The sequence below is a fragment of the Fundulus heteroclitus genome, chromosome 10 (assembly GCF_011125445.2).
Source record: "Fundulus heteroclitus isolate FHET01 chromosome 10, MU-UCD_Fhet_4.1, whole genome shotgun sequence".
Classification (NCBI taxonomy): domain Eukaryota; kingdom Metazoa; phylum Chordata; class Actinopteri; order Cyprinodontiformes; family Fundulidae; genus Fundulus; species Fundulus heteroclitus.
This window is the reverse complement of record NC_046370.1, coordinates 32,561,196-32,623,337: the sequence shown is the minus strand read 5'-3', so window position 1 is coordinate 32,623,337 and position 62,142 is coordinate 32,561,196. Positions and strand designations below refer to the sequence as shown.

The 62,142-nt window shown below is 41.4% G+C and overlaps 4 protein-coding genes across 12 annotated transcripts; all 4 read left to right on the top strand.

Annotated features, from left to right (window-relative positions):
- The first annotated feature begins 1,990 nt into the window (after nucleotides 1–1,990).
- On the top strand, nucleotides 1,991–43,236 carry LOC118556132 (canalicular multispecific organic anion transporter 2-like). 2 transcript variants are annotated; one of them, XM_036142534.1, is made up of 28 exons: nucleotides 1,991–2,027; nucleotides 6,749–6,874; nucleotides 7,036–7,097; nucleotides 9,597–9,728; nucleotides 14,849–15,106; nucleotides 17,499–17,676; nucleotides 17,807–17,968; nucleotides 18,094–18,186; nucleotides 23,495–23,698; nucleotides 24,525–24,671; nucleotides 24,765–24,852; nucleotides 25,061–25,127; nucleotides 25,218–25,344; nucleotides 27,109–27,285; nucleotides 27,686–27,853; nucleotides 28,105–28,288; nucleotides 28,382–28,490; nucleotides 28,588–28,741; nucleotides 29,565–29,772; nucleotides 32,442–32,755; nucleotides 35,018–35,217; nucleotides 36,785–36,911; nucleotides 38,694–38,795; nucleotides 39,196–39,342; nucleotides 39,437–39,595; nucleotides 40,151–40,317; nucleotides 40,400–40,594; nucleotides 42,481–43,236. In XM_036142534.1, the coding sequence occupies exons 4-28, from the start codon at nucleotides 9,676–9,678 to the stop codon at nucleotides 42,590–42,592; spliced, it is 3,900 nt and encodes a 1,299-aa protein (XP_035998427.1). In that variant the 5' UTR covers nucleotides 1,991–2,027; nucleotides 6,749–6,874; nucleotides 7,036–7,097; nucleotides 9,597–9,675; the 3' UTR covers nucleotides 42,593–43,236. The 2 variants fall into 2 exon arrangements, with proteins under 2 accessions (XP_035998427.1, XP_035998428.1); XM_036142535.1 differs by lacking the exon at nucleotides 32,442–32,755 and adding an exon at nucleotides 30,191–30,501 and having other exon boundaries at nucleotides 1,992–2,027.
- On the top strand, nucleotides 18,824–23,002 carry LOC118564410. Its single transcript, XM_036142544.1, has 2 exons — nucleotides 18,824–19,264; nucleotides 20,247–23,002. The coding sequence occupies exons 1-2, from the start codon at nucleotides 19,102–19,104 to the stop codon at nucleotides 22,499–22,501; spliced, it is 2,418 nt and encodes an 805-aa protein (XP_035998437.1). The 5' UTR covers nucleotides 18,824–19,101; the 3' UTR covers nucleotides 22,502–23,002.
- A 5,327-nt stretch (nucleotides 43,237–48,563) lies between the features above and the next one.
- Nucleotides 48,564–50,668, top strand: LOC118564430. The gene is made up of 5 exons (XM_036142600.1): nucleotides 48,564–48,691; nucleotides 49,777–49,842; nucleotides 49,920–50,003; nucleotides 50,170–50,582; nucleotides 50,639–50,668. Exons 1-5 carry the CDS (start codon nucleotides 48,637–48,639, stop codon nucleotides 50,666–50,668), a joined length of 648 nt encoding a protein of 215 aa, XP_035998493.1. The 5' UTR covers nucleotides 48,564–48,636.
- Nucleotides 50,457–54,574, top strand: LOC118564409 (putative GPI-anchored protein pfl2). Of its 8 annotated transcripts, XM_036142538.1 has the most exons (5): nucleotides 50,457–51,452; nucleotides 51,519–52,154; nucleotides 52,371–52,685; nucleotides 52,731–52,775; nucleotides 53,058–54,574. In XM_036142538.1, the coding sequence occupies exons 1-5, from the start codon at nucleotides 50,706–50,708 to the stop codon at nucleotides 54,018–54,020; spliced, it is 2,706 nt and encodes a 901-aa protein (XP_035998431.1). In that variant the 5' UTR covers nucleotides 50,457–50,705; the 3' UTR covers nucleotides 54,021–54,574. The 8 variants fall into 8 exon arrangements, with proteins under 8 accessions (XP_035998431.1, XP_035998433.1, XP_035998432.1 ...); XM_036142540.1 differs by having other exon boundaries at nucleotides 50,457–52,130; nucleotides 52,437–52,685; XM_036142539.1 differs by having other exon boundaries at nucleotides 50,457–52,154; nucleotides 52,371–52,595.
- Nucleotides 54,575–62,142: the final 7,568 nt, after the last annotated feature.

Here is a 62,142-nt window from a genome sequence, read left to right as displayed (position 1 = left end):
GCAGCGTATCATTCGCTCCGGTATTCAAGGTGATTGGTGGCACACTTCGCCTTCCTCCTTAAAACTGGACGCCCCAGGACCTGAGGCGACCATGGACGATTGCACTCTCCCTCCAGCAGGAGGCTGCGGTCCATCAGGACCAAAACTTCTTGCCACAATACCGCATCTCCATTCAGCAGTTGGCCTCACTAACAAGGCCCGGGTCCCCCAAGGACACTTTTCCCCAGCAAATAATGCATAATGTCTCAACTCATGTAATTATGGCTCAGTATAATCTCATACCATGCACAAATCTGGCATTTTGCACATATTTGGTAGTTGTCTGTTTATTATTATGTAACACAGAAAATATACAATCACTTCTGCTACTGCCGAAAATTTCACTGCTGCTTTTATGGAGTTGCAGTTCTCTACTTCAGCCGGTTTGGATAGTGGCTACCCCATTATGCACTAATGATATGATTTCCTGTTTTTGCGAAACTCGTCGTGAGATTCTGGACTTTGTTGCTCCTGGTAAATTTAAAAAGACCAAACCCAAAACGGAACAATGTCTAACGATACAACACGTGAACTCGTCTGATCGATCTATGGTGTCTTTGAGAAACAGTTTGGCTCAATACCAGAGATCTGCTAGAGAAGCAAAAACTCTAACTCCGTTTTAAATTCACCCTCGTCTGTGGTGCTTGATGCTTCAGTCACAACTGGTGAGAAATTTCTCTCTGTTTCAAGGCAGATTATGTTAAAATGAGCGTATGTTATCTAGTACACTCATAGCTCTGACTCTTTCAGTAAAGCTAGAGGTTTTCCCAGTTAAGATCAGTTTATTTTTATCTCAAGTATTGAGCTCATCTGGTTTCATAGAAAATGTAAAGACGTGAAGGCAAACATCCCTCCGTCATCCAGTTCATGGGAACTGTAAACACAGTCCTGTCACAGAATCAGCTGCCTGTGGGCCCAATAAAGTCTAGGTTTGTCTTCAGGCTCACGTGATGGGCAGATCTAACAGACTTGAAAAAGAAATTGTACCGTACTATAGAAAACACAGTGAAGCATTCACCTTAATCAACGAATTCTTGTCAAATTATTTTATATGACGTAAGTAATATCAGGGCAAGTTAGCTCTTAGCTCTCTTTTTTATATCTGGAAAGTGTGGCATGACTTCAGCTCCCTTTTTTGATTCCCTTTAGTAGAATCCAGTGCTACCAGTTACCTCCAGAAATCCCTTAATTGATAAACAGAAATCCAAATCTAAGGAAACATTGTAGTCCTTTTGAGCCAAATATCAAAACCTGCTCTTTGCCAGTAAAATGCCAGAATATTTGACCTTCTCTCTTCTGATTACACCAATCCGTAGTCACTAATCTGCTGTTCGGCACTGATTTTTGTATTTTTTTTTTGCATAAACGTCTGTAAATCTGGTGTTTAAACCCAGAGATATTCAGTTTCCTATTTGATCTAGTGTGGTACAACAGAGCAGGGATGATCTGTTGGTTTCTTTAACATCACAGTATTATATAAAAGCATAGTTTGTGACCTCTGATCGCTGCTAGTTTCAGTTCCTCCCTGGCTTTGATTTCGGACTTGCTGTATTTAGTAGCAACAGAGCAATAAAAAGGCTCAGAACCGTTCAGATAATCTGTGTAGTTCAGAAGAGCTGTACAGGCTTACAACAAATCCAGAAAATCTGAGCTTAGGGGAGGGAGTCTGACCCTGTGTTTGATGGAAAACAGATCGTAATGAGGAGCCCGACCCCGGTCACAGGGCAGTTCACCTAACATGCCCTCTGCCGCCCTGTTCCAGCTAACCTAACTCCATTTCTCCATCTGCTTATCCCCCTTTCCTTCTTTTTTTTTTTTTTTTTTTCCTGTCCCCCCTCCCCCCGCTCAGCTGTTGGCCACGTTTCTGATCCAGTACGAGAGGTTACGCGGGGTTCAGTCCTCAGGGGGTCCTCTTCATCTTCTGGTTCCTGTCCTGTGCTGTGCGCCATCGTGCCTTTCCGCCCAAGATCCTCAAGGCCTACAGCCAGGTAAGAACGCAGCGACGCCTGACCGCCTCCACAGCCTCAACACCCACCCTCAGATCGCCGTCCCTCTTTTTTTTTTTCCCCCCGTCACGTCTGCTTGATTTTGGTCTTTGCGATCCTTTTTCAAAACCCACCACTTAGACTTCTGAGTCGTTTAAGGACAACTCGACCAGTCAGTGGTGCCTGTGTGTTGTTTTTAGGAGTTACTGAGGAGTTTACAGTGAGTGGATGTTTTAGAGGGGGCAGCTTAGGGCACAGAGCGGAGAGCGAATAGTAGGCTTGTTGTTCCTGACGGTCCTTATCTCAGTTCCAGTGTGCATGCCGCACCAACTTAGCAGAAGCAAAACCTGCACACTGCAAAAACGGATCTAAAAATAAGTAAAATGTTCTTAAAGTTAGTGTATTTATCCTTGATTTGAGCACGTAAATAAGACCCCTAAAATAAGATAATTAGACATCCTGCACTTGAAATAAGATGATGGAAATGAATTGTTCCTATTTTAAGTGCAAAAATCTACAGATTTTAAGAACATTTTACTTATTTTTAGTTCCGTTTCTGCAATGCAGGATCCAAGCCGGGCCGGCTGGCGCTCCAAAAGCATCCCACAGTTCAGCATGAAAAGTAATAAAGAACATATTATAACTTGTGCAAAGCAAACAGCATTTGCATGTGGCTGAATTCCCCCTGGTGCAGTTCTGTTAGTGCCTGGCCAAGTGCTTACTTTCAGCACTGTAAGCCTCTAAGGACTCTGAATTACAAGACTCTCCTGGGAAAAAAAGAGCTAGGAACTAGTGACCTAGTAAATATTATCGCTTCAAAGACGAGAACTTTTTTTTTTTTTAAAGCTCAAGGTCTTTTGGAAAAAGCCTCCACAGATTGGTTGTAGTTTTTTGAGAGAGCATGAGAACCAGAGCATATCAATTTCAAATAGCTGTGCCAGCGCGATAAGATTTGTGGAATAGTAACATTACTCTGGCGAGATACTGAGCAGACTTTTTCATGTTTCGTCCTGTTACAGCCACACACTTTGAGGCAACAGGTCAGCACAAGGTAGGGCATGATAGGAAGGAAAAGGTTACATGCATCAAAAAATATATTTTACTAAAGAAATCTTAAACGTAGCCCCCTTTTACAATCGCCTTTGACTTAAAAGTGCAGACACAAATCTTTTTTCTGTACCAGCTAAACAAAGTTTGGCCCAAACAGCTAAAGCTCGGGCAGATAAGGAGCATCTGTGAACATCAGTTATCAAGCCGCGCCACAAGCTCTGACCTTTGACCTGTCCCTGCACAATTAGGCTTTCACCTAAACCATCCCCTCGTGGCCCTCTGGCTTTCTTTTTAGGGCCACTCTCCTCCTGGAAGGGGAACCTCCACCCGAGTCTTTCTAGCTGGTTTTCTGCCATCCGTCTGTCTCTCTGCAGAAGAGAGCATCCCCACAGCATGATGCTGCCACCACCTTTTCTAATATATCAGGCAGAATGTTAAAATGTTCAAGGGTTATGACTACTTTTGCAAGAGTCTTCTTTAAAGACACAGAGAAACTAAATCTTTTATATTTGCAGTAGTTTGTTGACTGGGCTTGGTGTTCACTTTACTTCAATTATTTGAGCAGGAGATGATGAGAACTAAAAACTTCCTCCAGGATTAATTATCCGCCAATATAAAAAAAATAATCTAGGACCAAGATTTGTGATTCGGTTCTCAGAGGACTTTTTGCTCTCCTCTTTCCATTTTCTCATACACACTGTAATCCATATCAAGATGTACTTCTTGCCCAGCATTTATGGCAGCACTTCATTTGCTTTGATTGATGGCAGCATGCCAGCCGAGAGAGAGGTAAAGGCAGGCAGTGCTGAGAAAAGCATGCAGTTGAAAATCAGCGCCGCCGAGGGAAGATAAAGTGTGTCACCCAGACCGGACCGGCATCTTGATTCCTCGTGTGGGTGGGGTTTCAAAACCTGTTTGTTACACACATCCAGAGACAGTAGTGAGAGACAAAATCACAAAAGAAACACTAAGAGTCTGAGCCGTCACGCCTTCTAAACTCTGTTTGGAGAGTTTTGTAACAATTCAAGGCCACCTTTTGACAGATGAACCACAACCTGACCCACGTCTCAGGGGTACTCGTGTGTATTCTGTGAGCCACGCGGCTCCCCTTTGCGGAGGTTTTATCCTTCATAGTCAAGCGTACCTGCTGCCTACTTTTCTTGTGACATCCCTACATTTCCCACACTTTCTACCAGTGGCACAAATAGGCGGAAGACATAGAAGTATGTGTGATTAGCTAGCTGAGTACCTATAGCCGTTTCTTTTCCAGCAGGCTCCCACCCTCACAGAGCAGGACTGTGATGCCGCGCGTCTATGAGACCGCCTGCTTGGAGCAGCTCAGTGTATCAAGCTGGGTGTCACATATAAAACAGTTTGGTGCAAAGACTTCTTGCTGTGGAGCAGTTTGTAGGGTGGCACTGCGTACGTAAAAATTGAGCTCATCAGCGCAGTTTAGTTTTAAACCTGCAGGTTTAAAATCAACAAAAGCATCAGGAGAACAGCAGGTTTTTAACAGGGTAGAACCGTTTGGCTTTTAGGTTGTTGAGATGGTTCACATGTAGAAAAGAAGAGAGGAAACCGGTGAATTTTTATTGAGGCACCACTGTATGCTTAGATTTTTAGCTGAAAAAAACAACGCTGAATAACTTAAATGCTCTTGTTCACCTTTAACCCTCACTGTTCACTGAACCCTGAGCATGGTTGGACATTCAGCCGCCAAAGAGTTCACTTCTTTTCTAGAACGGGTGGAACCCCCTCAAGAAGTCAAGTAATTCTCTGAAATGATGCGGGATCATAAGTTAATTGGCGGCTCAGGAAGCCCGGTAGTATCGTTCCCACTGCAGGGAATTTTGCTCTGCTGCTCTGATTGGCACGGTGGCTTGCTTCCGTGTGAAGGTTTGAGCTTGGGTTTAAATACCCATAAGATTGGATTATGCTCCATAATCAGAGTACAGAGTAAGGTTTACACAAATTCTCTTTCCCCCCAGTTAACCTGTTTATCAGGGTAGCACTCTCATTCTTACAGAGGCAGGAATAAATGTGGGCCTCCTGAGATGTTCATTTTAAGTTCATTTTAATTTCTACTGCTGCTAATATGCGACGTTGATTATTGCAGGTGTAAAATGTGGTCCATGCCAAATGTTTATTATTTTAACTTTAATACCTAGACGGAAGCTGTAACATAGAATAACCAGTTGTATCACGCGCTAACTAAGCAGAATATTCTACCTTATTATTCTGCCCGTCCCTTTATAGAGCGCCGCAGGCTGATGCTGGCTTGTTAATTAGTCAGGCTGTCTGCTCTGATGAGTCAGTAGGCTGCTCAACAGATATCTCAGTCAAACTTACTCAACTCTAGGTTTGAAGCAGAATTACATAGAAAAGTGATTGGTAGTTCCCCTTTAGCTTCCACGTGATGTCTGATATCATTTGTCTCAGCCGGCCGGCCGTACGCAGCAACATGTCGGGGAAGGGGTTCTTTGTATTACTCTATTCTCCATACAGCCAGAAAGCTGGAGTCACGCTGACGTCTTCTCTGCCATTTCACTTACAGGACTCTGAGCTGTAGAAAGGGCCTGACCGAAACTTGTTGTGAATTTGAAACCATAACCTTATTAAACCGGTCCATGCTTGGTGTGGATCAGTCTGATTACTACTTATGTAACCTCAACCAGAAGCGGTGTGACCCACCACTTTGCTAACGCTCACTTTACTTTGGATGGGCCGATCACCAGTGCCATGGCCTTACAACGGTCCAGGTTCAGATCCTTGAAACTGTTCCTGCCGTTTAAAGTACCCCACTTGTTGCTGCACACTGCTGGTTCAGCTGGCATGAAGGGGGCTAACGCTAACACAAGAAAGACCTGCTTGTTGAATATATTTCCACTGATGAAAAACACAATAGACATGGTGCTGAAGCTAAAAGAGTGCCACAGATTGCTGTTATAAAGCTGTATCTGATTTTATGCCGTTTATAATTGTGGATATTCTTTAAATAAAAGAAATGGGGCTGTAAAACAAATTACATCGCCTTATCCAGTTCACTTTCAAATTTGGTGTAAATACCATTAAGCTGTTGTTGTCTGCACTAAAGTGTAATCATACCGTAAGAATGTAATTCATGTTTTTATTTGTTTGCCTGTGCCTCGATTACATTAATGCCTTCTGCAGCTGGAAGATCTTAAAGGTTATATGACTGATTTCAACAGGCTCTCACTGTGTTTTCATCAGATATGATGGATTTGTGGCAATTCTAAAAGTTGATTTCTGTTTTTCTTTGGGCTTTAGAAAAGAAACACCCCTCCGATATCTCAGAATAACATTAGAATATTTGTGCCTGCCCTTCTCAGGAAAAACTCGACCCGACCAATGAGTTGGGTCTGACTCATTAAAACCATGTGGAAACAGAGTGACTTTTCTCTGTGGCGGAGCTGGGAGAGTTAAATAGAGCATATTTACATATTGGTGTATATGATAGCCTGTAGTTGTTTGTTTCAGTGTAAAATAATCCCTTGGGATAAAACCTCCAAAATGGGAAACATAATTTTATGATTTACTATGAATAAATGATTTCTAGCATTTCATTTTGACTTCTGTAAATGCACCATTAAACGGCTTGTGATTCCACCATCTGTCTGACCTCTCTTTCATTTTATTTACGTTTTGCATTTCAGACTGACGTTCCCGACAAGCTGCGTTTCACCACCTTCTATTTCTACTTCGGCCTCATTCTCTTAGAGCTCATCCTCTGCTGCTTCAACGAGAAACCTCCTCTCTTCTCCAGTGTTGTCACCGACCCCGTGAGTCCCACATATTGCAGCGCTACCAAGCATGTTTACTGCTTCTATATACATGCTGACATGTCTTTGGCTCTGTGAGCAGCTCAAAGTCCCTCACAAGTACTTTTAGGTGCCTCTTATCCTCATTTAACTTCCCTGACTTGCTTTCGATTTCTCCTCAGAATCCGTGCCCTGAAACTACAGCGGGCTTTTTATCCACCGTTACCTTCTGGTGGTTCACAAGGTAGGCTGATGCTTCTCTCTGCCGTCTTCTGAAAGTCTACACATAATGTCTCTAACACTGGAATCTGTCATCTCCGTTTAGTTTTAAGGAATTCTAACTATTTCTAAGTTGGAAAATAAAAGTTTGCTTCAGGCTTGCATCAAAAAAGTTCAGTGTTATTTATTCGTTTTTCTCCTTCAAGCTGAATCTTCTGCTGAGCCAAGCTGTGTTGACATATTTACTCCCCAGATGGAGTGTTTACTAAAGCAGACGCACCAGAAAGAGAAACACACTTTACCATTACAGTATAATATAATGCTGTGTGAACGCTTGCACCCTTCTCTTGACTAAATTGTTTTTTTTTTTTTTGTCGGTTTCCATGTTTCTATGAGGCAATGAAGAACAACTGCGACAGTGGAGAGGTTTTACAGACTTATATTAGCCAGTACATTGATTTTAGAATGATAATAAAGTCAGTCTGACTTGCTGGAGATCAACTTCTGGACCAAATTCTGACTGATTGTGACCCGATCTTGTAGCTTGGAGTTGATAAGGTTGTGCCGATTTCTCCCACTGCTTTTTAAGAACTGACCACTGCTTCTTAACGGGGAGTTTTCTAGCATTGGGTCCAAAATTTCAATGTTTCCTATGTTTTTTTTACTACTTTTGCCTTGTGATATTTTGCTGTGTCATGCTGGAAAATACACAGGTTATCACCCCCAAGCCTTTGGAAAAGTTAGAAGCTGATCTTGGAGGACTTCATGGTCCCACTTCTTTAGCTCTAGTTAAAACCACAAGAACACCCAGTCCTTTGGATGAGAAGAACTGCCACACATAGATGGTGTCAGGATGTTTCACTGTTGGAGTTGGAGGATTCACCAGAGAATTTGTGTTGGAACCAGTCTTTTGCTGTCCATCTTTACACAGCCTGCAGAATTTCAGTTCATCCTTGGTGTTTTTCTTGGACAGAAGTGGCTTCTTGGCTGCACTTTGTGTCTCAAGGCCATTGCTTAAAAGTCTGTTCCTCACTTGTATGAATGTAATTAAACTCACTTCATACCAAAATGGAATAAGCTCCCCTCTTTTGGCAATTCCATCGCCACTCATCATCAGTGATCATCCCGGGGCTCGCTGGGCAGTCTTGGACGTCTTCTTCTCTGCAACTTAACCTCTTATCTTCAAGTTCTTGATGATTCAGAGAACTGTTCATTCAGCTGCAATAGTCTCAGCAGCAGTTGTCTTGCATGCGGGATCATCTTGATGCAAATAGTTACATGCTTTTCTTCGGAGGAAGCCTAGAAACAACTTCTTGAAGAAAAACATTTTTTTTTCTCAGTTCGCTGATTGGACTGGTAGTGATTTTTAGTGGCAACCTTGTAGCTTCACCTATACGGACATAAGGTTAGCAAATCAGTTTGTCTGTGAAAATGAGTTGTTTTAAAGTCTAACCTCATAAAACTTTTTACAGTGAATTAATATGGATCTTTTTGAATGAAAATCTAAACACTATGAAAAAATGTCCAATAGAACAGAATTCTCATATTTGACAAAACACAAAATGTATGTCTGCAAACCTTACCTGTAATGAATCCACACAGAGGATTGCGACTGCTGCTCAGACATAGTCAGAGGCAAGTCTCTGCACGATTACAATGACTGAGTGTGAGGAGGTCAGTATTCTAGGAAAAGATTTCGCTTCGCAGTTTCAATGTGTTAACTGCGTTGGTATTTCTCTGTATTAAAGAACAGTACCTAATGCTTTTAGTATAGGAGTTTATATGTCCGTGCCCAAACTAAGGGTTTGTCTTGGCCGGAAGAAGAACTTTGAGTTTACAGAGAAATCCAGTGTAGCGGTGCTCATTTAATAATGACGAAGACTGAGAAATTTAAAAAAAATGCTCTTGTGTTAACAGTTGTTACTCAAATGACTTCGAAGTTGGCCTGAGACAGAATTAAATTCTCTCGGTATAATAATTTGGAGATGAAATCCCTACATAAGAATTTCAAACAAAATGTAAAACAAAATGTTTGTAGCTGCCTGTAGCTGTAGACCAGAAAGAGTAAAAGGTGGCGCTCTTAGTTTCCACACCATACCTGTCTGTGTTTTCATGGTTGGACATACTTCCAAAAACCACATTTGTCTTTTTGTAAGCCATACAATAGTATTGTCGCCCTCTTTTAGCCACCTGATTGGCAGTGTGCAGCAAAAGGTGAAGGAAGAGTTGTGGTCTGCACCTCAGCACCTTCTCTGATCTTATTAGAAGGGCTTCACTGTAAGCTCATAGAGTAGTATAAAACCTTGAAGAGCTTTTAAAACCGCAACTTTTCCAGACCTTAGTGAATCTAGATACCAGTAAGCAGCCCACGCCTACCCTGAAGTTAACGTCTTGGTTCTAGAGTCAATTACGGGTTAAAGAATTGTATGGGAAAAATGAAGCTACAAAAGTGCAGTGTGGGGAAAACACTTGTTATATGGAATTAAATCATCTACTGAATTAATCTGTTGTTTCTCTCCCCCAGTTTAGCCATCAAAGGTTACAAAGTACCCCTTGAAGCCAAAGACCTGTGGTCTCTGAACCAGCGTGACAGCTCCGGGAACATGGTGCCTAAACTCCTAAAGGAGTGGGATAAGGAGCAAGCCAAGGCCAAGAGGTACGACTCTTAAAGCTATAGAGGCAGGGACCGGTGATGAACTGTCGATGTCTAAAACATGGAGTGCTTTCATGCAGTCGGTGGTACTCATTGAAAGGTCATTTGCCAAAAATGAAAGACCAGCTCAATCTGAGTGTTACAAACAGCGGCGTTGGTGAATTCAATCTTTTTAAAGCAAAAAGCTCTGCGGTATCTGTCACTTTGTACTGTCTATTACAGTTTTTTACTCTGTATTTTTTTCTTAAAACGATTTTTCTACATATAAATGCACAGGTTCACAAAAAGGGTCATTCTCCTTAAACTGTAGTTTGTCAGGTTCCAACCTCAAAGTGTAAATATGTTTTGTTAGTGTTTTGCAATAGACCAACACAAAGTCGAAGGAACAGTGTATGTGGTTTTTATTTCTTTTTTTTTTTTACACACACACGCCACATCTGAAAAATGTGCCGTGTGTTTGTCGTCACTTGTCTGTAATTTAATCTCAGTATAGATCCAGGTGTTCTATGAAGGCCTCAGAGCTTTATTAGAGAACATCAGGTAAAAAAAAAAAGACATTGTGGTGATCAAGAAGCATAGCAGCCAGGTCAGGGAGTTACAGAGATGTTTATAGCAAGGTTTAGGTTAGACTCCACAAATCTGGCCTTAATGGATGCTACAAGCCATGTAGGGGACACGAGGAAGAAGGTGTAAGTAGGTAAGATGAGACCAATATTGGAATAACAACATTTAAACAAACTAACACCATCAACATGGTGGTAATGGCTTCATTCTGTGGGGATGTTTGTTTTTTTTTTTTCAGTGGGTAAAGGACACCTGGTCGGAGCTGCGGCTAAGCGGGTGATTGTCTTGCAATTTGAAAATTGTGGGTTTAATTCCTGCTTCCTACTGTCAAATTTTGATGTGCCCCTGGGCAAGGCCTTCCAATCTGTGTGTGAATGTGGTCACAACATTAAGCACTTTAAGTGGTCGGAATCGCCAGAAAAGCTCCATGTAAATTCAGTCCATTGATTTATTTATGGAAAGATGGATCAAAACAGTTACGGGGGGGGGGGGGGAATGTTGGGAGCTGCAAAAGACCTGAGGCTGGGGAGGAGGTTCCCCTTCCAGCAGGACATCCAGTTGTGTTACTGAATTGATTTTTTTTTTTTAATTATTTCAGACATTCTCCATCCAATCTGACTGACCCTAAGCTAATTTGCAAAGAAGAATGGGGCAGAATTGCTTTAAACACACGCATGTCACTCTTTTTAGATGTGTGCAAAAACTCTTGAGTATAATGTTACTCTAACTTCATTATTATACACTACTTGGTGTAGTTGTATCACATTAATTGCCAAAAGATACATTACAGTTTGTAGTAATAAAATCAGAACATTGCTGCGGTTTGAGACGTGTTGCTTTTTGCTTGCTTCTTTGTAAAACTACAGAAAGGAGAGGAGGTTGTCTCAGGGGACGGGGTTCTTTGTGTTCTTGCTCTTTGATGTTACCTTCCTTTTGCACGAGTGAAACTTTGAGCATGCTAAATGTAACCCACACAGCGGTATGGTTTCCTCTGATATGTCAATCTGCTTCCAGCATACTGATTTATGTGATCTGAAGAGCAAAGAGAAAGGGGAAAGTTTAAAAAAACGTGTTAAAATCATTCCTGCTGATCCGTAGATTTATGTTCATCCTAGAAAAAGGTTAATTCTGAAGTCATTACACAACAACAGGTTTTCAGCTATAATGTGTACTAATTGGTTTGGCTCCGTTAGTTTGCCTTGGGGCAGAACTCTACTACCACTTAAATGCACTCTGAAAAAACCCTGCATAGCAACTTTGCTGAACTCTGAACTCTCCAACAGGCTGTTTCCTGTTTCACTATCACACAGCTTTCCTGTCCGTTTCATTATGGACTGAGATTAACTTGTGAAATAATATGGCAAAGCCAGTTTGGTCTTTTTCACTTGAGCTTGACAAACCTACAGTAAACCTTAGTCACCTAAAGCTTGTGTTATGATAGATTTGTTGTATTTAGATGAATACGTCTGTGCCTGAAAACCTGAATCATTTCCTGTATTATAGTGGAGGGCCTCAGGCCCTGTTGAGGGTTTTCACAGTCTTTATTAGTTCAACAAATTCAGTTCATAAGACAGGACATTTATTCATCTTTTTCTCCTGCTGTGTGTTGCGGCTTATCCTGAAGTTGTGAGAACCAATAAAAACGTTTCACATGGTAGAAAACGGAGCTAAAGTAATAAGCGATTTATTCATATAGTTAAAGCTGCTCTTTTTCACTTCATTTCTGTTACTACCAAAATCCACAAAGCGCATTCAGATCTATTATTAATAAACTACAAATGCCAACTAGTGTTTCTTAAACATTTTAGATTGCTTTCGTGGGGCTCTACACCTTTTTAACACATAAGATTTTAGATCAGCTCATGACTGATAATGATCTTTTCAAGAAAGGTTTCTTATATTCTTCCTATTAATAACAGTGTAATGAGGCACCAATGTGAACATTTGGGCCAATATTGATTGCCATTATGGCCCATAACCAGTCTTTATCAATATTATATATTTGCCATAAGAAAAATTACCTCATCTCTGTTTTAATTAAACATCTTCAATTCTGTCCTGCGTCACGATCACTGTCGCATGTCTAAACAGATGCCACATGGCCAGTCCCCTGTGGCCAATCACATGCAAACACAGACTAGAATCTGGGATCATACCATTATGTAAACAAAGTAATGGAGGCAGACGGAAAACATGAAGTGTAGGGATATGGTTCAGGGTTAGATAGCAAAGGCAAGAGGGATTTTTGAGGAAAAAAAAATTAAAGAAATTAATCATAACCACAATATAATAGCCATAATATAACCTTATTTTTGCCTTTATTTATTTGATTTGTTTGCCGGGGTTGTCCATTTATAGGGTTGATTAAAAGTTAAATCCATTGTAAAGTTTGCGTTTCTTTTAACATTTCTGCTTTTTGTACAAATGTTTTTTATGAAATCACTAAATCAAACATGTCTTACCAAACGCTCAACCCATCCGTAGTTGTAAATTTGGCTGAAATTGCCGTAGTAGCCGGGCCTAAAGAGCCCGATATTAGTAAACACACAGGCTGCATCCCAAAAGGTCTAATTGGTAAGGACTTTTTATCCAACGCAGAAGCAAGTCAGCAGTCAGCATGATAAATGTCTGAATACTGCAATCAGTAAGAAGGGAGCAAGCAGTATGCTTCCTATCATAGTTCCTTTAGCATAAAACCCTTGAGATGTTCCTTGATGTGTAAAGTGCTGTCCCCTGGTGTCAAAGAGGGACACTGCAGGAAGGCTTAGCGCCATCACAACTCTTTCTCTCAATGTTTACTCTAATGTGTGAGTGTATGGAGACGTTGACGTGCTGATTTTATTGTCTAACAAAATTACTTCAAATTGGATTTCATAGAATAACTTAATTACAATGATGTAGATGTGGAGACCTCCATTGGCCTGCTTTTGAAATCAACCACATCTCAGAAAGGAAATGTGTTATGTGTCCTAGAGATGACCATGTTTTGACAGGAAAAATGTATAAACTCCACAACAAAAGCAAAGGACTTTGTAAAAATGCTGAATAAAGCTGGGGTTATAAACAATTAAATAAGTCTTGTGGGGTAAATACGGTAGCCACCCGGCAAGGAAGAAACCTGGTCTCAAAAAGCAGAGTAAGCCAGATAAAATGTTCCTAGTGCACCCAGGGGCAAAAGGTGCACATTTTTGGGCAGATATCTTATGCTCTGAAGAAACTAGAAGTACGTGTTTGGCTACAGTCTGTTACATTTAGAAAAAAGGGGGAAACTTGCAAGCATGAGAACGCCATTCCACCTGTGAAGTACAATTGTCTAGTGGTGTTGCAGCAGGAGGGACTGGTGCACTGCACAAAACGGATGGCAGCACGAAAAAAGAAAATAATGTGAAAATATTCAAGCAACATCTCAAGACACCCACAAGGAAGTTGAAGCTTGGATGCAAATAGGTCTTCCAAGTGGGAAATGACCGTAAGCATGCCGCTAAATTAGGAAAATGTTCTGAAGGTTCACCAATTCTGTCTGGAGGAACGGACCAAGAAACTAATTATAATAGTATAAAACTAAATAAACAGCAAACTATTGTGAGAAGCTTGTTGAAGGAGACCCAAAACGGAGAAATGCATGAAAGCATCGGACCTTGAAATAAGTTGAAGAAAATTCTCGGAAAAGTATAGTCTACTTTAATATCAGACAATGTGGAAACAGCATATGTAAATATCTGGTTTCAATTGTAAGTGTTAATGTGAAAGATTCAATTTCAATTGGAATTTTTTGATTTTGGTTCTCCATATTTGTGAAGTTTAACATGTGCAGTCAGGGTCCAAACCTGATTAGCATTTTCTGAAAAGAAAAAAATATATATAAATTTTTTCTGTTATTTGTATGTTCAAGTAATCATAACTTTCCTTTATGAATCTTTTAAACAAAACCTGTTGCTGACTGGCGACAAGCTTCCAAACTCTAAAAACCAAACAAGCCATGGTTGTTTTCTTTCCTTTTGTTTTGTTTTTTTACTACATGCAGCACAGGGTCTTTTTGGCAGAGAAAAGGAAAGTTTTGAGCTGTAGTAGTTAAAAAAAATTATTTTAGTAAATGTCAAGGTGATTATGGTTTTCCCCTGTGAGGACAAATACTTTCCATTTATAATTTTTTTGATCATTACAAATACCATTAAAACATTGGGGGTCTGGACCTTCTGTGCGTCCTGCATGACTTCTTACCTTTTGTGAGACTATTTTGTAGTAAGAGTCAATTATTAAACAGAAAAATTAAGATATTTTGTTTCCTTTTACTAAGAATTAGTAATAATATATCTTTTCAAGGGGGATTATAGAAAGAAAATATCATTAAAACTGATGGATAGACAAAGCATGGGGAGCTTTATTTCTGTTTTTATAATTGTTAAAATTCACTCATTCATTATAGAACAGACTTAAAATCTGTCCTCCTTCTCCCCCGTGGTTACCACGTTGTAAATTGTGTGCGTCACAGTGACTGTATCAACAGGTGAAGTCTTGTTGGACATTTCCATTTATTTGTTGAACTTCTATCCCTACAGCAGCGAACAGAGTCTGACCAGCCAGGCAGTGTATGCTAAGCCCCAATCATCGACCACCAACCACGTCTCAGGAGGAACTGGGGCAAATGAAAGCAGCCCAGAGGAAGCGGAGGTGCTGCTGTCCAGTCACAAAGCAGCTCCCCATAAGCCATCCTTCCTGCGTGCCCTCATCAGATCCTTCGGCCCCTACTTCCTGATCGGCTCAGTCTTCAAGCTCATGCAGGATGCCATCACCTTCGTCAACCCTCAGCTGCTCAGGTAAAAGGAAAAAGATTTGCGTCTCCTTCAGCACGTTGTCTATGCTGCCATGCATTAGCAAACAAAGTCGTCTGTTGTTCTGTTTTGCAAACAGCTGCTTCCAGCTAATTTTTTTTGCATGTTGCGTTTGCATCTATCCAAAGCAGGGTCGCTTTCTTTGAAGTAAAATGTGTACTAGCTTTGTCCGGAATGTAAATAGTTTTCCCGTTTTACGCTTTTAAATGGCCCTGGGTGGAAATTTGCTGAAGGCAAATGTTCTGTGAAAGCCTTATCTCCAAGTTTCAGTCAGATAAGATACTCGAGCTGGTCGACCACAAATTTTTTTGCGCATTGTCATATGACTCAAGATTGTTAACTAAGTCTGATTATATCTGTTGTGTGACAGGAAGTTTAAAACCGCCAGAAGCCTTAATTTGAATTGCAAAGTGTTATGTGCCTCGGCCTGACTGTCCTTGCATACCATGAAAACGTCTTTTGTGATGGAAAGATGATAAACTCTTAAGTTTATCATTATGTGTGCAGATGTATTTACTGAAGTATGTCAGGCAAATTCAAGATGACAGTTTATCCTAGTTTTCACCCCATGTGTTTGTGGTCTCGGAGGCAACTGTCGGGGCTGTCAATGGTCTTTTGTTTAAGCTTATCTGTGTTTAAGTTTCCCCTGCTGATACAAGAAAAACAGCATAGGCTGGCCCTACTGGCTTGACTGTGGCCTCAACAAGTACAGTACTACCTCCAGTCGTTGAATGGCTGTTTCTCTAGTTTTGCTTGTAGCTGAAGGTTAGAAACCTCCCTGAACAATGAGACGTGTGGTGTAAAAGAATTGCTGGTATTTAGGAGCTAAACCTCAAAACCTGACCAGGCTTGCGAGAAAAACAAAACAAAAAATGCACTGTTTAAGCTAAATAAACAAATAATACATGAATTATGAATTATTTAGAATTGAATATCAGTAAAACCCTACTTAAACCCTCCAAAAGGCCAGAAATCTGCTCATTCTACACATACGGCCAAAACTATATACATTATAAAAGTACATAACCATCTCACTGCCTGACATTAAATGAGGCTAAATTTCTGCTGTTTTAGGTCTGCAAGGATTACCAAGATTCTTTCCCCTTAATAACAGAATAGAGTTTATGTTAATAATTTATGTTTAACTTCAACCATATTTAGATGTTTAAATATAGTACCTCCCAAAAGTGAGTGCAGCCCTCACATTTCTGTTAATATTTCATTATATATTTTCATGAGACAACACTGAAAATATGAAGCTTTGAGACAAAACAAAAGTGAGTAGCCCTTAGTGAAAAATATCCAAATTGTGCCCGTGTAGCCATTTTCCCTCTGTGTCATGTGACTCGTTGGTATTAAAAAGTCTCAGGTGTGAATGGGGAGCAGCTGTGTGAAATCTGTTGTTCTGGTCACTCAACGAGGCCCAACAAGGTGCTCAACGTGCCACCTCACGACAAAGAACTCTCTGAGGAGCTTAAAAAAATAGTTGATCTACATAAAGATGACCGAGGCGCCCTGAAAATGGGCTGCAGCACGATGGCAAAGACCATCCAGCAGTTTAACAGGACAGTTTCCAGGCCACACTCTGCATCAAACTGGTTTCAAAGACTGTGGTCGCGGAAGGCAGCCTCTTCTAAACATGAGGCACAAGAAAACCCACAAACCGTTTGCTGTAGATCAGCCAACAAAAGACATCGATTGCTGGAACCATGTCCTGTGGTCTGATGAGACCAAGATAAACACATTTGGTTTAGATGGTGCCAAGCGTCCAGGCCCAAGAGATGTAAGGCAGTGCTGGAAAATAATGGTGGCCACACGAAATATTGACACTTTGGGCAAAATTACTAATTTTTCATGCCAGCTGCTTAGACATTAATGTCTGTGTGCTGAGTTATTTCAAGGGGATAGCAAATTTATACTGTTATACCTTTTAAACTGTTTTATACTGTTTGCCTTTTAAACTGGATAACTTGGGTCAATTGTTTTATGTATCCCTCCACAGACTCACAATAACTTGTCTTCCATTGACATTGAAACTGACAGCTGCACTTTCAGGACTTGTGTCACTGTGTAATGACACTCTTACCAGTGTCAGCCAGCATCTTGACACAGACCATTTCTTTTCTCACAGGCTTAATATCCACATTTCACACCAAACCACATTCATCTATCGAACACAGGACCAGTCTCCTACCTGAATCGTTGCCCCTTTCTGAACCAGACTTGTACTGGTCACCTATTATCTTCCTCGTATCTTAGTGTTTTTCTGTTATGTCACAAAAGCAGGCAGTGGAACAATTTCCTGCAGCATCAAGAACTTGCGAGGTTCAGTTATTGATCGCTACCAAATATATTTCTTTCCTTTATGCTTTTCCAGAATGTTGATCTCCTTCACAAAAGAGAAGGACACTCCTGATTGGTGGGGTTACCTGCTGGCCTTCCTCATGTTCTTCACAGCCATACTGCAAACCCTCATCCTCCACCGGCACTTCCAGTACTGTTTCGTCACTGGCATGAACGTCCGGACAGCCCTCATAGGAGCCATCTACAGGAAGGTAAACATCCAGCAGTGACGATATCATTTTCTCATAGCAGCGGTTTTCGTCACAACTCTTGGCTTGCATAAAACAATATCTATTTTTAATGCAGTGTTCTTTTTCCTGGCCATTTTTCTTTTCTTTTCAGGCCCTGGTGATAACAAATGCTGCGAAGCGTTCATCTACAGTGGGAGAAATAGTGAATCTGATGTCTGTTGATGCGCAAAGGTTCATGGATCTCACGACCTTCCTCAACATGCTGTGGTCTGCTCCTCTGCAAATTATCCTTGCACTTTATTTCCTCTGGCAGGTACATAACACAAAGATGATGGCAGATTTCCCAAGTGCTTGCTTGTACATTTAAGAAGCTATAGGAAGTTAAAAATCAACGCAATATAAAATGTAACATTTATTTATTTATTCGATACTTTCCAGAACCTTGGTCCATCTGTGCTAGCTGGAGTGGCTGTCATGGTCATGCTCATCCCCTTTAATGCTTTCATCGCCATGAAGACACGAGGCTATCAGGTATAGACACTGAATTACTTTTTGTGACAATTACTTAGTAATTTCATATGGTATACCGTGAGTCCCAACTAGATTACAGAATAGAAAACAAGAAAGTTCTAGATTTAGGTTCCTGACCTTTGTTGGAATAGGTGGGATTGATCAGACCTAGGTGCCCCTGCTGAACAGACTTAAACTTTCTGAATTAGAGATGCAGCAATTAGATATTTGAAGCTGGTTTCTGACCTCCAGTTTTTGTAAGCATTTTTTATGATGGATCAGGAAAGGATCAACAGAGCACCTTTGCTGTGCTCTGTTTAACCTTCCTGTTATCTGCTGAAAGCTTTGCTCTCTTGTGGCCTAAATTAACTTAAGACATGCCTGGACATGTCGTCAAAAATACTGTTTCTCTTTGAAAGCTTTATACATCTCTGTCACTCCTATAAGTTTCAATATTAACACCTTACAGAAATGGGAAGTTGCAAATTTTGGATTTTTCTCAGTCAGTAACAGCGTCTACACCAAAGAATGCGGTTGTCAGTGTGACCTGGTAGCACTTTGTATGGTGTGTTCACTGATCAGAAATAAAATATGATTTTTGAGTCTCCAACTTGCTGATCACCAGTGGATTTTTATGATTTTTTTTGTTATTCAGGGTTCGTACGGGTGCTGGAAATCCTTGAAAATGCTTGCATTTTGACGTTGTGTTTTCAAGGTTTGAAAAGTGCTTATATTTTGGATGAAATGCTTGAAAATGCTTGAAATTGTAACTATTTCTTTCGCAACAAATACCTATCTAACTGAATCGTATGTTTATTAAATGGAGAAATAAAATGTTGGAGAGCCCGAAAATGAAACCTGCTCGCTTATGTGTGACTGCGATCTGCCAGTATATTTCCATGTTTGACTCCGCCCCCATGAAACCACTACTGCACCATGCCGGGAGGTTGTCGTTTCAATGAACGTTGGCTGGAAGATGAAAAATACAAATTATGGATTAAACGGGGACAAACCCCACGAGTTGCCTCTTGTAAAGTCTGCAAAAAAGACGTGCAGCTTTTCACAATGGGCGAGTCTGCGCTCTCGAGTCACATGAAGGGTAAGTAATAGACTTTTTAAGTAAGCCAACTGAAGTAGCCTATTGCACGTTAGCGCCTATTTGTTCACGCTAGTAACTGCTAGCTAGGAATTCACAGGCTAAGTTGCTGAGTGACTGAGAGTACGGTGTGATAATGTAATGTTAGTATTGCATGCAGTGTTTCCCGCAGTAATTTTCTTAGGCGAGGCGGTTAATTGGGGGTGGGGGGAGACGCGACGACAAGATTTGCGCGGAGCGGGGGAGAGACGACGACAAGGTAGTTGGGGGGGGGGGGCGAAAGCAACAACAAAAAACCGCGTGTTAACGTCAAATAAACATGCATGAATATCGAGGGTTTTTTATTATTATTATTATTATTTATTATTATTATTTTATTTTTTTTGAATGTTGGCGAGGCGGTAGCGTGAGTTTGACGAGGCGGCCGCCTCGTCAAGATAGCGCTGCAGGAAACCCTGATGTTCATACCTTCACTGTGTTAGTCATTGTGTGTTCTGCCGTTTTTTTCCACTTTTCGTTGCGTTCGCCTGTCTGCTAAGCTCAAAACAACCGCGCCTGGCTTGACGGAGGAACCAGAACAGCTGAGCATCTTTATGACAGTGCACTTTTACTTTCTCCCTCTGGGGGGAGCCTCGCTGGAAAATCAACCCCGGTTGCATAGTATACCTTTAAGGGAAGCATAAACTTTGAGTAAAATCTGAGGGTGCAGCAACTGTTTTCCTGGATTTTGTCTGATTCGACAGCTGCATGTAATTTGGTTCATCCTCCCACTCAGTGTTACTCTCCATAGCTGTCTTACTGTATGTTATGTTATGAACCATGAAGAGATTAAACATTTTGAAGGTCACAATTTAGGATTTATGTAGCAAAATAGTTAACTGACAACTATCATTTGTTTAGCATCTTACTGACAATTGTATTGAGAATAAACATAATTAATACAAAAAATCAATAAGAATTCCCTTCTGTTTTTGTTGTTACTCAGGAAAAAAGCATCAGGACCTGATGCGAAGTCATCTGAATTCAGGTCCAGTAGTAGCAGATTTTTTTGGACAGAAAAGCACAGCTACAATCAGCAGTGACGGTGCAGTGAAAGTAGCCGGTGGAGTAGCGCCTCTACCATCCACATCCACTCCTCCAGTCCAGTCTTCTAATCCACGTCAGGCAACCAGCAAGACCACAAACACCATAACATCATTTGTCAGCTCTAATCCAACACTTCAAGCAGAAATATGCTGGGCAACAAAAGTTGTAACCAGCCATTATTCCTACAAATCATGCGAGAATGCAGCAGACATTTTCAGAACCATGTTTCCTGATAGTGAAATTGCAAAGAAGTTTACTTGTGGGGAGAGAAAAGCAGCATACCTCACCACATTTGGGATTGCACCTCATTTCTCTTCCCTAATGAAGGCCAAAGCCAAGAAAGAGTCTGAATATGTACTTCTGTTTGATGAAAGTTTAAATAGGGAAATTAAGAAAAGCCAGCTGGACATGCACATACGATTTTGGAATGATAACCAAGTAAACTCAAGGTACCTAACTTCATTTTTCATGGGTCATCACACTGCAGAACAAATGCATGAGAAGGTTGAAAAGGTGTGTTCAGATATAGGCTTCCAGAACCTGATTCAGCTGTCGATGGATGGCCCAAATGTAAATTTGAAGCTCTTCTCACTGGCCCAGCAGACCATTGACAAACAAACAGGCAAGAAAATGCTTAATGTTGGAAGTTGTGGATTGCATATACTACACAACTCTTTCAGAGCAGGGTGTGCATCCACAGACTGGGAGCTGGGAAATGCTCTGTCAAGCCTTAAATGGCTATTCAAGGATGTTCCAGCTCGTAGGGAGGACTACACAGAAGTCACTGGTTGCACATCCTTCCCTCTTGACTTTTGTAGTCATCGGTGGCTGGAAAATGTGGAGGTGGCTGAGCGTGCCCTTCAGATATGGCCCTCTCTGAAAATGTACATCAGTGCTGCTAAAATGAAAACTGTAACAGAACCACTTTCAAAGTCTTTCAAGACAGCTGAGATGATTGTGCAAGATGCCCTCTTCCCAGCAAAGCTGAACTTCTTTCTAATGGTAGCTAGGGAAATCACACCATTTTTAAAGTTATACCAGACGGACAAACCCATGCTGCCGTTTATGTGTGGTGATCTCACAAATATGCTGAGGAGTCTAATGGAGAAGTTTGTCAAGCCCAGTGTCATGAAGGATGCAAATACCCCTGTAAAGCTTCTTCACGTTGACTATGCTAACTCAGTCAACCACGTAGATGTCACCAAACTGAGAGTCGGATTTGTCACAGAGAGAGCCCTAGAGGAGCACATGAAACAAAACTCCTCTGAGAAGCTGAGGCTGGAGTTCAGACAGAATTGCAAGCTGTTTTTACTGAAGATGGTATCCAAATTGTTTGAAAAGGCACCACTTAAATATCCGCTTGTTAGAAGCCTGTCTGTCCTTGATCCAAGGGTGCTCCTAAAAAGCAAAGAGACAAGTGTCCGAAAACTCAACACTGTTTTGCGACTCCTCGTGGAATCTGGCCGCATTGAAGAACAAAGCTGTGATGACATTCTGAGGCAGTTTGGCGACTTTTATGACCACAATCTGATGTGTGCGTCAGATTCCTTCAGGAATTTCAACCCACAGATGGGAAGGTTGGATGAATTCTACCATGAACATTTACTTAACAAGGCAGAGTTTCACCATCTCTGGCCGGTAGTAAAACTCGTCCTGGTCCTCTCCCACGGTCAAGCCTCTGTTGAGAGAGGGTTTTCAGTAAACAAAGAGGTGATGGTGGAGAACCTGAAAGAGCATTCTCTGATTGCTCAGCGGATCATTCATGACCATGTGAGCCATATTGGAGGGCTGCTCAACATAGTCTACACAAAGGAGCTACTCCTCTCTGCAGCTGCTGCCAGGCAGAAATATCATAATTATCTGGATGACCAAAAACGTCGAAAACAAGATGAGCAGACAGCTCAGAAGAGGAAGGGAGTAATGGAGGAGATAGCTGAGATAAAGGCCAAAAAGAAGAGGATGGAGGAGGACATAAAGGTCCTGCTGAAATCTGCAGATATTAATGCAGAGAAAGCTGAATCGGTTGGAAAACTCAGCTTCATCTCAAAATCAAATGGTCTTCGCAGAGCTGCAAAAGAAAAACAAAAAAGTCTGGAGGCTGTAGAAGAACAGCTAAACGACAAGCTGAAGGAGCTCAAAGATACTCCTTTATAGGTCCTTAACATACTATGTTCTGTGTTTAGTGCCGTTGTTTTGTTTGTTTTATTCAACAGAGAGTGATAACGGCCACTTAAGTTGATTTGATTAGTTTTGCAGTATTCTATTTTGTGTTTGTATTTTGTTGTTGTTTGTTGGTTTTTTCCAACAGGAGTGGATAAAGGCCACTGAAGTGAACTTTAAGTTGATTTGTTTACATTTACCCATCTTGTTGAGTTGATTGTTAAATTCAATTAAATAAAATATGCACTTTGAGGTTATAGACCATATACATAAAATGCAACTTTTGGCCTAATCTTTATAAAGCACATGTAGTACTTTTTGCCACATATACATTTGCACTATTTTGTGTTGTTAATTCTGTGTATTTTAAAACTCAAGTTGTTTATATTTGCACAATATTTTCAAAAAAGGTCAATGAGCTGAATCTAATTGACTGTCTAGCTCAAAGACGAATGTTTGCATTTTTATATTTTCAATAAATTAATTGAAAGTGAAGTGAACCTGTTGAGTGATTTTGTTTGAGGTAACTGTTTTTATATTGTCTCAGGCAGGTTAGATATTAAGCAACGTCTACGTAGACTGATACGTTTTGAAAAATTTAAACTTGTGTTTTGCTTAAATATCTGATCCTTCTGCTAACACAATTTTGGTTGTTTATAGCATCTCTTTTAATGCGATGAAAACACTAATAATTTTGACTATGTAATGGTATGTTTACGGTGGTGTAAGGTGCTGGAAAAAGTTTTAAAATGGATCTTGAAAGTGCTTAAAAAGTGCTTGATTTTGACTTTGGAAAAGGTGTATGAACCCTGTTATTGCATTTTGAATCCAAATCATATGTGGAATACTTCCTGTGGATCCCTCTGGAAGGTACATTAAATGTACAGACTGCCTGCTTGCTTTTTGTTACGTCAACTGTAGCTAGTGCGAAGGGGTTGTTCCAGGTCTGTAAATCAACAATTAAAACAACCTTTTTGTCATCCTCAGGTGGAACAGATGCAGCACAAGGACGCTCGTATCAAACTGATGAGTGAGATTCTTAATGGCATCAAAGTCCTGAAGCTGTATGCCTGGGAGAACTCCTTTAAAGATAAGGTCCTGGCCATTCGGCAGAAGGAACTCACTGTCCTCCGAAAGACAGCCTACCTGGGCGCGCTCTCCACGATGGCCTGGACCAGTGCCCCATTCCTTGTAAGTTTTTAGCATTTTTCTATTTACTACTTGTTAAGAGTGTGTGGGGTGGGGGGGGGGGCTTTGTTCATAACTTTTGTGTGACATCTCCAAGAATAATTTTCACATTGTTTGCAGAATTTAATCTGTAAGAAATAGTACAATTATAGGAAATTTGTTTGACTTTGAAAAGTATTATGTCTGCTAGTTGCTGTTTGCAACTTTGATGTGCAAGATTATCACCTTGAATACAGTAGCTAATTCTATTTTGAGGCCTCCTCACTCTTTTTGTTTTTAGCTGGATTGCTAACACTTATCTTTTCTTTGTTTTGATTTTCTTTTTGAAGTTTCTTTGAAGAAAAGTTGCTTCTTCTTGACACTCAAATGTATTAGAAGAATTGAATAGCTGATTGATTCATTCACCTTTACTTACCTGAGAATAGAGTTTCTGTAATTTCCTGGATTCAAATCCTGGACAAACCCCAACAATGTCACAGAAACCCAAAAAAAAGTTTCCATGTATATATTTCAGATTAAACTGGTTTAGATTATAAAAACAAAACATTTTTTAATTATGATTTTTAAAAATTTATTTCCCATTTTATTTTCTTTGCAGTCAATCTTAGCACAGGTATGGCAGCATAAGGGTAGCTAATAGATATTCAATAAAAGTGTCCAAGAATGGAGCCCTGAGGAGCCCCACATGCCATCTTTGACTGTTGCCAAAAACCCGGGCCCTGAAGGCTTGTTTTTCAAGGACAAGTAAAAAAAAAAAGTGCTTACATGAAGTTTATTGGTGCACTAACATAGGCCATGATGTCTTACTGTTTTACCAATGTGTCTGCAGGTTGCCTTGACAACATTTGCTGTGTATGTCACCGTGGATGAGAACAACGTGCTGGACGCAGAGAGGGCCTTTGTGTCTCTCTCCCTTTTCAACATCCTGCGATTTCCTCTGAACATGCTTCCTCAAGTGATCAGCAGCCTCGTTCAGGTGTCATTTCTCCCTCCGTTCTTGTCTCACCGTCCCGCCTATGTTGCTCTGCAGCTTTAGTTGAATGTTTATTCTGTGTATTCTGCTCCCCAGGCCAGTGTTTCACTGAAGCGAATCCAAAATTTCCTTAGTCATGATGAGTTGGACCCCACCTCGGTGGACAGGAAGAATACCAGCTCAGGTTAAATAAAGCTCTGTCTCTACTTGCATGTTTTAAAGGGTGTTGTCGGAGTTTCTTTTGAGTTCTTTATAAATGAAATCCAATTTAGTCACCTAGCCTTTCACCTACTGACTCTAACCCTAGGGCGCAGTAAGACGACTAATGTTGTTTCTCATCTGTCATCGGTTCAAAAGCTGTTAAAGTGTTCTCTCTTGCTGTTGCCCTACAGCGTTTGCTGTCTCAGTAGTCAATGGGAAATTCACGTGGGCCAAAGAAGATCAACCTGTTCTCCACAAGTATGCCGTGTTTAGCTGATAAAATATCTGCTTTCACATGTCTTGCGTTTTTATTCTGCCTTCTCTGACATGCTCGCTGTGTGTTGCTAGCATTAATGTGATGGTGCCCCCGGGCTCGCTGGTGGCCATCGTGGGCCACGTTGGCTGTGGGAAGTCCTCCCTGATCTCTGCACTGCTGGGTGATATGGAGAAACTCGAAGGCGAAGTTTCTGTTCGGGTATGACTTCATGAAGATTTTTATTTTTTTTTTAAACTACAGGTGACCCTACTTGGGGGCCGACGGGCCTTTTCTCAAGCGTTGCTAACAAGTGGCTGCACATTTCACTTGCTGTTAGAAAGCTTAAGATTTTATAATTTGGTGGAAAGAAGACATTTAGGATTAATGTGACCAAAATAATTCAGTAATTTAAACATTTTCAAAGAAAGAAATGTTTCATAATTTCACACATTCCCACAGCTGCTGCATAATCTTGGAAACCAATAGTAGTGTAAAATGTCAAATGTAAAACTTTTGTCCATATTTGATTAGTTTATGTTTCAATATTCTGGTTTTCCATCACTGTGGGGTGTGGCTCATCCACAAAACCAGACGGGTCCAGACTGCAACAAACATCCTACACACATCCAGTTTAGACTTTTACCTTCAGGTCAACGCTACAGGAGACTGATCACAAAGACAGTCGCCTTACAGACGATTTCCACAGGCTCTCAATCTGATGAACACCAGTCAGAGTGCCCAGATCTAATTACACTAATTCCCTGTGGTTTCTCTTTTATAAAAACACATTATATATATACAGTATATATTTCTGAAAACTGTGTATTTTTATTACCTGTCTATATTTCAAATGTATTTTGACAACAAAGTGAAATTCCTTGTTTGTGTGCACAAAGTTGCTGAATAAAGCTGACTTTGATTCTTTTAACTGGGATTTCCAGATATTTGACTTTAGATGTATACGTCCATTGAGCCCAACCTTATCTCATTCCCAAATTGTCCAGATCCCCAAACAAACGATGAGTAAATGCAAAAATCAGTTTTCCAAGTTCAGTTTTATTTGTTAAGGGAAAAGAACTACTTACCCACAAAGCCTAATAGTGAAACCTAATTACTAGTTGGGCCACATTTTGCAGCAGCAGCTACCATCAAGCATGCGTGATAACAGCAATAATGTCTCTGTGGTGGAGCTTTGCCCCACTTTTTTTGTAGGATTCTTTTAATTTAGCTACATCTGATTATCTTTGAGAATGAGTGGCCTTCGTTCTGTTTAAAATGGGCCTTTGGGTTCTTTTTGGACAGCAGTGGGCTTTTTTTTCCTTTGAAGTTTCCCATGGAGACCATTTTTTTGTCCAGTCTCTTTCTTATTGCTGAATCATGAACCTTGGCCTTCACTTTAGATGTTGTGTCCAGGCTGATAGATGTCAATGGGTGTGGTTACTGACTAATTCATGGTTTAATTTCACATTAAAGGGTTGGTCTGTGTGGCTTTTTTTTGTTTTTTTTTTGTTTAATAAATAAAATCTTTAGCTGAAAATCACTTTTTGTATTTACCCAGGTTCTTTGCCTGATCCTGACATTTTTTAATGACCTGAAACACTTAAGTGTGACAAAAAAGCAAAAACTGAAGAAACCTGAAAGAAATCTGTACGTTCTAAGCTCATGTGCAATGATTTTTAAAAGGTCAACATTTTGACACAGCTCCCAAGTGATTAAAAATAGATTAAAGAAATCAAAAGAGTTCAGATTTGGTGTTAAGACTTCTCCATGAGGCCTGTACTCCGGGTTGTCATTTTGAAGGTGTTGAGCTTTAGGTTTTACAGTGTCAAGCATCAACGCTGTCGCAGAGCATAAATGGTGGAAGAATCCCAAATTATTGATGTCTTCTCACCAAACTGGAGTCTCTAATGCCCAGAATGTGAACATTGTATAAATTTTGGAGATAAAAAGGGAGAACTAACAGTTATCTGAACGTATCCCCAGGGATCAGTGGCCTATGTTCCCCAGCAGGCCTGGATACAGAATGCCACCCTGCGGGACAATATTCTGTTCGGGAACACCTTCAACGAGTGTAAATACCACCGTGTTCTGGAAGCCTGTGCCTTAACACAAGATCTGAAAGTTCTGCCTGGAGGAGACATGACGGAGATTGGAGAGAAGGTAAAAAAAAAAAAACTTGAAAAGCACTTGGATAATAACAATGCTTTTCAAAACTAGGATTTAGATTCCTTGAACTTTTCTGCTTCTTGTCATTTTACAACAACACGTGTATATTGGCAGAGGCTTATGCGTTAACTAACTCGCAGCAGTGTGTGATTTTTAAAGTAGAAACGATGCAAATATTAAAAGAATTCAGATAAATCCCCCCCCCCCCCCTTACAAAGTGTTTTTCAAAGCTTCCTAAGAGAAGTCTGATCGAAATTCTCTCCTCTCAAGGCTCTTTTTATTTATCGAGTCTTGTATTTCTTCTTTCATCATTTTTGTTATTATTTGTAGAACCCCGACAACAATGTGTCCTTGGTTGCCATAGTGATAAGAGATGGCAATTTCTTTCCTGCAGGGCATCAACCTCTCCGGTGGTCAGAGACAGAGGGTGAGCTTGGCTCGAGCTCTGTACAGCGGCGCGGACGTCTACCTTCTGGACGACCCGCTGTCTGCGGTGGACGCCCACGTGTCCAAACACATCTTCGACAACCTTATAGGTCCAGAGGGTATTTTGAAGGGCAAGGTGAGCAAACTCTCTTACTGACCCAAAACTCCACGCCACAAAGATGCTAGAATGACAGCGGTGTCTCAGACTTAATTCGGCTGAGGAAATTGAATCTCATCATTTTCCCTGTGAGAAAGTCATATACATTTTTATAGGTGAATGACTCATTCTGTGTCGTAAACTTATTGCCTTTGTGTTTTGTGAGAGGTGTGTCTCTGTGGGTGGGTTTTCTTTATTGGTGTTGATTCATTTCCTTTGTTTGATCCAAGACTCGCGTCCTGGTGACACACGGCATCAGCTACCTGCCTCAGGTGGACAACATAGTGGTGATGGTGGATGGCAGGGTGTCGGAGATGGGCTCCTATCAGGAGCTGCTCAAACAGAACGGAGCCTTCGCAGAGTTTCTCAGGAACTACGCTATGGATGACATCATAGAGGAGGACGAAGCCACTGGTTGAGCAACACTTCTTCCTCCTCCAGTTGATCCCTTCTGACATTAATGATTGATTGTGTTGGTGTCATACAGTCTCTTTGTGTTTGTATCAGAGGATTTAATGGAAGACGAGTTATTCCCTGACGACGTGCTTAGCAACCACCACACAGACATGGTGGATAATGAACCCACTGTCAATGAAGCAAAGAAAACTTTCATGAGGTGCGAGAACACAAAAGTAGAAAATCGTGTTAGATATCCTCTTTCTTTTTTATTTTTGTCCACTGACATGAATTTATTGGCCCCTGTCTGTTTCCAGGCAGATCAGCATCATGTCTGGAGACAGTGAGAACCTCAGGTGTCGCTCAGTCAGGAGACACGGCTGCAGCCAGAGGAAGCATGCAGAGCCTCAGGAGAAGAAGTCCCCAGAGATGGAAAAGCTCATCCAGGCAGAGACGGCAGAAACAGGCCGGGTCGGTGGAGAAATTTCTGCTTCTCTCTGTTCTGTTTTTCTTTCAGCTTTTGTCTGTAATCAGTTTTTAAGTGAAAACCAACTTTCCCTTTTCAGTCACTAGTCTTTATATTTGGGAAAAAAAGATGTTAATCTTTAAACATCTTTGTGCTCAGGTGTTTATTTTTTTATTGTTTGTGCCTGTTGATTAAATGATGAACAGCAGCAACTGCAGCTGTGAACCCCTTGGATTAGAGATTTCTCAATACAATCCCAAGTATCAGATCCGTGATCCTGATGAGTGTTTTTAAATTATCAGGATTCGAGTCGCTACCCTCACCCCACCAAGCTGTGCAAAGCAATTTGGTTGGCCTATTTCTTGAGATCTCTGCCTACATAATGCACCGCTTGTAATTTTTTATAGGCTATCAAGTTTCTAAAAAAGTAGTTTTTCACGCTTTGAGGAAAATCCCTTCCTGTCTCTTTAAATCTCGCTTCCTGTCTCTTTTTGTTCTGTGACCCAGACAGCTGTTGACATTGGGGCAAAGCTGAGCCGAGAGCAGCTGAAACACTAGTCATCAAATATTATGACAGTCAAAAAATGGAGAATGTTTTCTATAAGATTTGTCCACAAACTATTAACAACCATATAAAAATATGTTACGAGCTGAATAATTGAATCCTTTTAGTCACTGTTGCAGATACAGCAGCTTAACTGACCTTTTTTATGTTGCCCTCAAACATTTAGGCATCGATTATTTTTGACAAAGCTCCCTATTATATACCATCCTTGGTATGAACAATCTACATTGCTGACATTTGACTGGACCTTTGCTCTTCCACAGGTAAAAACCAAAGTGTTTCTGGAGTATGCGAAGGCCGTAGGACTTGTGCTGTCAGTGATCATTTGCCTGCTGTACGGCTGCCAGAGTGCCGCCGCCATCGGAGCGAACATCTGGCTCAGCCGGTGGACCGACGACGCGTCGACAAATAGTACCAAAGAAAATGTTCAAATGAGGGTGGGGGTGTACGCGGCTCTGGGCATTGCACAAGGTAAGAAACCAGACACTGGCTATCCTACTGAACTCTTATTAAAGCATCTTAAATAGTTGGAAATGCCTACTAGAAAAAAAAAAAAACATTTTTGTCCCTATTATTTGTCATGAGCCTCTTGGAGTTCATGTTACAGTATTCCACTTCCACCCTCACAGCTTCTTGGTGCTGGAAATATCATCTGAAACGCTTTTGATTTGCAGGTAGTTTTTTTTGTGCAGAAAGGTTTCATCGTGCTCACAGAAAGGCTTAACATTCCATGTTTGCCACTTTTTTTTGCAAGGAGGAGGCTGTGGATTTGAAACAATGTTCACTGTTATTCCTCACTTCATCATACTGCCTGTGTCCACCTTACGTCTTCATTTCACAAAACCCTTTTATTTCTTCTCCCTCTCCTTTGGTTTAACCCCCTCCCCAGGTATCCTGGTCATGCTCTCTTCCTTCACTCTAGCCATGGGGAACATCGGCGCAGCCAAGAAGCTGCACTTTAACCTGCTCATCAACAAACTTCACACCCCCCAGTCTTTCTTTGACACCACACCCATAGGACGGATCATCAACCGCTTCTCCAAAGACATCTACGTGATAGACGAGGCGCTGCCGTCCACCGTGCTCATGTTCCTCGGCACCTTCTTCCTTTCCCTCTCCACCATGATCGTTATCATTAGCAGCACACCCTACTTTGCCCTTGTCATTGCTCCCCTGGCTTTCATTTACGTCTTTGTCCAGGTACTCTCGGGCTGGGAAATTCTCCGTTTCCTGTGTGCCATAAAGCTCTCTTTCTTCCTCTTTGCAAATATGTGACTCTTCCTCTTCCTGGAGTGGCATGCAGCCTGCATGTTTGGTTCAGTGCATCCTCTAACCTTCCGGTTACGGCTTTTGTTTTCCTTAGCATGCGATGCTGATGATGATGGCCCCCTGCTGCTGCTGGTTTTACTTTGCTCTCTCCTGCAGTCAGTACCCTTCTTGTCCGGCCTGCAGCGTGCTGCCGCACCCTTTACACACACATCACATGCACCTTTCACAATCCCTAGAAGCAAAAGAAAAAAAGACATTAAGTGGTAGAACTCTTCTTAAATAGCTCATTACTGCCCTCTAGTAGTGGATAAGTGATGAAACAACAGTTTAATGTCTGTTTAGAGTAGGCCAGTATTGCTGATATCGAGGTGTGCCGGTTTGTTGTCACGATTGCTTCAGTGATATGCTTGCTATCTGTATGTTGTTGTGCAATGTTTAGGTTATCACCATGGAAACCTAGAGCACCCTAGTTCTCAGATGGCATCCGAACATCTGGTTGGGTTGATTAAGGGGATATACGAGTTCCTCTTGATTTCAGACCATCGTGAATCGTTCTTTTGAAGGATTTTGTAAACGTTCAGGTTTTTAGATAAGCCCAGACATATTTGAAAGATAGTTTTTTTTTTTGTTCTAAACAATTAATTAATAATCTTCCTGCATAGGCTTCTTCTTCTTACTTCTTTTAATGAATGAAAGGCAGATTAAACATAAACACACAATAAGTCCTACACTGCTTTGACGTTTACAGTGGATTGCAAAGGTTTTTGTATTTCTTTAACTTCTTAACATTTTGTGCCGTTAAAAGTACAAACTTCATTGTGTTGAATTGGCGTTTTATATAGTTTCATGAAATAGTGCTGCTTTTATAATTGTACTACTCACTTGGATTAAAAAACCCCAACATATTTATGTTTTTGACTGGCCAAGTCAAAATCCAGATGATAATCTTTGTCAAGACTTGAAAATTCTTTCTGAGCTTGGGCTACAGTTTTCAGAGGTTTATTTGTAAAAAAAAAAAAAAAGAAAAAAGAATGTATACAAAGTTTAAGGAGTATAAATACTTTTGCAAGGCACTGTACTTCATTACAGACACTGTGAACTCTAGATATTCAGTATTATTATTTAGACAATTTTCAAATTTGCTGCAACAGTACAAGCAGAGAGCTTTTAAAGAAGCAGTGTGTATTTTTTGAAAGCGGGATGCTCTGGAGAGTTTGTAACCAGTCAGCATGTTACCTGCAGTAGATGGCTTGCTGAATGAGCTTCCGTTTGCATAAATGCAGATAACATTCTTTCTTGGAGGCTGCAGAACTACTTATGAGCAAACCTCACATTCTCCACGGCTCATTTGACGCAAAACCCAGGAATGCATTATCATTTTCTCCAGGGATACATTAAGTATAATTTTAATGATTTTTACACTGTTACTTTGTCTTTCAGTTGTTACTTTAGCCTGGTGTGTTCATGCTTGCAATACATATTCTTTATAGAACAATGTCGCAGATGTCAAACCAACAGGGTCTACAGTGTAAATCACCAAAGACTTGGAAACATGCATCAAATGCAAAACTGCAGACAGTTAAAGATTCAGTTTAAACATGTAGGTTGCAAGAACTGAAAAATAGGCTGATTCTGTAGCTTCTACAGGTGTTTGGACATATTAATGTTGGATTAGTTCTGCCATTTGTAAAGATGCCCATAAGTGGGTGGATTTTAATGTGTTAAAGTGGGTCTTGCTTCATGGGGTGTTAATAGGCTTCTGTCTATTTAGGAAAAATCAATAGAGGCTTTTTCAGTAGACGATCGGAACAGGTCCTTATCCATTTAACGCAGGTGTTGTTGTGTTGTCCTCCCCTCCCCCCTTCTCGCAGGTGTGCTGGTTTTGGTTAACTGCCTGTTGTGCCGGGCCTACAGTATGCTGCAAGCGGCCAAGCTCACACACCAGAACATGCTGCAGGGGGTCCTGCGAGCTCCGCAGGCCTTCTTCGAAAGCACCCCGACTGGGCGGTTACTGAACCGCTTCAGCAAAGACGTGGATGCTATAGACACCCATATCCCAGATAATATTGACATATGGATGCGCACTTTCTGGTACACACTGAATGTGCTGCTCATATGCTCTGCCCTCACCCCAATGTTGCTCATAGTCATAGCCCCGTTAATGGTGTTCTATTGGTGGGTTCAGGTAAATAGGAAACAAGTGTGCTAATTCATTACTGCAACATGCATGGGCGTGAGTGTTGATGAGCGAGTGTGCCGTAGACCGCTGAACGTGTTCGAGGCAGTAATCATAACTGTTTTAGTGTTTTAGACCGAATGTCATTTGAGTTGTTGTGCTAGTTTGTAGTTGTAGTAGCTTTTCATGTAGCAGCTTCAATGGTAGAGTAGAAGCTCCAATCAGCAGCAGCATTTGGTTCGGCAGCGGTAGAAGTTTTTTCTGGCCTCACTATTCGATATAGACTCAGTGCATCTATCATTCAGTTGTGACAGACAATTCAGAAAATCACGTCAGTGCCGGAGCTCATCATGGATGGGAGCATATATAAAGATAAAATGTTTGGATAAAGAGGTTTTGAATTTAATTCAGTGAAGCTCTGCTAAAAACATGTCAAATTACACATCTTCTATTTCCACTATTTGGTGTAATACACTTTTTCTAGCTAAATATTATGACGTGATCCCACTGAGGCGGCCACTGATATTTCTGACACTGCTTAACAAGTCATTGTTTTTGAAGGCTAAAAAGACCTACACTCAATAACGTAATTATCTGTAATTACACAGATAATTACAGGTCAAATGAGAAACACTTAATGAGCAAAGTGACAATTTTGAAATAAAGAAAAGATATTGAAAATTAAAATAAAACCGCTATCAGGTAGAGCTTTGTACAAATGTTTTAAATCTCTGGCCAATAATCATGTTGGAGCATCATATTGACTGTCACAAAGAGGATGGTGGGTATTACTGGTTACATCATAGGCTTGCTTTAAGGAAACCTAAGGTATCTTTCAAAAGCGTTTCCATTCTGTTTCACATTTTGTTCTTTGCAAGCACAGAATTAATCTGGGTTTTATTGGGATTTTATTTGATAGTCCAACATACAGTACCACAAAATGGTAAAATTAAAGTAAAATGTGCATGGTGCTAACATCTGTTGACAGTGCAGCTATTAGGTGCACACTCAATAAGTCAGGTCATCCTGAGCATAACAGGACCAGAGATAAGTGATAGTGACAGCATTATGTGATGGGGGTGCTTTTATCCTGCGTGGGGAGAGGAAACTGGTCAATGTTTATTAATAAACAGATAATTACAGGTCAGTCCTGGAAAATGACCCTTTAGAGGCCGCATAAGACCCGGGTCTGGGGTTTATCTTCTTGCTGGAAGATGAACCTGGAACCTGCCAGAGCCATATTCATGTGTTACAATGGATCAAAGACCAGACCCAAATCTATTTGAGAATCTTTACCAAGACTTGATAATTGCCGTATTCAGGCACTCATTTGCTTTTTCTTTGGGGGTGTTGGAGTAAAGCGGCTGGGATAGAAATGCATGTCGTCCTTTTCAGATTTTTTTATTCACTTGAGAAATCTTTGGGATCCAAATCAAATTTTGTTTCCCTTCAACAATGTGCACTCCGTGTTGTTGGTCTATCACATCAAATCCCTATATAGTTTGTAAAGTGACAAACTGAGCATAATCTTCAGCTTATGGAACCTCCTAACCCACAAGACCAGTGTGAAGGTTTTCATTGGGGAGTAGTGATATCTACTGAAGGAAGACTCTTTGTGTGTTCATGCTGTGATTCTACCTGGACCACCAAACGAACAAGATCAGTAACAACGTCGTCATTTCAGTCCTGCTGCTTTTTCATGACATCCACCCTGCATGGTCTCCTCTTTGCCGCACAACTCTTTTTCTCCCTCCTTTCTTCAACTGAGCTGGAAACTAACTGAGGACATACTGTTGGTACTAAAGGCTTTTAAGCTGCTAACACTTTCAAATTATTTACTTTACAAGGCAATACATGTGATTTTTTTTTTTTTTTTTTTTTTAAGTCAGTCTGCTGCATCTGTAATGAAAAACAAAACACCAGCAGTTACTCTCCGCCGGTGCTCCCGGCAGAAAGCCCGGCTGGAGTTACTGTTGCAACATCACAATCCAGCAGCACACACGGCTGAATTAATTAATGTGTTTACATGCCGCGGTGCAGGTTCTGCAACATTCCTGAGGTCGTTGGCACCACGTCAAAAATCTGAAACCGGGAATATCAAATAGCTCTGCAGGTGTTTTGTTTTTAAAAGCTGCTTTTATTATTGTTTGTGCATGTGTGGGTGTGTGGGCTCATCTATGTGCAGTTTTTTTTTTTTAAGTCATTTCTGAGCATGTGTAAAGCCTCATCAGGTTGTAATGTTTTGTTTCTCTCCTTCCCCAATGCCTGTAGAGATTTTACGTTGCCACGTCGCGGCAGCTTAAGCGCCTGGAGTCGGTCAGCCGCTCTCCAATATACTCCCATTTCTCTGAGACCATCACTGGCGCTAGCGTAATCCGAGCCTATGGCAGAGACAATACCTTTGTTCTGATGAGTGATATGAAAGTGGACGAGAACCAAAAGAGTTACTACCCTGGTATAGTGTCCAACAGGTAAGTCTCCTGCCTCTGCTCAGCTGAACAGCAGCTCTCGGTTCCAGTTTAGTTATAAAAGACTAACAACCTTGTAATTCATATTTACTGATATTGTGGAGGAAGAACTTAAAATATCAAAAATGTTCATATCTAACTGAGGAACGTGAGGTCAGCTCACATAGTAATATGATGAGGAGCCCAGCAACATCAAAATAGAACGAGGCATTAATGTGACGTCAACTTTATTTAAAAAAAAAAGCAGCATATTTTACACTATATTGCAAAATGTATTTCCCTTTCTGCCTTCACAAACATTTAAACTTTAGTGATATTTCATTCTTAACGCATGGCGTTTAACATGATGTCAGCAGCTATAACAGCTTCAGCTCCTCTGGGCAGACTTTCCAGAGTTCAGCCGTGTTTAATGGGGATATTTCACTATTCTTCCCAAACGGCATTTGTGAGGTCAGACACTGATATTGGGTGAGAAATCAGTCCCAAATCATCACAGATGTCATGGTCTATGTCTGTTTGCCACGTCTCAATGAACCAGCTCTTTCGTAATTTTAGATCCATAAATTCCTGCAGCAAACTCAATATTTTTGGAAGAGATAATCAGAGAAAAAAAACATATCCTGCATCAAACAGTAATATCAGACTACTGAAGATCTTACAATCTGGAGATCAATTTATGAAAGCTGAGGATACCATAGGTCAATATAAAAGAAGCGCCAGCGAAACATTGTTTCTAAATGCAATAAGATTTACGTCATCCATTCGTCTTTTTAAAAATGGAAACTTTGTTAATTTAATTCCTTCCAACTTTGCATGCATAAGGAAGCTTTAAAACACACACTGCACAACCTCAGTTTTACTTTGTTGACATCCTTTAAGTTTTATTTTCAATAATTGATTTTCAGCAGATAAAGCTTTAGACTCAATGAAGAACCAAGTCATGCCTACTGAGTACTGTCCGCTCGCTCCCTCGACAGTGTACATCATCCCCAATCCAACAGTCATCTGGGGAAAACTGAATAATTTAGGTTGTATACAGAAAGAGTACAGCTTGTCTAAATGTGGTCAAACGTTGTCAGCACATAGACATGCTATTTAAATCTTTTTGGCAGTTTGAGTATTAAATATCTATTTGTGCATGACCACAAATCGCTCCTATCTAAATCAGGGCATTTACCAAATTTGCTGCAACAAGTTGTATTTTTAAATAAGTGATGATGAACAATAAGAGGATAAGAGCCGTGGACACTCACAACATTTTTGAAAGTGTTTCTGGCACCAAATCCCAGACTCACTTAGATTTTCCAAAAACTGTAGATGCCGGTCAGCAAAAATATTGAGCTCTATTTAAAGGAAAACTATTGCTTCCACTTTTCCTGCACTAACAAGAGGCAAGATGTTAATAATTTCTACTTCATATTGTAGTCACATTATCTCCAAGAAGAAACTATCATTTTCTCTCAGCACACCAACCATAGTCTTTACTTCCTTCATGCTATTACCAGTGGCTATGTTCCTCAAGTCTGCATGATGTTGGACGGCTTCTGACTGGAACCCTGTTGTCATGCAGGTGGCTCGGAGTACGTATCGAGTTCATCGGAAACTGCATCGTGTTGTTTGCCGCTTTCTTCGCTGTGATGGGAAAGGAACATCTGAACCCCGGCCTTGTGGGCCTGTCGGTGTCATACGCCCTCCAGGTAACTTGAATGCTGGGATATGAGGTGCAGCGGGGAACCTTTCACGTACAATAACACTCTGCATAGAGGTGAACTTGTGATCGTTTTATACCACTTATACTCTTTGACATTTTGTCACATCACAATCACAAAGTTGTTGATTTTGCGTTTTTGAGTTTTATGTGATAGACAAATACAAAGTGGAGCATCCTTGTGAAATGAATATTGTGCACCAAGAAGGTTTTTTAAAAGGTTTTTATGAGTGACAGGCATTTATAATATAGCTTAAAGGGGCCTAGTTATGTACTAAAACACAGAAAGAAAACATATCCATCTTCAAATAAAACAATAAATTCCAAGTGTTTGTCCTGAAAGTGTTTACTTGGTCCTTTTTGAGCCTGAAACAAACTTTGTACTGGGAGCGATCAACAGACATAAACATTGTGCCATCTGCTGGCAGTACTGCAGAACTGTCAGAAAGCAAGATGGCGACAGTTGATGCAGCTGCTGTTGGAGCCAGTAGACCGTCTTTTAATGTCTCACAGCAAAGTGACAGCTCAGCGTGGTTTAAGACCAACTTGATCTACAGGGTTAGGGTTACTTAACCTCTTTCTTTTCGTACCTCAGTTAAACATTGCTGACTCGCTAAGCTCCATTGCTTCTCCTTGTTTACTAATTGCTCACATGCGCAACATCGTACTTCTGGTCGTGTGGTCTTGTTATGGTAAATATACACAAAAGAGCTTTGTTTACTAAAGAAATAGAGTAAATACAAAGTGTAAAACACAGAAATAAAAAAATAAGGCGACAGTGCGCTATAATTTAATCAGAAAACCTTTGTAAGCAACCAGACAGAGCTACCGACATAGAAATTTGTAAAGTAATTGAAAGTGACTAGTAGCCTAACCAGGTCTGGACAGGTCCAGACTCTCCGGTCCAAAACGTACTGGATCAATCACCGTGCCGGAGGCTGGAATTGATCATGCGTCACTCTACCCGTAACGCAGCAGCACTTTCCTGTAACCATAGGAAAGTGCTCTTATTATACCTGCCAGCCAGTCAAGATGGCGGCGGCAACGGAGCGATGGTTTACTGATGCCCTTTATCATGTCCTGAATGAGCTAGGTACATCTTTAAAAACTCAACAACTAGCTGCTCTAAGGGCTAAAACGGCACATGTTGCTTGGAGTTTGTGTCGCATCCACAGCTATCCGATTGGTTCTAACCTGTTTCCACTGACCCTGTTAGTCCCACCTTTGAAATCAGGCTCTACCAGCGCCTTTCCAGACTGATATATCGTGTTAATGGCGTAAGTCTGGATGGCTAGACTATATTACTAGGCTCCTTTTAATACCTCTAAATAAAATCCAGGGCAACCAAAGGCCTTCAGAAGTCACTTAATTAGTGTACAGAGTCCATTAGTGTGTAGTAAATCCAGTTGTTAGTTGTGTGCTCTAAATATCTGCCAGATTATGGCTGAGCGGCAAGAAAAAAAGTGATGATAAAAAAAAGAAGTTCAACAATACGGGTTTTTGGTCTACTATCAGAGCACAAAGTGTGGAGCAACAAAACAGCACCCAAAACACAGCGTCTCTATGGTGGTGGCAGTGTCAGGCTGTGGAGATGCTTTTCCTCAGGAGGGACAGATCAGCTGCCCAGAGTTGACTGGGAGACGGATGACACTAAGTTGGATATTTGGCAAAGGCCTGTGTAAAAGGCGCTGTACTGTTTGACATAACCTGGTCGGAGAATGTGACAATGTGGTGTTGACAGACTTTTTTAAAACAAGGATTATTTGAACAGGTGACCATGTCTCTGAACTGGATGGTCCGGATGACTTCAGACCTGGAGAACAACATAGTGGCCGTGGAGAGAGTGAAGGAATACTCAGAAACCAAGACTGAGGTATGTTGAGCGTCCTGCGTCTGCATGTGTGCAGGATGTTTCCACCGAGGCTGCTTTCTCGTGCTCCACAGAAGCTCACGCAGGGCTTCGCATGGGTTTGCTTCACATCCGTGCTGCCTCCCTTCTTCACCCCGCCCCGCCCTTCTCCTCCCCCACCCCCACTCCATGCTAGACTGAAAAACTCAGGAATTCAGCCACATTCATAAAGCTGCTCTGCCGGTCAGCTCAAAGAGCACAGGACCTATAAACTGTAACTAGATCCAGAAGTGTTTCATTACCTGCTTCCAACTAGCCCCCTGCCTGCTGTATAACACAAACAGGGCATCTTGTGCTTTTGTACACTATGTGCTTTTGCAGCATCAGCGTTTCCCTGTCAGAAAAGCTGTGTTCTTGCTCACAGGCCCCATGGGAGGTGGAGAACAAGAAGCCCCCCCCTGAATGGCCCATGGAGGGGAACGTGGAGTTCAGCAAATACAGCGTTCGGTACCGTGAGGGTCTGGACCTCGTCCTGAGGAACATCACGCTGAACGTCAAGGGAGGAGAGAAGGTGGTGACATATTTCCCTTCAGACATATTTTTATTTTGGCACCATTACTGGTCAGAAAAGGGTCTTTGTGACAGCCGGGATTGCTTTTGGGCAGATCGGCATCGTGGGGCGCACAGGAGCCGGGAAGTCTTCCATGACGCTATGCCTCTTCAGACTGCTGGAGGCTGCTGGAGGGGAAATCACCATTGACAACGTGAAGATATCAGAGATAGGTCTGCATGACCTGAGGTCCAAACTCACCATCATTCCACAGGTACAATCCCCCTCACAGACCTCACTCCATACAGGCAGACTGGGGTTAACACAGCGAGCCTTTGCCCACATAAGTACACTTTGAGCTGCTAGTGCAAGTCAGCACATGCATTAGGGGAAACTAGCCTGTGATGTTTTTGTGACTCACAGAATTATCTCGTCTCTATTCTGCTGGAATAGGAAGCACTTCAAGTCCAGATACTGAAAAAAATGTTGGTACCCATTTTCAACCCTTCCCTGGTTGAAAATGCTACGAGGTGCTTCACAGTAAAATCTAATCTGAATGAATATAGATGCTCTCCCCAATGCAAACTGCAAGCTATGACAGAGGAAGGTATTAAGGGGAAAAAAGGGGCAGTTTGTACAGGAGAATTTGTTTTTTTTTCACAGCAGAATAGCTGGCTACCCTGACCATAAAGTCAGGTTAACCTGGTGTGAGATTCTGCTGGTTTAATAAAATATTCATTTATTTTAAGACTTTTTTTTCTTTTTGATGTCTACAACAAGCCACTACTGTGTTTCTGCCAGCTCCCTCAAAGGTCTGTCTCCTCCTCAGGAGCCCGTGCTGTTCTCTGGGACGTTGCGGATGAACCTGGACCCCTTTGATAAGTACAGTGACGAAGAGGTGTGGAAGGCCCTGGAACACTCTCACCTCAACCGGTTTGTCAGCAACCAGCCGGCAAAACTGGACATGGAGTGTTCGGAGGGAGGAGAGAACCTCAGGTGTGTTTTAGCGCAGAAAGGAGCCATCGAACAGTTGCTCTCACTGCAGATTGCTTTTCCTGATCGGCTGTTTTATCCACAGTGTGGGTCAGCGGCAGCTGGTGTGTTTGGCTCGCGCTCTTCTGAGGAAGACCAGAATCCTCATCCTGGATGAAGCTACAGCTGCTATCGACTTGGAGACAGACGATCTCATCCAGTCCACCATCAGGACTCAATTTCAAGACTGCACCGTCTTCACCATCGCACACAGACTTAACACTATCATGGACTACACAAGGTTAGACACTCGCTCAGTATTCACTTCATTGAGGTTTGTTTGGACAGACTTGTATACAGCAAGTTTTTCTTCAGTCTTGAATGTATTTCATTGGAATTTAAAATAAAACAAAGTAGTACAAAGGTTGAAGTGTAAGGACTAGAATACATAGGTGTCCGTTTGCGCCCCGCCCCTTTTTGCTCTGATAGCCCTGAATAAGAAAAATCCAGATAAACGTCGACTACCTGCTCAGAAGCTGCAGCTGCTGGTATTGGGTCTGGACCTTCAAGTGTTGGCTCCTTACCACCGAAGAAAAGTACCAATGCAGCAGCGGTGTTTTGCTGTTGCCATATTATTGTCTGTTGAAGTGATGTTCAGGACAGATCTGTTCACTATTTGAATCAAACAAGTAAACTATTCAAACATTACCGCTCTGCTTGTACAACCACCAGTTGGCTGCGACGCATTCATCTAAATGTAGTAATCTGACGTCATTTGAGGAATACCCTGTTGAATGGCTTAATAGTGATTCATGTGTGGGAATGGTCTATTCACCAGACCCAAAGCTGGCAAAGGCTCTCCATTCAGTCTAACTAAAGTTGAGCTATTTTGCAAAGAGTGGGCAAAACATGTAGTCACTAGAAGTGTGAAATTGTAGAGAAATAAAGACTGGCAGCTGTAAGTGCAGTGAAAGGTTGTTTTATAGGGTATTGACTGAGAGGGGCTGAATACAAATGGTTGTCCCACTATTTTATTTTTAGGATAAAATGTGAAAAGGATTAGTGGGCATGAATACTTTAGCAAGGCCCTGGAACAGTAAACGGTCAAAATGATTTAATGAGCGACTGATTATGAGAATGAGAGGACTCAACCCCTTTTTCAAGAGTAGCGAGTAAGACCAGTGAATCAGCAGTTTTGGGAAACGGATGCACAGATCACAATCACCATTTGTTCCTGAGTTACAGCCTCCTGACGTCACGGTAAAGTGAACGCTCAGATAGGCGATGTCAACACTCTGTCACACATTAATGCGAGTAATTGATCCCAGTCCCCTTTGTCCTCTGAATGATCCCTTAATGCCTCCAGTAACGGCTGTTGCCAACACAGGAGTGTAAAAAAAGACCGGCCTCCGAACACGATGGTCAGGTGTTCACACGCTGAACAAACCTGCTCTTATTATACCTGCCAGCGTTTATTGTCGACGTCCATCTTGATGAATTGAGCTGAGATCTGATGGTTGGGAACGGAGCCGGTTGTAGCTGTGCTCTCACTGGGGACCAGGCTGCAGGATTCACCATCTGGTAGACGATAAAGACTTAGACAACTTTATAATGACAAATAAAGTTGTCTAAGTCTATAAGTCTAAGAAAGCAGGGGTGGTTATGGTTGAGACCTGGCGGATAAAGGACACATCAGAGATCCTTGTCCCTTCCTGCTGCGGTTCTGATGTGACGGCTGCTCTGCAGGTGGTGCTGCTCCTCCACACACAGCCACACACAGGCTTGTTCTTGTGCTGTGACAGAACCCACTCTGTCACTGTGATTACACGTTCCCACTGTAACAGAACAGAGCAGCATCACATGTCCTCGCAAAAATTATTCATACTTCTATTTTTTTCAGTTTGCAAAGTTACATCCACCGACCTTAAAGCATTTCATTAGCATTTTATTAGCATTAGACCAACACAAAGTAGTTGATATATTTCTGAAGCAAAAGCCCGACTACGCGTCGGTTCCCAGATTCTTACCTATAAAAATCTGAGTGCCTGGCATGCCGTTTAAAATTATAATTTCACAACAAAACCCAGAAAGTCAGTTTCTTTACGGTGCGTCAGTAAAGTTTGCAGCATCTGCTGATTTGAAAGCTGCAGATTGTCAGTAACCCTTCTGTTATCTCTCCTCTTCCAGAGTGCTGGTGTTGGACAAGGGACAGATAGCAGAGTTTGACACCCCCACAAACCTCTTATCACAAAGAGGAATCTTCTACGGCATGGCAAAAGATGCAGGACTGGTGCAGTAGAGGATCGGTTTTAAACCTGGCAGCCGAGCTGTGCATCACTCCTTATGTGGACTTACTAAACGCTATGATTGTTTTTGTTTATTTAGGGGCACTTCCTGCTCACTTTGAATGAAGCCTGAACTCTTTTGCAGGCTTGGGTCAAGCAGCACTTGGAAAAAGTTCTAGTTCCCGTCAGAAACCACGTCAGGTCTTTTTTATTCTGGACTTGCAGTCCACCCAACGATCCTTCTGTGACATAGATAGGAAAAACAAGCCATACATGCAGATGCTACTTGATCCAAGCCTGCGCCGTTGTGCCTTCTGCCAGTGGGATCAGAAAGCCAGTGAATGTATCATATTTTAACTCGGCTAACTGCTGCAAAACAACTAAAAGGAGGAACTTTTTTTTTTGTTTACTATAAAAAGAAGACTGTGCCACTGTACCTTCCTCCAGAGAGACAAAAACATATACTTATGTGATAAAAAAAACCACGCTATTTTTGTACTGTACCTTTTATTTAAGTTACTTTTGAAAGATTTGTATTATCTAGGGATATTTGCTCAGTTAAACGTGTGATTCTTCTGTGAACCAAATCTATAAGAACTTGAATTCTGTACCACCAAAATATGGAAAAAAATAAATAAAATGCCTTTATTTAAAAAAATAAAAAAATGCTGGATCACTCTGTGTGCTTTGTTGCATTGATAGAGTTGACGTTAGCATGGATGTGCTTGGAGAAAGATCTTTCCACCGTATCTCTGCTCCAGTCTCAAGTTTTGTTTTACTTCCATCTGCATTCCCATCAACTCTGGGTTGGACCCTGGTAATAAAAAGCTTCATGTGCCGTTCCATGTCTGCATGAAACCTTTCTATGCTTTTGTTCAGTCATGCTGGAACAGGAAGGGCTGGGCACTGGGAGTATGAAACTGTCTAAAATGATGCTGGAGCATGCAGAGTTCCTTTCACAGCTTGGGGTGGAGCCCAACTCCTGAAGAACAGCCCTATGCAACAATCCCCTCTGCAGCAGACTTCACCGCTGACACCGTTGCTGTCAGGCAGGTGCCGTTCTCCTGCTGAACCCACACAAATCCATGTCTGGCAATTAGCAGACAGAGAGAGAAAGAGAGGGGTATGGAAAGCTGTTGTGGTCATTAATCACGCTTTCCAGCATCATCCTGCGTATAGCTCTTCGCTGCATAAGGCCAGCAAACATGTCTTGGCGCCACCTGGTGTTCAAAAACCACATGACCATCAGGGCTTAATCCAACATCTGATGACAATTAGTAGCTCCACCCTCTGCTTTTGCCAGATAGCAGTTTTAAAGATTATCCAGTAAGCTTAAAGCTAAGACCACATTTTGATTTTGAAAATAGAGGACATTCTAAAGGTCTCAAAGTAATCCAAATTTATGTTCAAAGTGAAGTAGCCTTAGACTTTGGAAAAAGCCTGTTGAGCAAAAGCATTTTGAAGTATCACAAATAGTCTGGCTCACTTCTAGGAAAGTTGAACAAATGAGGCAGGATATAAGACTTTTGTGTCAAGGACAAATGCAGAGAGAATACTTTCTCAAAGAAATACGTGATAGTTTTAATAAAGCTGATCAAATACAACTTAAATGTAATAACCATAATCTACCCATAGTCTTCTGCTTATCTAAGGTTGGTCCCTCCTGGTTTCTCTCCAGTTCCTTCGTCTCCAGCCAGAGTGGGTCCCCTCTCAGTGAGACCTGCTTGGAAAACCTGCAAAGGGAGGCGATCAGGAGGTATCCTGATTAGATGCCCTAACCACCTCAGCTGGGCTGAGAAGCAGTGGCTCTACTCAAAGGGCCCCTCGAATCACAAAGCTCATCCTCCATATCTAAGGAGAGTCTGGTCCATCCGACGCAAAAAAACTCATTTCAGCTGCTTGCATCCAGGATTAGCTATGAATGAATGCATTGATGGTTTATTAAATGCATAAATAATGACGTGCAATTTATTAAAACATGAATTTAATACAAGTTAAAATCATATATGATTATTTCTGTAATTGTGTAATCATTCGATAGAGAAAAGCAATCTGAGCTGCCACTATAGCTCATCACTGTGCCACAAAAGAAAAGTTATGTCTTTTGGTAGATTTTTTTTTTTTTTTGAATATGCTTTTATGAATAAAATATTTCAATGGATTTCCACCTCAGATAAATGAAAACATTTAATGTATATACTTGAGGTTATATTTGCATTATTTCATTTATAAATATTGATTCAGTTGTTTATGAATAGCAGTATTTTCTGACGTTCAGAACAGAAGTCTTGAGTTACGATCCACCTCGTTAACAGTCCTTCAGGCTGTCTAAGGGTTCCCAATGTCCTGGTGCATATGTACATATGAGGGCATTTATAAGAATGACCTCATGCAGTTTGGAAAGTGGGGACTAGTGTGCAATTCAGAAGTTCTGCCTCTGATTTCCACTTCTTGTATGGGAGCTGAACAGAACAATTAGCAGCAGGCACAGCTTCTAATAATTAGAAGCTGTAATAATAATTCAGCATTTAGTGGGAAGTTATTATTATTCCCCACTAAGTGTTTGAATTGTTGCCTGGTGGTGCTATACTTTTTTTCAATGGACTACGGGCATCCACTTAGCGTGCAGAGGCGCTTAATAAACACCAGGTGGCGCTTTTAGTCCAGGGGAGGCGTGCTTTAAACCAGAGCATCCAAAGGATTGAGCCACACAGGGTGATGCAAGGCTTTCATGCAGTTGCTCTGCCATGGAAACCCACTCCATGAAGATTTCTGTGCGATGTTCTGAGCCTTATCTGAAGGCCACATGAGGTTTGGAGGTCTGAAGCTGATGCCATATTTTAAATGGCCATAACACCACTAACATTTGACTATTTAGTCACAAGGATATGTTCTGACTGGGTTTGTTGCACAGTGGGCATCCTATGCTATCACCCTTTAACCATTGCCATCTCCCCCGTCTAGGTGCTTCATTTATTGCACAGAAGTGATTGGACTACCTGAATTTAATGAGTTGAATGGGTGAATGAATACATTTAACAGCATAGTGTAAGAATTTTTATATGGAACATGCTGGTCCATCTCCAAATATCCAGGTACAGCCCACTTTGGTAATCATCAACGTACCTCTTGCAGAGAGGATCCTGCTGTAACCCACAATCGTTGTTCTCGGTAAACCTCTTTCCTTTTTCTTTTTTTAAGCTCACCCTGTTTTTCTAAGAATTCCCCTTCTTATGTTCTCTCTAAACCCCCGAAGGGCTTGTTTTCCTACTGCAGTCTGATGGTGGCCAGTTTTGCTTCCCGTTTTAAGGCTCCTTGGACTGCATGCTCTGGTTTATCAGGAAAAAAAAAAAAGCTTCCAAATGCAAATCCCACACCTGAAATGACCTCCACAGCTTTTACCTGCTTTGCCACAACACAGCACTGGTGAAACAGATGGAAAATGGTAATCACTTTAAAACTGTAACCGGAGTTCAGTTTTGATAGAACAGCTGAAGTAATTAGTTTATCATTCTAATTTTTCCATAAGTCAGGTCCAACAAAAAACAAAGAGGCAACAACAGGTCTAAGAAGAAGTCATCTCAACAAGATAGCGCTTGTTCCACTGACAGAGAAACTGTGATTAGGATTTCTTAATGATTCCTCCGAACTGAAGATATTTTATAATGACTGATGATGTACTCACTCTGTTTTGTCTCTGACATGCCGAAACTGGGACGGGCCTCCTTTAAAACACTCAATTTTGAAATTGCCAGAATCTTTCTCAATAATATATCTGTGAATATGATTGGGATGTTCTTTTTCTCCCAGAGTTAAAAGTAACATAAGATCAACAATCTTTTGAATAAAACCTATCACTTGTATCAGTGACAGTTTCTTGGATTGTTGGGTATAAATAACCAGCAACTAAAAAATAAAGACCATCAAATCCTATAATAATTGAGCGTCAAGGGTTGAGCCCTGATATCCAAAATTACTTCTGTCTTTTCTGTATTGACATGGGGGAAATGCAGGGTTTTCCACTCACTGACACAAAAGTAAGGACACACTTACTTACTTTGTAAGAATTATGTGGTCATGTGGGAACATAAAAAGTTGTGTCAACGGCATGTGGTAAGATGTATGAAACTAATAATTCTGTAATTTGAACTAGTGGAAGGATGTGGATATTAAATGGTAAATGTCTTATACTTGTATAGCGCTTTAACTAGTCTTGACTAGTCTTGCAGTTCAGTCATTCACCCGTTCACACCCTGACGGTGGTGAGCTATGTTAGTAGCTACAGCTGCCCTGGGGCAGACTGACAGAGGCGAGGCTGCCATACATCGGCGCCACTGGGCCCTCTGACCACCATCAGCAGGCAATGCGGGTGAAGTGTCTTGCCCAAGGCCACAATGACAGAGACAGTCAGAGCAGGGGATCAAACCGGCAACCTGCCAATTGCAAGACAAACTTCCTAACCTCTGTGCCACGTCGCCCCAGCATTAAATGGAAATATGCATCCTTTCAAACAATTTAGGACTGGTGTATGGGCTATAACAAACATGTTCATTACATTTTTGCACACAAACATTCTCATATAATAAGATTTCACCGCCTTAGTTCCACCTATCTTAAACTTCTTTCAGAAAGAGCTATTTTTAAGGACTCTGGCACTTTTATGCAAATAAACTGGAGCTGGCCATTCGTACTTTATACATGCGAAAATGGCTGCAAACAGATGCACAATGGTACAATAGTACATCTTTGATCCTGAGTCAGACCCAAAGCCAGAAGCAGAAGAAGTGGACCCTCCTGCACGACCAACCAGAGTGCAGCAACAGGTTCCTGAATGGTAAGTTTCTAAATGGACGCAGGGCTATCAGTGGCCTATTGTTAGTGTTAGCTTGTGCTAAATGAGAAATCACGTTCATGCCGAACAGACATTGTACAGTGCATAGAGCGGTAAAACCAGCTGATGAAGTGGGTGGAGCTTCCCTTGGGTAGGAAGGTGAAGGGCTGGGCTCGGCTGGGGTTGCTAGGTGAGGGGCACAGCCCGCCGATTGTGACGTAATAATCGTGAGGTTTTCGAAACGGTGAATTTTCCAGACACCAACAAAACATTTACTTAAATGCTTACTTCTAATGCGTAAACATAACATTTGCGCATTGGAAATTGAGTCAAACATCTGACTCTGCCCTGAAATGCATACTGTGTATGTGTTCAGATCAACAATCGCTGCTTAAAAAACCCACAAATGGATCTTTTTTTCCCTTATAAAATTGTAAATAAATTCATGAAGTGAGAAGTTAGGAATTTATAGTTTAAAAGTTTAAAATTGACAATTTTAAACGTTTAAATTGTTTTGCGTCTGCACACCACTTTACATCCCTGGTTAACCATGCTTTTCAGATTTGAAGCCGCTTGTTGAAGATGATCTTTTCGTGTATGCTTAGATTGAACAATAATAAACATTTCTGGTGTTCTATATAGAGAAAGACCTTTTAAAATATGTACTATTTTATTTACTTGCATAGTTTATTTATTCTATTTTGTCATATGGATTAATTAAATTTCCATTTAACATATATATTATATTCCATTATCTTGTTTGTATTGACTGTAAAGCTCCTTGGTTAACCTGATTTTTTCAATCTGCTTCTATAAATACATGTGATATTGACTTCTGGCATTTTTAAAAGATTGATTATGGTTATATTAGAGATTATTATCAATATTAGGTTCAATTCACCATCTCATAGGTTAGTGGCTTCCTCGCTCCTAGTTTCAGCCCTGATTACCTCTACAGTTGCCTGAAATACTTTTAAATCTTTTGTTTTATTACCTATTCTCAAAAGACTTAATGTGTGCATATTTCACTGTTCATATTTGCGTTTTATAATAATCTAATTGGCTGCACCATTATCTTGCCACAGGAAGGACTGATTCATGTGCAGCTCTGACTTCTATGAAGACAGAGCCAATTAGCCCACTGATTATCAGCAGCTGAGCCACCACCACCAGAAGTTTATTTTCTCCCTCAGCTGAGGTCGGAGCTTTCAGTCGGTGACTGCCACAATGGGAACTGCTTGGCTTCTGCTGGTCTGGGTGCTGATGTGTTGCCCTACCAAAGGTTGGTATATAATGAGATGGTTTTTATAACACACCAGCAGGCTGAAAGTGTCAGAAAGAGCAATATTTTCAGTTTTGCTGGTTCTGGCATTGATAGATGGATACTTTCTTTGTCTCGGTAGGGGAAATCTGTCTTGTGCTGTGTTCTAAATAAAGCTGCTGCCATAAAATAGAATAAATACACATTAAATATACACGTTATGCAATTATACCAAAGTAAATGCATAAAATAAATGTACTCCTAAATGAAACATATTGCACTGGCAGCATATAACAACAAACAAATCAGACCGGAGCATTAACATTGCAGTAGAGCATCCTTCTACTATATGCCTATCTTATTTATTAATTGGATAGAGGTGGGTACACGTCGATATTTAAATTGATTAGGTTTGCTAATGGGGACTCTATACCATTTGCCAGATGGTAGCAATTTTAATTGTGATTGAGGAAATTGGCGTGATCAGATCGTACTTTCTTTGCAATTCTGAGGACAGATTCCTCATAAATGGACTGCATGGAGGAGATATAAGTCCTCCCTATAGCCCTCATTGCAGTCTGGTCCAGATTAAGTTCACATTTTAGTTGCACTGAGAGGTTACCATACCAGATTGACATGCCATATTTTATGATGCTTCCAGGATAGCCTGATAAAATGTAAACACAAGCTTCTGGTCAATCCCAAAGACCCTGAGTTTGTCTCTGCTGTAGGTGGCAGCACAACATATTAGCATACATTTCCCAGCTGAACAGGTGGACAGATATCTGTAAAAACTGACCTTTTTTTCTTGATTTATTTCTTTTCTTTTTTATCATGAATGGAGTTGCCACTAACTAACTCGTGGTCAAAGATCTCTTCAGTTTTCGCAACAATGAGATGGTGGTCAACACATCACTTTAGCCATAGAAGTGATGTGTTGGCCGCCGGCGACATTCATTAAACGCTGTGCCAACACACATGCCTGCTGAGGGGAGCGTCTTCTGCTCTTTAAAGTATTGACCTTTAGCCATAGAAAACTATTCTAAATGCAATAGTTGGTGCAACTGAACATACACTTCATTGCGCTTAATGCATTTTGTTTTCAGGCTTGTTCATGTCAGTTTTTGGAGGAACAAAAAGTGATAATGAGGAACTCCAGCAAAGAAGTACAGGTAGGAGGGATCACTAGTTTGGAGCATTCATTTAAAGGCTACTTTTGCGTTGCAAATTTATATCTCTCCTTTTACAGTACTTCATCCAAATCACAATTCCATGAAGACCCTTGGGCTGTTCAAGTCGATGGATTCTATGTCAGAGAACCAAGTTAAAGTGGGTAAGTTTTATTATGCTTGGAAGTTGACAACTGAAAAATGTTTTTTTTAAGCACACTGCTAGTTTTATCTTGCTATTGGGTAAGAGAGAAGACTAGTCCAAGCAGACTGTTCCAGGTGCTAGATTCTAATTGTAATTGTAATTGTTTTCATGAAACTTTTTTACAGTACTACTGGAAACTAATGCAGTTGAAACTCATACCTCACTTGGACATGTGAGACTTCAGGAGCTGGATAGCACAAGAAAGCTGAAAGCTGAAGAGGGAGCTAATGAAATAACTGCAACCTCCATCAATGCGACTGTGGCCACCATTACTAATGGTACCACAGTTGGAGGGAACAACTTTGTGACTGGTGCCATCAAGACTGTGGTTGAAGTCAACCGGACAGTGACCATTTCCAACAGGACTGAGGTTGCTGACAATGAAACTGAGGCTAGAATCAATGTTACTGTATTTGTGGGCAACCAGACAGTGGCCAGCTCCTATGGCACTGTGGTCAGAGGCAATGCTGCCAACAGTCTTGAAAACAAGGCTGTTGCCACCACCAATGGGACTGTAGTAGCTGGAAATGTGAAAGTGGTAAGTGGCAAAAACACTGGCAGCCCTGCCAACAAAACTTTGGTTGCCACCAATAGGACGGTGTTGTCTGCAAACAATGCTGTTGAAGTTGCCAATAAAACTGTGGTTGGCAGCAACAAGACTATGGCCAGTACTGATAGGATTGTGGTTGTAGGTAACAAGACAGTGGTCACCACCACCAATAAAAATATAGTTTCTGGCAACAAGATTGTGACCGCGGCCAAAGAAACAATAGTTGTTGGAAATGTAACTGCAGCCGCCGTGAACAAAACTAGCAACGTTACTGTGTCCACCACCACTGAAACTATGGTTTTTGGCAACGTCACTGTGGTCGCCACCAACAAATCTATGGTTTCTGACAACGTGCTTGTGGCTGCCAGTACTAATGAAATTGTGGTTGCTGGCAATGTGACTGTGGTTGCCAACAAGACTGAGGCTGCCAATGGTCCCAACAAAACTGTGGTTTCTGGTGCTGTGGCTGCTGAGGCCATTGAAACTGTAGTTTCTGGCAACATGACGGCAGTTGCCATGAAAGAAACAATGGTCTCTGGCAATGTGACTGTGCCTGTCATCAACAAAACTGTGGTGTCCGGCAACATGACTGCAGCTGCCACGAACGAAACTATGGTTTCTGGCAACGTGACTGTTGCCGCCGCCAACAAAACTATAGTTTTTGGTAACATGACTGGTGCTACCTGCACCATGGAGACTGTGGCTCCTGGCAACATGACTGTGGCTCCTGGCAAGGCGACTGTGGCCACCGGCGACAACAAAACTATGGTCTCTGGTAACGCAACAGTGGCTGCGGGTGACAACAAAACTATGGTCTCTGGCAACGTGACAGAGGTCGCCAGCGACAACAAAACGATGGTTTCTGGCAACACAACTATGGTTGCTAACGAGCCTGTGGCTGCCAATGGTCCCAAGAAAACACTGGTTTCTGCCGCTATGTCTGCTGGTGCCTTGGAAACTGTAGTTTCTGGAAATGTGACTGAGGCAGTCGTCATCAACAATACTTTGGTTTCGGGCAACATGACTATGGCTCCTGGCAACGCGACAGTGGCCGTCGGCAACAAAACTATGGTCTCTGGCAACGCAACAGTGGCCGTCGGCGACAACAAAACTATGGTCTCTGGCAATGTGACAGAGGCCGCCGGCGACAACAAAACTATGGTTTCTGGCAACACAGCTATTGTTGCTAACGAGCCTGTGGCTGCCAATGGTCCCAACAAAACTCTGGTTTCTGCCGCTATGTCTGCTGGTGCCTTGGAAACTGTAGTTTCTGGAAATGTGAAGGAGGCAGTCGTCATCATCAACAATACTTTGGTTTCTGGCAACATGACTATGGCTCCTGGCAACACGACAGTGGCCGCCGGCGACAACAAAACTATGGTCTCTGGCAATGCGACAGAGGCCGCTGGCGACAACAAAACTATGGTTTCTGGCAACGTGACTGTGGACACCGGCGACAACAAAACTATGGTCTCTGGCAACGCTACAGTGTCCGCTGGCGACAACAAAACTATGGTCTCTGGCAATGTGACAGAGGCCGCCGGCGACAACAAAACTATGGTTTCTGGCAACACAGCTATTGTTGCTAACGAGCCTGTGGCTGCCAATGGTCCCAACAAAACTATGGTTTCTGCCGCTATGTCTGCTGGTGCCTTGGAAACTGTAGTTTCTGGAAATGTGACTGAGGCAGTCATCATCAACAATACTTTGGTTTCGGGCAACATGACTATGGCTCCTGGCAACGCGACAGTGGCCATCGGCAACAACAAAACTATGGTCTCTGGCAACGCGACAGTGGCCGTTGGCGACAACAAAACTATGGTCTCTGGCAATGCGACAGAGGCCGCTGGCGACAACAAAACTATGGTTTCTGGCAACGTGACTGTGGACACCGGCGACAACAAAACTATGGTCTCTGGCAACGCAACAGTGTCCGCAGGCGACAACAAAACTATGGTCTCTGGCAACGCAACAGTGTCCGCTGGCGACAACAAAACTATGGTCTCTGGCAACGCGACAGTGGCCGTCGGCGACAACAAAACTATGGTCTCTGGCAATGCGACAGAGGCCGCTGGCGACAACAAAACTATGGTTTCTGGCAACGTGACTGTGGACACCGGCGATAACAAAACTATGGTCTCTGGCAACGCAACAGTGTCCGCTGGCGACAACAAAACTATGGTCTCTGGCAACGCAACAGTGTCCACTGGCGACAACAATACTATGGTCTCTGGCAACGTGACAGAGGGCGCCAGCGACAACAAAACGATGGTTTCTGACAACACGGCTATGGTTGTTAACGAGCCTGTGGCTGCCAATGGTCCCAACAAAACTCTGGTTTCTGCCGCTATGTCTGCTGGTGCCTTGGAAACTGTAGTTTCTGGAAATGTGACTGAGGCAGTCGTCATCAACAATACTTTGGTTTCTGACATGACTGTGGCTCCTGGCAACAACAAAACTATGGTTTCTGGCAACGTGACTGTGGACACCGGCGACAACAAAACTATGGTCTCTGGCAATGCGACAGAGGCCGCCAGCGACAACAAAACGATGGTTTCTGGCAACACAGCTATGGTTGCTAACGAGCCTGTGGCTGCCAATGGTCCCAACAAAACTATGGTTTCTGGGAACGAGACTGCTGGTGCAATGGAAACTGTAGTTTCTGGAAATGTGACTGAGGCAGTCGTCATCAACAATACTTTGGTTTCTGGAAACATGACTATGGCTCCTGGCAACACGACAGTGGCCGTCGGCAACAACAAAACTATGGTCTCTGACAATGCGACAGAGGGCGACGGCGACAACAAAACTATGGTTTCTGGCAACACAGCTATGGTTGCTAACGAGCCTGTGGCTGCCAATGGTCCCAACAAAACTATGGTTTTTGGGAACGAGACTGCTGGTGCAATGGAAACTGTTGTTTCTGGAAATGTGACTGCGCCCATCAACAATACTATGGTTTCTGGCAACATGACTGTGGCCACTGCCACCAATGACATCATGGTTGCTTGCAATGTGGCTGTGAACAAGACTGTAGTGAACAGCAATGTGACTGTGGCAAGCTCCAACACAGTCACTTTACAATTGTTTGATTGCAACAAGACTGTTCATAGCACAAACAGGCCTGTGTTTGAGAGCAATGACACACTGTTGCCCACAAACAGCACTGTGAACATTGTTGCCAGTGGGACTTTGGATCCAGGCAACAAGACTGTGACTGGTGCCAATGGGACTGTACTTGTTGGCAACATAACTTTGACTGCTGTCAGTGGGGCTATGCCTGCCAACAACCCCACAGAGCTGACCGCCAGCAGCAATGTGGCAAACGGGGCTGCTAAGAGGACTGTGGCCACCTCAAAGGAGACTGGAGCTACTGCCACTTATGCAGCAAATTTATCAAGATTTAGATTGAGCATATTTTTATGATAAAGCTAATCCTATTTGACAGTAATAAAATGAATGTTATGTGAATACGTCTTTTTATCAATAGTGTTATAAAAAAAGAGAAATGTATTATGTTTAAACAAAAACAACGGGCTAAAGCAATGAAACATCAACCATGGAAAAGTTGCTGCAAGTACTAAACTAAGCTGGACCATAACTTTGAGTAGCCTTTGAGCATACTAGCTCTTCCACTTTGTAGTAGGTGTCCTAACCTTTTGTATGTCACTAATGTTGACATTTATTCTGTGGTTTTAAGGAACTAGGGACAAAGCTTGAATCCTGGTCTGAATGAATGCCTTCATTATTTTGTGCTCATGCCCATTTGATTCCACAGCCTAAGATGGTAATTTTCTGTATAATCCACCAGTAGCTATGAGATTTCTGTTTAGGGTTTTCAAGGAGTTTACCCAAATTTCTATACAAGGTATTCAACTGTTAAATAAGTGTTGGAAAATCAATTCTATTGAAAAGGTGACTTATGTTTATGTATTAAAATAATTATCAATAAAGATTTTTTATGGAATTCAAATGTACCTGTCTAAAGTAAATTCTTTGTCAGTAAGCTTTTCTTGCATACTTCATATAAATTAGAGGATTAATATCTATCACAAGTGTTAACTTGTTGAATTGATTAACCTATCAGTAATCACCATGTTTTGATAATGACTGATAAGCATGAAGAATAGGGCCAGTATTTTTCATGGAGGCACAGAAGCAAAGTATTAAACAAAACAAACCGGGCAATATTTCCTACTTTTATATATTAAGTGAGCCAAAGAGCAATTTGCAGCTCTGGAACTGCAGGTTGCAGAGCTGTGATCTAGTAGATGAAAACTGTAATTCTATGTTAATATAGCTGAAGCTAAGAGTGCAACCCCTTAATTTTTAAATTGGTAAAATATAACAGTGAGATTAGTCCAAGGGACCAATCAGTTGCAATTTCTGTGATGGTAAATATAATAAATTGATTTAGAATTATGTCTTCAGTAGCGGGCCCAATACAGGGGAAAGGACCAGTTCTACTCTGGCACTGGCCCCTGTCTAGAACCGCCAATGATTGCAAGGCTTCCTCCTTCAAAGCTTATCTATCAGCTGCCAACTTGAAACTTGGGCAATATTTATCAATGTGATTTTTATTTTATTTTTATTTTGTGTGAGTAAAGATGTTTACAACAATGTGAAAATGGCCAGATTTTAAGTCAATAAAAAATTTTTGTCTGATCCATGATCAGTCCTTTTTAATTTTTGCTAACTAAAACTGAAGATTATTCTTAGTGATTCCATCTTTTTCGCCAAGGGTTGTAAAAGCTGTTTAGGCCTGCTGTTGGTGACCACACTTGATGGATCACACACAGTAACCAGCAGTGTACATAAGCTGACACAGGTAATCATACATGCATAATATGAGCAGTTGTTTGTGATTAGTGGAGAGAGCGCAACAATTATAATCCTTCTCACAGCTTTGAGAACCGCAGCTCTGCCAGCTCGTCAAGTCCCAGGTAAACAAGGCTTTTTTACGGACACACACATACACACACACACAGAAGTCTGCAACATAAACATGCACATATTCAGAAAAATCAGTGTGTGCATCAACAACAAACATCCCCACCACATACACTCTGACACAGCGTGAGTCCACAGTTATTGCACTGAAAGGCAGACTAATAGCTCCCCTGTCCTCAGCTGAACTGTGGGGGAAACCATTGAAAGCCGTTTACGCAGGAAAGGAATGAGCAGCCCAAATTATAATAACAGCTTCATTCATTAAACGCTGTGCCAACACACACGCCTGCTGAGGGGAACGTCTCCTGCTCTTTAAAGTATTTTTTTTCTTTCTTAAGTTGCACTGTCCTCACCTCACCTCTGCCGGCTCCAAAACTCAGATTTGTAAAGAAACTCATTCATGTTTGTTGTTTTGAGTCTTGATAACTTGACGCAAAGCTAATATCACAAACTAATCACTGATTGTCAGATACTAGATTGAGATAGTGCTACAATAAAATGATTTTCTTGTATAATGGTTGCTGTCCTGGGGTCTTTCTGCATGTAGCTTGCATATTCTCTCTATGCATGCATGGGTTTACTCCAGGAACTCCCGCTTCCTCCCACAGTTGAAAAATCTGTTGGATTAATTGATCTCTCCAAATTGTGCTTAAGTGAAAATGTATGCATGGTTGTGTCTCTGTGTTCCTCTGTGATGGACTGGCGACCTGTCGAGCGTATATCCCGCCTCTCGCCCAATGACCACTGGAGATACGCACCAGCCCCCCCAAGACCCTGCACGGATAAGTAGATATAGATGTTGGATGGACCAGGTTTGGTGGTCCCGGTCTAGTACGATAATTGAGGGATCACACTTTCCAGCTTTCCTGGGAAGGTGTACTCCAGTACCCTGTTTCTTAACCCCGGTCCTTGGGGCCTACAGTCCTTCGTGTTTTAGATGTTTCTTTGTTTCAGCACACCAGATTAAAATGATTGCATTACCTCCTCAGCATGTCATCAAGTACTGCAGAAGCCTGTTAATCACCCATTACCGTATCTAGTTTTTATTAGGTTATGTCAAACAAAACTGTATTGTATTTGTTTTTTTTACTATAGAGTAAAAGAAACAGAAAAATATGACATGTATAATCAAGAGATTTCACACTATTCCTAGTATCATCGCTCAATGCTATGTTCCAAATGCGGTTGGAAGAAGTATAAACGTATTAATACCCCGGTTAACCTGACTCATGCCAGACGTATGTTGCTCCGCCTAGCTCCACTCACATACATCTGGGACATCGCCCATTAAAAGTGATTTCTCCAACCAATTTTATGGTCTGGCCAATCAGGACGCAGGGCTGGAGTTTCATGGATGTGACGTAGTGGAGACGCGACCGTGACGTGAGACTGTTTTGATTAGACAATGGCGGCTCATCGAGGAAGCAAGCGTTAACATTGATGCTGCTATTTCTTCCGTGTTGTCCAATCTACCTAATATTGTTTAATTAAAAGAACATCAGAGAATGGCTCTGAAGGCTTTTGTTGGTGGAAACCATGTTTTCGCCCTTCTCCCGACCGGATTTGGCAAGTTTTGTTTTCCGGGGCGCGTCCCGGAGCGGTTAGCGGTTAGCGCGAACCATATTAGGAGGCCTTTAGTCCTTGACGCGGTCGGCCCGGGATCGACTCCGACCCGCGGCGCTTTGCCGCCTGTCTTCCCCCCTCTTCCTGTCAGCTCACTGTCAATAAAACGCGTGCCAATAGAGCCACAAACACATAAAAAAAAAAAAGTTTAGTTTTTTCCTGCGTCGCTCTCACAGCGTCACGGGTTGGCTTCGGTGTGAGTGGTTGAAATAGCACGTTGATAAAGATGACAGACAAGTGGCTTATCCAAACATATGCAAGAATTTTTGATAAGGCCCAGCCTTCAATAAAGGCAATTCCTATGGAGAGGTCCCAGATGTATGTGAGTGGAGCTAGGCGGAGCGACATACGTCTGGCTTGAGTCAGATTATACCCCGGTATCTCCAAATCCAAACTGTCCTTATCTCATCATGTTGATGGATCGGTTGGTAGCTATTAGGCATTATTCTTACGTTTAAACATTCAACATTGGTCTTTAACTCATGACTAAATAGGTTCATTATGAAGTTACAAGTAGCATTATATTATTCTTAATATATAACTTACACATGAAGACATCCACAGCAAAACATTGTACATGTACAGGCCATATAGTACAACAGATACAAACACACGACGTATGAAAAAATCAAGCCTCCTCAACTGAAAACGGTTTCAGTGAAATATCTTTAAACCTTATTTTTAAACTGGACGATGTTTGGAAATTCATGTATTTCTACACTGAGGATTACTCCACAATTTCACAGATCCAAACACAGAATGTTTTGAAGGTTGTTCCAACACTGAGAATCTTGAGTTCATTTATTTTTAATTTAAATCAGATGTCCTCCTAAGGGTTATCTGGTCCCTGAATAAACAAAGCAAGAGCTGTGTTCACATTCTCTGCCGTCCAGACTCCACCAGAGCTGCCCCTTGCCTCCCCAATCCAACATGTGGTGTTCACAGACGGGATCTTTGGTTGTAGGAATCGGGAGTTGGTGTCTGTTCTAGGAACCTCTGGATCTTATTTTTTACATTTTGAGGATGATGAGGTTTTTGTTGATGGGACCTCCCTTGCAAATAATTCACAGCTGAGTGAGAAGCAGCTGTGATGAGAGTCAAGTGCAGCAACTCTGAGGTCTGGTTCTCAGCTACTCTGCAACCTATCCCTGTGACCATGAGATATAGGTTTTTATCAAAGAAATTAGATCCTGGAGGAAAATGAAGTACCTTATGAAGTAGAATACTACATGAAGTAGTATATTTTCCCTATCCAAAGGAAGAGCAGTGGACCTGACCTCAGAGTTAAGGCTAGACATACCGTAGATCTCATATAGACTCAATATTCATTCTCAACATAACCCTGATTAATATTTTGATGTTCTTTCTACTTTTTTACAAAGCAAAACTGTGTGGGCTAAATGGGGTTTAAACAGTTCTTGGAGTCTTTGGGATATTTATATACCCAACATATATGTAAATATGTAGAGCCACAAAACACTGTAACCTGCTCTTGGCAAAAATATGCTTGTTACTGGTCGCCCCAAATTTCCCTTGGGTATGAATGGTTTTTGGTTCCATGTGTCTTGAGCCCTGTACTGGACTAGCGAGCATACCCGTCCTCTCTACTAATGAACCCCTGAAGAAGCACCAACTATTTATTCCCCAGGTCAACCTTTTATGGATAAGTGGATTTTGATGATGAATGGCGGTGTTTTTGCTGCAAATTATAAAATACGTACATGTCAAGTTGCAAACACCAACAATGTATTTTAAAGTAGATAGCTACAAGTTTAACTCCTTCCGGACAGTAGATGGCACACTCGCCTGTTCTTGTCACAACCTTCAGTTGTACTGTTTGCCAGCTGGTTGCCAGGTCCTTTTGTTATTGTTGGCAAATATTTAACTTGGTGTGATGCACTACACACTCTTGTTCACCCGGCTACTTTGTCGAGTCCCCGCCGTAATCGACGCATTTGCAAAAGAACACAGGCTAACTTCAATATTTATAGCTTTCTTATCTCAGAAGACATTACGCCTCTAAACAAAAGACCTGTGCAATCACAGCGGCAGATGCTTTTCCTCTTCTCCTACGTAAGTGCACAACACCGGTGTCATTTCAACTGGTCGCCAGAGGGGGCAGACATCTGCAAAATTCCTGGAAATTACGCTGCGCTCCTTTAAGTCAGCACCAACGCTCAAAAACTTGCCCAATGTTCGCTTTCGTTTTGCTTCTTTTTTTGGTCCGATTGAATCTCAGAAATGTAATGCAGAGAAAAAGACATTTCTCAACACCATAACAGAGCTGCTATGATCTGACAACATCTGAGCTCCGTCTCATGTGACTTCAACCTACTATTCCTATTGGTGCAGAATCCTTTCTTGTCAATGTTGGCATCATAACCAGAAGTAAATATTTACATATTTTGGACCCATATAAATTTATAAAACAGTTATTTTTGTAGTACACGTTTACTTTTTGGTAAATCTAATATTTTTATTTTGCACCATTCTAGATGCTCTGTGGATGTATTATTATTATTATTATTATTATTATTATTATTATTATTATTATTATTTTATTTTGAATTAATTGTTTGGATGAAAAGGTTGTAGCTATGACCATTAAGGGACAAAATTGTCTAATTGTAAAGTGTATGGTAAAAGATTAAAAAAATCTAAAACTCTAAAACATGCGATGAACATTTTTATTCAGCACCCCCCAGGTCAATGCATTATAGAACCAACTACAGGTCTTTAGGAGTATGTCTCTATCAGAGTTGCACAGCCGGAGACATTCTTTGCAAAATAACCCAAGCTTGCCTTTTTGTTTTGCACGTTTGCAGCCTCTAACAGTTTTTTTCCCCAGGATGTATTTCAATTAATTTCCCCTTCAACTCTGATCAGCTTCCCTTTCCTTGTTGAAGAAAGGCTTTCCCATAGGATAATGCATTCACCACCATGCTTCACTGTGGGGATTCCGGGTTGATGTGCTGTGTTTTGTATATCTGACACAAACTTTAATTTGATCACCTCATCTGAATAAGGTACCTTCTTCAATCTTTTCTGTGCTTGTCACACAACCCTCAAATGCAACCTCTGGCTTTCTCCCAATAACAGCTTTCTTCTAGCCACTCCTCCATAAAGGCCAGGTTTCTAGAACACACATCTGACAATTATTGTGTCAACAGAATATCTCACCTGAGCTGGGGATCTCTGCAGCTCCTCCAGAGTCACCTTGTCCCTCTCAGATGCTTCTCTGATTAATACTCTGCTTGTCGGACTTTAAAAGTGTTTTTATGTTTGGATTAAATTACAGACAGACTCTGTTTAATAATTAGGTGACGTCTGAAGGCCTTTGGTTTAATGGGGTTTTATTTGGAGTAAAAGAGGATGAAAACAAATCTATGTAACACATTCACATTTTATTTCTAAAACTATTTGAAAATCATACATCCACTTCACAACTGTACACTACTTCATGTTGGTCTATTACATAACATGTGAAATACATGTAAGTTTGTGTTTGTGAAACAGCTCAAGGGTTCTGAATACTTTTGCATAATTTGACTGGAAGTAATATTAATGTTTTGGAGCAGCCCGGCCAGAGTTTCAAATAAAATCTGATTCTGTGGTAGGAGTCAAAGGTTAGGGCGATGGCAAGAAGGCCTTCCAGTTGGAGCTATATAAGTGGAATCATGCAACAAAAAAGGGGGATGTTAACAACTACAGGTACATCTAAAAGTAAATTGGAATATTGAATAAAAGTACAATACTTTTTGGCCTTAATTTGAAACAGTTATTTTATATAGATTAATTATACACAGAGGAAATTATCTCAAGCTTTTAATTCTTGTAATTTTGATAATTATGGCTTACAAGTAAAGAAACCCCAAAAATAAATGTCTAATGTCTAATAAATGCCCGCTACTGAAGACATAATTCTAAATTAGAATATTAAAGTAGACCAATTAAAAATGGATGTTAAATGTCAGGCTTCTGAAAAGTATGTCCATTTTTATGCACCCAGTATATGGTTGGGCCTCCAATTACATGAATTACTGCATCAATATATCTAACTGAAATCCAGATTGTATTGATAGATGCCTGCAGGTCATTTGTCTTGTTGGGTCAGATGTCTCATCTTCCTCCTGAAAACAACCCATAGGTTTTCTATGGGCTTCAGGTAAGGGGAGTGTGCCGGCCGATCATAACAGGAACGCTGCGGTCATTGAGCCAGCCTGTGGTTCCTATGGCAGTGTGGGCAGGTGCCAGGTCCGGCTGGAAAATAAAATCAGCATCTCCAAACAGCATTTCCTGCTAGATGACTGCATTGACAGTGGACTTCAGAAAATACAGCAGACCAACACAAAGATGTCTGCATTGATTACTGAGAAGAGTGTACATGCTTTTTTTCTTGCACCTTCTGAACAGAAATGCAAACTAAACTGAGAAATATTTTCTTTTCAAAATTTATACTTCTTTGACATTATTTTTTAAATTACGGCTCGAGAGATTCTTGTCTCATTTTCTACCAGGGACATTCTGGTTGAATTTTTTAAATCTATACCTGGATGGATAATTTCAGGCTCAACTGTATTTCTGTTTTACCGTCTAAGATTCGAGGACCTCGACCATTTGGACAAAAAACAAATGCGTAAATATAATTTCTGTTTTAAACCAAAGCCTTTATTTTTTTAATTTCCATTTTAAGACTGTGGATAAACAGAACATCTGGTTTTGGTCCCACCAGTCGTTAAATAAACCTTCTCAAAGCAACACGTTTCCTTTCTTAGCGGTTTCGCGGCGCGCCGTGCGCCCTGGCGCCGCAGGAGACCGCAAAGGGTTAAACGGGGTTACCAGCAATCCCTTTAACAGCAGGTGCCCCCCTCTCAGCTCAAACCGAAGTGGAGCTCCGACTTATTAAAACAGCTTCCCCAAGCATCGCAGGAGCAACTTCTAATTGTCATATTGCGAGTGTTGCTGACGGGCGATG

Bases quoted from the DNA above. Each gene is read 5' to 3' on its own strand.
- LOC118556132 (XM_036142534.1), top strand. From the start codon at position 9,676: ATGGTGCCTAAACTCCTAAAGGAGTGGGATAAGGAGCAAGCCAAGGCC. The intron at 39,343-39,436 runs GTGGTGACATAT...GCTTTTGGGCAG, and splicing joins ACGTCAAGGGAGGAGAGAAG to ATCGGCATCGTGGGGCGCAC. The intron at 39,596-40,150 runs GTACAATCCCCC...TCTCCTCCTCAG, and splicing joins AACTCACCATCATTCCACAG to GAGCCCGTGCTGTTCTCTGG.
- LOC118564410 (XM_036142544.1), top strand. From the start codon at position 19,102: ATGCCGGGAGGTTGTCGTTTCAATGAACGTTGGCTGGAAGATGAAAAA. The intron at 19,265-20,246 runs GTAAGTAATAGA...GTTGTTACTCAG, and splicing joins GCTCTCGAGTCACATGAAGG to GAAAAAAGCATCAGGACCTG.
- LOC118564430 (XM_036142600.1), top strand. From the start codon at position 48,637: ATGGGAACTGCTTGGCTTCTGCTGGTCTGGGTGCTGATGTGTTGCCCT. The intron at 49,843-49,919 runs GTAGGAGGGATC...CTCCTTTTACAG, and splicing joins ACTCCAGCAAAGAAGTACAG to TACTTCATCCAAATCACAAT. The intron at 50,004-50,169 runs GTAAGTTTTATT...ACTTTTTTACAG, and splicing joins AGAGAACCAAGTTAAAGTGG to TACTACTGGAAACTAATGCA.
- LOC118564409 (XM_036142536.1), top strand. From the start codon at position 50,706: ATGGCCAGTACTGATAGGATTGTGGTTGTAGGTAACAAGACAGTGGTC. The intron at 52,155-52,370 runs GTTTCTGGCAAC...AACAAAACTATG, and splicing joins CCGGCGACAACAAAACTATG to GTCTCTGGCAACGCGACAGT. The intron at 52,776-53,057 runs GTCTCTGGCAAC...AACAAAACTATG, and splicing joins CTGGCGACAACAAAACTATG to GTTTCTGGCAACGTGACTGT.